Raw genomic sequence first — 65814 nt, 5'->3', positions numbered from 1 at the left:
ACTGTGACGAGCTTCAAACTCCTGAGGCTGGGCGTTAGTGATAGACGCAAAAGAATCACTGGATTCTATTCCGGCCTGATTGAGAACCGACAGATGGATAGCCGTGCCGTGACAGGGTGCGTTGAACATTTCCACTGAGAGGATGGGAGGTAGCCACTGACAACGGTGAAACCCTTGCATAAGCTTGCCATGGAAAGGAGTAAGAAGGATTGGTTGAAGACAGTAGGAAAGCAGAGAGACGGAAGGGACACAGCATCTTCATGCGCTTATCTGAAATTCCCACCAATGAATTACATAAGTATCTCTATCTTTATCTTTATGTTTTATTCGTATATCACCCATATCCATTTGAGTTTGCCTGACTAAGATTTACAAGGTGACCATAGCTTGCTTCATACCAACAATCTCTATGGGATCGACCCTTACTCGCGTAAGGTTTATTACTTGGACGACCCAGTACACTTGCTGGTTAGTTGTGCGAAGTTGTGTTTATGCCATGGTATTGAACACCACGTTTTTGGGGTTCATCACCAGGGATTATTTGAGTTGTGAAAAGTATTGATCACAATTTCGCGCTGTCAAAGGGTGCACACAATCTCCCCATCACTGCACTTGTCAAAGCAACATTCTACAGACTTAACGAGTTGTTCACCAGAAAAAGAGCCGAAGCGGAGGCTCGGATTAATGCTGGCCATGTTTTTTCTGAGCTTGTGACCTCAAAATTGCATGCAAATCAACTTGCATTAGGAAACATCTAGGTTAATTGTTTCGACAGGAAGAATGAGGTATTTGAAATGCGTGAGATGCCAAGTAGACTGGAGTATGTTGTCGACCTCCGTCATCAACAATGCGACTGTGGTGAGTTCCAGGTGGACCGAATTCCTTGTCGACATGTGTTTGCATGTTGTGCAAATCAATGACTAGATTGGCAAGTGTATGTTCATGATGTTTATAAGATGGACCAAGTTTGAAGGGTTTACTGAGCTAGGTTTAGGCCACTGAGGAATCCTACTACATGGCCTGCTTACAACAGGCCTCGATTCGTACCGAATCCATACCCGAGACGCATTACCAAAGGTCGCCCAAGGATGACGCGCTTCTTGAACGAGATGGACACGTGAATGTTACGTCGTCCTAGGTGATGTATGCAATGTGGGGCTGAGGAACATAGCCATAGTACATGCTGTCAGTCAGTTGGTGCAAGTGCCAACAATAATCAGGAGTAGAATCATAAATTACATGGTTCTGAAAATCGAACCGGATTGGCTGGTTTAACCAGGTTAACCGAAAACCGGTCACCTTGCCGGTTCGAGTAAGGCTAGAAACCACTTGGCATAAAATTGATGGAAAAACCGGTCAAACCGACATTAACCGGTGAACCGACAAAACCGTCCGATTTTTTAGGGGGTTATTAGTTTGAAAATAAAGCCTCTGAACGACGTTATTTTATCCCTAAAAAAAGAAAAAAAAGAAATGCTAAATGAAGCTGAACCCTAATCACCCACCTTCGTACTCAGCAGCAACAGCAACTCATCTCTCCTCTCTTTGTAGTCGCATAGCCGCCACCACCAATCGAGCAGCCCACCGCCATCGCCACCACATCTCGCAGCCACAGCAGCGACGGGTTTGACCACCGCAGCCACCACCGCATCCTTGTCATCGCCGAGCTCGCCTCCTCTGTCGTCGCCGTTACTCGCCGCCGGTAAGTAATACTCTATTATTCCTCCTCACCGCCTTCTGATTTTCTGATTTATTTGTTTGTTGGATTCATGATTTTGATTTATTTGTTATCTGTTCATGATTTATTTATTTGCTGGATTCATGATTTTGATTTTTGATTTTCTGAGGTTATTTGTTCATGATTTATTTGTTTGCTGGACTTCATGATTTTGGTTGCTGTTTTCATAGTTTTCTGAGGTTATTTTAGATTTATGATTTTTTATTTTCTGAGGTTACTTATTTGCTCATGATTTTCTGAGGTTATTTTTCGTTTTTGATTTTCTGGTTGTTACAAATAATAATCACAAAGTAACCCACAGCCACAAGATAATGCTATTCAAGATTCTCAAACTGGTTCTTCTAGAGGTAAATCTGATCCAGCTTGGCAATATTTTACTGTAAAGTATGACAAAAATAATAAGGCTCAATATACATGTATTTTTTGCTTGAATACTTACAATGGAGGGGGGATATATAGAATAAAATATCATCTTGCGAAAATTTCTGGACAAATTAAAGTTTGTAACAAAGTAATTGAAGATGTTGAACTTCAATTCAAAAGGCTTTTGGAGGAAAACAAAATAATAAGGTAGAAAAAAGAAAATTTACAAGTGATTGTTATGATGTGGAAACATAAGCGGAAGAAGAGTGTGAAGCGCCTAATCCTGTATAACCTCCGGCTCCTGCAACAATTGGAGACAAAGGGAAGAGAAGAGCTATTGCTGCTACTACAATTGGAAGTTATTTTAAGGGAAGGACTATGCCAGGCTCTCAACCAACTTTGAAAAGTGTCTTGGCCAGTAAACAAGTTGTGCACAAGGTTAAGTTGGGGCTTGAAAAATGGATCATTGATGCACGTATTCTATTCAATGCAATTCAATCACCTTACTTTCAACCTGCCTTGGACGGCATTGGTGCAATTGGACCTGGTTTCAAGGGACCGTCATATGATGAAATGAGAGTTCATTTGTTGGCCGATCTTAAGAAGGAGTGTTAGTTGCTTGTTGAAGGCTATAGGAGCTCATGGAAAAGCACTGGTTGTACACTGATGGCAGATGGCTGGACTGATCAAAGGCAAAGTATGTTAATTAATTTTCTAGTTTATTGTTCTGCTAGTATGTCATTTGTTAAGTCTGTTGATGCTTCTGATATGATAAAAACTGTCGATACCTTGTTTAAATTGTTTGCTAAAGTTATTGAGTGGGTTGGGTCTAGTAACATTGTGCATGTGGTTACTGATAATGTTACAAATTATGTATCTGTTGGAAAACTCATTCATGAAAAGTATCCAAACATTTTTTGATCTCCTTGTGCCGCTCACTGCATCAATCCTATTTTGAAAAACATAGCAAGTATTCCTCACATAGCTGACCTTGCCTCTCTTGCTTCAAAAGTGACTGTGTTTGTTTACAATCATATGATTTTCTTGTCATGGCTTAGAAAAATACCAAATTGGAAAGAAATTGTTCGACCATGAGTTACACGTTTTACTACTGTTTTCATTACTTTGAAAAGTATATATGATCATAAAAAAGACTTGCAAATATTGATGGTGGACAAATATTTCACTTCTCATAAATTATCCAAGAGTGTCAATGGGAAGATGGTTAGCTCAATTATGTTGGATAGCAAGTTTTAGGAGGATTGTGTTACTACTGTGATGATTGTTGGTCCTCTTATTAAGTTATTGAGGTTTATTGATGCTGATGAGAAACCTTCTCTGGGATGAGGTTTATTGTATGAGGGCATGCAAAGAGCCAAAATTCATATCAAGATAATGTTTAGAAATAGAAAAGTATCTTGAAAATGCGGTGGGATAAGCATTTGAAGCGTGACCTCCATGCAATAGCATACTTTTTGAATCCAGGTTTCTTCTATAGTGAGGGGTTTGTTGAGAAGGCAAATATCTTGAGGTCTTTACTTGATTTATTTGATATTGAAACCCTTTGCGATGACTCAGATGCCGCAATGCAAGAGATACAGTTGTATCGAGATCGAAAAGAAAGTTTTGGAAGGGAAAGTGCTTTGAAAGCAATTAAGAGACTCGAACTTGGTAAGTTATTATATTTCTATGTTCAATTTACTTTGAAGGTTTTTTAAATATTAAATGAGAATTGATGTTTGACTTTTGTATCCTGGTAGGTGAATGGTGGAGGCTACACGGTGGGAGTGCTCCTAATTTGCAAAAAATGGCGATTCGTCTTCTTCATCAAACACCTTCATCATCCGGATGTGAGAAGAACTGGAGCCTCTTTGAATAAATCCATTCAAAGAGGAGGAACCGATTAGAGCATCAAAGGCTAAGTGACATTGTTTATATGACTTATAATCTACGCCTTTAATCTAGATTGCATCGCAAGAAGAAGAATTATGATCCAGTTGACATTCAAAGCATTGACATAGTAGATTTTTGGGTAATGGAGGATGAAGATGATCCTGAATTTACTAATGGAGACATCGAAGGCATTGAAAATTTAATTTACACGGATAATGCTATGCCTTCATATCCTAAAGGTGATTGAAATAGTAAAACTTGTTTCATTTACTAAAGATATATGTTGTAAAGTTATAACTTTAATTTTTTTCTTGGTTTTTTATTTTATTTTATTAGATGGAGGAGATGTGGAAGTTGATGTGGATTTGCCTGATGTCGCTGATTCTTTAAATACAGGTTCTTTTGGTGGTACTTCTGAAGATGGTGGCTTTGGATTACCTACTTATGATGGAGATATTGGAACACTTAATGATGATTATGATTTTTGATGAGTTGCACTGACGAACGGATTTTCTATCGATAAAGAAATTCACAAATATAATCACATTGTAAGTATAGTTTCTAAACCAACAGAGAATCCTTTCGTGCAAAAGTTTTGGTTGTCACAAGTAACAAACCCAGTAAAATTTATAAACCGAAGTATTCAAACCTCGGGTCGTCTTCTCAAGGAATTGCAGGGATGTGTTCTTATTATTGGTTATGGAAAAAGTATATTTTTTGGGGTTTTTAAAAAGGTTGAACAAGAAAAGTAAATTGTAAGAAAATAAATTAATAACTAATAAAGCTCTTGGCAAGGTATGAGAACTAGAAATCCTATCCTAGTTACTCTTATCAATTGTGATGAGAATTGACTTTTGCTCCCACTTGGTCAACCTCTAACTATGAAGGTATGTTAAGTGGATAAATCAATTTGATTCCTCAAGTCCTAGTCAATTCCTAAGAAAAGACTAGAGTTAGGGAAATTCAAATCAATCAGCAAAGAATTCTAATTTTCAATCATCAGCTGAGTTTGATAACTCAAGTGTCACCAATTACTCAACCAAAGCTAAGAGTGTAAAAAGCTAAATTAAAATCATAAATATGAAATACCTCAAATTACAATAAATAGAAAATCAAATTAAACATGAGAATTCATAAACCAAATAGCAACATAAAGTAATCAACAAGGGAAAGTGAATAAACTAAAGTACTAGAAGAATTAAAAGTAGAAGAGAAAACTAAATAAGAAAAGCTAATCCTAAAATCCTAAAACCTAAGAGAGAGGAGAGAGCCTCTCTCTCTAGAAACTACATCTAATCCTAAAGTTGTGAATAATGAATGTTGTGTATGTTGTTAATTGAGTCTCTGCATGTTCCCTGGTTTTATTATGTGTTTCTGGGCCGAAAACTGAGTCAAAACGTGGCCCAAAATCGCCCACAGCGTTTTTTGAATTTTCTATAGATCGCGCATGTCATGCGTACGCGTCGGTCGCGCCTACACGTCGTTTGACGATTTTTCTCTCCACGTGTGCGCGTCAGGCACGCGCTTGCGTCGTTTGCGCGAACTCCAATCCACGCGTACGCGTCAAGCACGCGTATGCGTCACTGTGATTTTGTCCAAATCGCGCGCACGCGTCAGCCATGCGTGCGCGTCGCTGTTCGCTGGTTGTCTCATTTATTTCTTGTGCTCCTTCCCTTTTTGCAAGCTTCCTCTCCATTCTCTAAGCCATTTCTGCCCTATGAAGTCTGAAACACTTAACACACGTGATCATGGCATCGAATGGTATAAAGGAGAATTAAAATACACAATAAAAAGATCTCTAGGAAGCAGGTTTTCAACCATGGAATAATTTTGGGAAGGAATTGTAAATACATGCTAATCATATGAATAAGTGGGTAAAGATTTGATAAAACCACTCAATTAAACACAATATAAATCATAAAATAATGGTTTATCAACCTCCCCACACTTAAACATTAGCATGTCTTCATGCTTAGCTTAAGGAGATAAAATAAATGAGTAGGAAAATGCAAGACTCATGAAATGCAACCTATCTATGTGAATGCAACTACATGCAAAATGTTTCTACCTACTTGGTTAAAAGTAAACAAATCCTTCAAGAACAAATATGAACTGGATTTCACTAATTCAAATCACAAAATAAAGTACAAATAACTTGCAAGAAGAAAATGGCTCATGAAAGCAGGGAACAAGGAATCGAGCATCGAACCCTCACTAGAAGTGTATACACTCTAATCGCTCAGGTGTTTGAGGTTCGATTCTCTCAATTATCTACTAATCTTGCTTTCTGAGGCTTGCTCTTCTTCTACCAATCAACAAAAGGTTAATGCACAAATACACATATCAAGAGGTCTTTCAAGGGTTGTAATGGGGTCGGGGTCAAGGTAGGAATGTATTTGGCCAAGTGGACTAAAATCTGAATCCTTAATTAACTTAAAATTTTTCCACCTAACTTAAGACAATTCATGTAATTACAATGCAAGATCTAACTGCCCATTAACTATGTTTACCACATATTCATGCATCCTAAATTTAAGTACAACTCATATGCATTGATATTATTACTTAACTTGGGGCATTTTGTCCCCTTTTTATTATTTTCTTTTTTTTCTTTTCTTTTTCTCTCTTTTTTTTATTTCTCTTTTTCTTTTCTTAATCTATTTTTTTCTTTCCTTTTTCAATGCATATGATTAAGGTATTGAATGCATAAACAAGTTCTCAACATTTTTCACATTTTCACAGAGAGTCTAACATACTCAATTCCCAAACCAAACGTTTTCAAACCCACTTTTTCCACACTTAATTAATGAGCACTTCCACTAGTCTAAGCTAATCAAGGATTCAAATTAAGGACATTATTATTTTTTGCTTAGAGTTAGTGATGAGCTAAAGTAAAGAACAAAGGGGTAAAATAGGCTCAACATTGGTTTGCAAAGGATAATGAAAAGCTTAAGGCCATATGGGTATGTAAGCTGAGTGAAACAAGGCCTCAATCATATAAGTATATGCATACATTAAACAATGGAAATATAGAATCAAGCAAGACAAAGGTCACAATTTTAGAGAGAACAACACACACCAAAAATAAAATATTGGTTGATAAAATGCAACAATCAGATAGGCTCAAAATCTCACTGGTTTTGTATGTTCGAGCTCTAAACCATGTTCCAGAATATTATTTCTTCAAACAAGTTCAATAAAAATTTTAATTCAAATTAGTGAAATGCTATAAAAAGTTTCTTGAAAAAGAAAATATTACTTCAACCAAGGAGTAAAATATGCACAAAATCAAACAAACATGCAAATGCAACAACTATTTTAATAAAAGAAAATTTAAACATTGGTGTTGAGACAGAAAGATACTAACCCACAGAGATCGGTATCGACCTCCCCACACTTAAAGATTGCACCGTCGTCGGTGCATGCCAAGATGGGCAAGTGGACGGGTTGCTTCAACTGATACTTTTCTCCAAAGATTGTGCAGGTGGACTTGTTTGTCTTCCCATTTAGAGCTTCATGTTTCCCTTTCTCGGTGGCCATCCTGAAAGAAGAGGAAAAAGAAGAAAAGTAACCCAACAACAAGGATAGGAAACAAATAAAATACAGTTGGGTTAATGCCAAATAATGAGAGTCTCAATTACATGGTAGCTACAACATGCAGTGAGAAAATAGTAGAAGCATACGGCATATCAATAGTGCAAGAATTGCAACAATGGAGAAGAGAGTGTGGGTAATGCAAGATAGTATAAGTGCATATCAATGCAAAAGGAATACCAGTATTATAAAAATTAGCATTAACTTATGAATAATAATACCCAATCAGAATAGAACAAGTCATGGAGCACCAGAATAATTTAAGAAAAGATGCAACTGTTGAATAAGAAAATTTTAACACCAATAGAAAAGTAATAAATTTAGAAAAGAAAATAAAAAAATGCACAAAATTAAAATGCAATGAATGAAAGTATGCAAATAAATTAAGTAAAATAGAAAGAGAGTGAAGAAGGATGAGAAGTTAAAGAGATAATGAAGTAGAAAGTAAGAAAGGATAAGGAAGAAAGAAGGAATAAGAGAGAATTAAAAAGGGAGAAGAGAGAAATAGGATTGGGGAAAAGATAAGATATATGGCACTGATGTAGTAAAACCGTGCGTCGCATGTGACGCGGACGCGTAGAGCACGCGTTCGCGTGATTTCCAAATCTTCAAGTGACGCAGACGCGTCAGTCACGCGTTTGCGTGATTGGTGATATTTTCAAGTGAGGCGGACACGTGGGTCACGCGTTCGCGTGACTTGATTTGTGCTAGTGGCGTGAGAGCAGCCTCGCGTTCGCACAACTCTCTGTCTCCAATGCATATTGCCAAAATACATGGTGACGCGTGCGCGTGGGTGACGCGCACGCGTGAATGGCCTTTCTTTTAAAATGACGCGGACGCGTGGGGTATGCGTTTGCATGGTAGGGCTTGTGCTTCTAGCATGGTTCTAGCCCCACTCCATCACAACTTGCTGCCATACACCTTTTTACGTCAATTTTTTTGGGGCACGCGTTCGCGTGGGTGACGTGGACGCGTGGGAGGCCATTTTTCCACATGACATGGATGCCTCAGCGACGCAGTCGCGTGGGCGTATTTGTGCCAAAGGCACACCTCCAGCCACGCTTTCACGTGACTTTCTGTAAAATTCTCTTCTCTTCCCAAGGCACATATGACGCGGACGCGTTGGTGACGCTGTCGCGTCACGTGCCATTTTTTTTAATTTTTTATGCAGAATGCAGATGCTAATGCAAACATTATGAATGACACTAATGGAAATAAAATAACATAAAACTAAGAACAAAAAGGAAAGAATATACCATGGTGGGTTGTCTCCCATCTAGCACTTTTAGTTATAGTCCTTAAGTTGGACATTATGTGAGCTCCTTGTCATGGTTTCTTGTGCTTGAACTCATCCAGGAATCTCCACCAATGTTTGGAATTCCAGTAGCCTCCGGGATCCCAAACTAGACGCAGAAAGCCTTCAAGTAAGTTAAAGCAAGTGACAAGGCCCCAAGAGTATTGATTGCTAGACTGAATTCTGAGGTCCCAAATCTTGCTTTTGCACCCGTCTTCTTGTCGAGCAATATTGTTCCATCCGGGTGGCAAGCAGTCTGAATTCTCACTGAAGCGGCCAAATAACATTCTAGACCCATTTAATTGAGCTCTACACCAACCTTTGCGTTTAAACTTTGAGCACATAATCATGTTGAACCTTGCTTGACAACTTCAACCACTAACCATCTTCCTCTTACTCTTAATGCCACCAAGAGCTCTAAGCTGACCATCTGTCTCAAGTAAAACATATTCAAGTGAGTTAATTAAGTTTAGAGATGAGAGATTTACCCACTTGAATGAAGGAATGGACGGTGATGGCTTTAGGGGAGAGGTCTCCAACAACTTTGGCAAGGTGATTTCCAGCTCCATTCCCTTGAGCTCTTCTTTGACAACTTTCACCTCTTTGCAAGCTTCTTCAATATCAACCTCTTCCTCTTGGTAGATTTCTTCCAATTCAATCTCTTCTTCATTGTTCACCAAGGGCATGGGAGGTTGTGCTTCTTCTTCTTCCATATTTATGTCAAGTCCAATGGGAGAGGATTCAAATGTAGATAAGAATTCATCAATGATTGAATCCATCTCTTGATCATCCCCTTCAAAGTCTTTAACCATGATATGCCTTAGAGGTTGTACACCCTCCTCAACATCAAATTCAAACTCCTTAGAAGCGGGCTCTGTGACTTGAGTTTCCCATGGAGGTTTCGCATCTCCTAAGTCTTCGACTACTTCTTCCTCTTCAATGATTACGACTTCCTCCAATTGTTCTAATACAAAGTCATGCTGCTCACTGTCCACCGGAGTTTCTAGCTTCTTTTTCATGCTGCGTTTTTCAGTAGATTCTCTACATGAAGCCATGGGGGTTCCTTGAGTGTCCGAACGTCGGGAAGCTAATTGATTTACTACCTCAGTTAAGGCAGTCGCGAATTCTAGTACATCCCTTTTCATCTTCGCTTGCCCTTGAAGAAGACCATGAAGGATGTCATCCATTGGAGATTGGGGTGGATATGAGGGTTTATTACTTGGGAGGAAGGGTTCATGATAAGAGGGTGGTTCTTCACTCTCCATTTTTTCCACTTGTTGCACCACACACTTCAGTTTCTTGTTCTCAAATTGAGATTCTTTAGCCATGAGAGCTTCGGGTGCCATTCGGCTTACCGCTTGGTCTAATTGACGAAGGGTTGCTTGAAATTGATCCACTATTTCTTTGAGACGATCCCTTGACTCTTGTGCTGCTTGGATATCATAAGTAGGACTATAAGGCTCTTGGATTGATGGATATGGATGTGGTGTATATGGAGGTGGTAGTTCTTTGGAGTAATTGGGTTGGAATTGGGATGGATCTATGTATGGCTCATATGGCTCATAGGGTGGTTGATATGGTAGATAATGGTTAGGATCAGATGAGGGTGTTTGGTAGTAGGGGGCTAGTGAGTATGGTGGTTCAAAGTTATATTGAGAAGGGAGTTCATAGGCATATGGTGGTGGTTGTTGATAATCAAAAGAGTGATCACCATAGCCATTGCCTTGATATGCATCATAGAATGGTTGTTGATGATCCATTGGAGGTGGTTGTTGTCAAGAGGGTTGATCAAATCCTTGTGACTCCTCCCATCTTTGATTGTTCCATCCTTGATGCATGTTCTCCTTATAGCATCCATTCCCTACAACAACATTGGAACCAAACTCATAGTAACAGGGGTGAGAATTCATAGTAGCTAATAAAAATTAAAAACAAAAACAAATAAACAAGCAAAAGAAAAAATATTTACAATAACCAATAATAAGGCACACGTTTGCAATTCCCCGGTAACGGCGACATTTTGACAAACGGATTTTCTATCGATAAAGAAATTCACAAATATAATCGCATTGTAAGTATAGTTTCTAAACCAACAGAGAATCCTTTCGTGCAAAAGTTTTGGTTGTCACAAGAAACAAACCCAGTAAAATTTATAAACCGAAGTATTCAAACCTTGGGTCGTCTTCTCAAGGAATTGCAGGGAGGTGTTCTTATTATTGGTTATGGAAAAAGTATCCTTTTGGGTTTTTTAAATAGGTTGAACAAGAAAAGTAAATTTCAAGAAATTAAATTAATAACTAATAAAGCTCTTGGCAAGGTATGAGAACTGGAAGTCCTATCCTAGTTATCCTTATCAATTGTGATGAGAATTGGCTTTTGCTCCCACTTGGTCAACCTCTAACTATGAAGGTATGTTAAGTGGATAAATCAATTTGATTCCTCAAGTCCTAGTCAATTCCTAATAAAAGACTAGAGTTAGGGGAATTCAAATCAATCAGCAAAGAATTCCAATTTTCAATCATCAACTGAGTTTGATAACTCAAGTATCACCAATTACTCAACCAAAGCTAAGAGTGTAAAAAGCTAAATTAAAATCATAAATATGAAATACTTCAAATTACAATAAATATAAAATCAAATTAAACATGAGAATTCATAAACCAAATAGCAACATAAAGTAATCAACAAGGGAAAGTAAATAAACTAAAGTACTAGAAGAATTAAAAGTAGAAGAGAAAACTAAATAAGAAAAGCTAATCCTAAAATCCTAAAACTTAAGAGAGATGAGAGAGCCTCTCTCTCTCTCTAGAAACTACATCTAATCCTAAAATTGTGAATAATGAATGTTGTGTATGTTGTTAATTTAGTCTCTACATGTTTCCTAGTTTTATTATGTGTTTCTGGGCCAAAAATTGGGTCAAAACGTGGCCCGAAATCGCTCCCAGCATTTTCTGAATTTTCTGCAGATCGCGCATGTCACACGTACGCATCGTTTGACGATTTTCCTCTGCACGCATGCGCGTCAGGCACGTGCTCGCGCTGTTTGCGCGAACTCCAATCCACGCTGTGATTTTGTCCAAATTGCGCGCATGCGTCAGCCATGCGTGCGCGTCGCTATTCACTGGTTGTCTCCTTTTTTTCTTGTGCTCCTTCCCTTTTTGTAAGCTTCCTCTCCATTTTCTAAGCCATTCCTGCCCTATGAAGCCTGAAACACTTAACACACGGATCACAGCATCGAATGGTATAAAGGAGAATTAAAATACACAATAAAAAGATCTCTAGGAAGTAGGTTTTCAACCATGGAACAATTTTGGGAAGGAATTGTAAATACATGCTAATCATATGAATAAGTGGGTAAAGACTTGATAAAACCACTCAATTAAACACAATATAAATCATAAAATAATAGTTTATCATGCACCTTTGATTAGTTGAAAACTTGCTAGTAATTGTTTCTTTTGAATGTAGAACATTATGGGTTTGTCATTATGTGCATTTTTTGTTTAGTTATAAACTTTGATGTTTGAAGTTGTTTGTGAACCTCTAATATTAAGTTATGGATAATTTATTATGTGAAATTTTAAATTTTATTAAGTTAGAAATTATTGAATTTATATATTTAAAATTATTTTAGGTTTTTTAATAATTTTATTTAATATTTAATTAAACCGGTTGAACCCCGGTCGAACCAGTGAACCACTAAACCAGTAACCTCACCGGTTCATTGACCGGTCCGGTTCTCGCAACCTTGATAAATTATGATATTTGAAAAATTGTAACTTATATCAAACTACTCTATGACATATGCGACTTTAGATATTGTCTAAACATTTTACGATATTTGAAACATTATAACTTGTCCAAATACTCCATGACATGCATAGTAATGATACATAGAATAGTTAATTGATATATAGAAAAGTTAACTGATACATAGAAAATGTTAGCTACACAACAACTACTTTTTCATTGCCCAATTTACATATTTCACAAGAATCTTGCATTTTTTGGTGGCCTTTTTGAACACAGACGGAGTGAATTGATTAGTGCTATGACATGACGGATCAACCCTAAGATTGTAGCCTTTATCTGTCTCATCTGGAGTACGTACCTCACTTGTATGCAATTTAATTAAACAGACCATCCTAACATCAATATAATAAAAATAATTGACCAAACAAGTATATAATATAATCAAACCAACAGAGATACCATATATGAATATAATATAATCATATGACCAATAGGTAAAGCAATAATATGACCTGCATCATCACCATCATCAGAAGCATTATTATGGGATTCTTCATCCTCGTCCATGTCCTCATCTTCATCCTCCTCGTCATCTGGTTCATATACTAGATACTCATCAGTCTCTTACTCAAGTGTCTTAGAATTTTCTTCAATTAGACCCATTGAAACACGGTTAGGGTTTTAACTATTAAGAATTTCTCGACCACCATCACTCCTACTAGAGTCACCAGATACCAACTCTCTAGAAGCACCTGAGGAAATGCGGCATGGATGCCTCGCGTCCAAGGAATACCTACCTGCCATGAAATCAGGCTGATGGCCATATTGTGCTTGGCCTGCATTTACAGCTATGAACCCAAGTAACTGGCTAAAAGAAGCTCCGTCTCCTGAGTCAAACTATGGCATACTCCAATACTGCTGATGTATTGGGTATGATAGGGTAAACTGTGTTTAAGGTACATATTGGCTTGAGGACTAAGGTTGTTCTTGTGGAGGTGGAGATGGCGGTGATTGTAACTCTTGCTCTTGATTATCATCATCCATAACCTGATTACCCTCATCATTCTCTTGAACCACAAGATCCGACAAGTTCAAGTGGTTGCCATATTTCATATGGTATCAGTACATGTAAATATCTAAGGGATGCTGTGGAGGCATGGAAAGCTCAGTAAGAACGTGACGATACCTGTTTGTCCACTGCATCACCCAAAATAAATGAGTCATGGCTGTGGGCCAGTTGAGATTCTTAGGACCAGTTAGGACTTCTCTGTGTGTCTTGTCTAGATTCTGCTCTTGAGGAGGAACTCCCTGAACAAAACCGAACTGTCGCCTAAACCTATCGGTTGCATGCCACTCAATGCATTCAAAAGACACCAATGGCACCGTCGCACTCCATACAACCGAGTGCATGTAGATTTCTGCAGGAATTATGTCCGGATCAACGCGATCAACAACATAAGCAACCCACACAAACTGGAAAAAATAAAGAAAACAGATGATTACAATCCAAATAACAATAACACTAAACCTGAAACAAATACTTCTTTAATGAAAACACACCTGGCCTTCCTGAAGATCATCCAAGGCCTTCCTAAAGTGATCAAGCGTAAGATATCCATAGCGTCGGTCTCCATGCTCCCAGTTACGCCACCTAATATGACTTATTTCATTAACGCAATTGGATTCTAAATATGAAGTTACCATGTAAATGCAAGATAAGGTTACCTGTTTGCAAGCAAAAAACTGTGGGATTCCCTAGGAACCGACGCTAGATATGGTAGGCAGATCCAAGTCCAACTGAGCATAAGTGTTAGTGGACCATCGATTTTCTTACAGTCAAAACGAGATGCCTTGCATAACGTCCTGTACAGGTGTGCTAGGCATGCTGATCCCCGACTGTACTATTTGATACTGCCAAAATCACGAAGCAGAGGCAGAAACTTCCAGTGTACAGATATCCCAGACTTGTCTCCAAACAAGTTCGTATCAAATAACAACATAATGTGACATTTCACGTACCTCTGCATGTTGTTTTCATCAGTCAACTGTAAACGTTCTTTTAGATCCCGAAGCCACGTCAGTTTTATGCAACTTTCTCTACAGTTCAACTTTCTCGGTGCCACCCCAAATTAGTGCAAACACTCCACCTCTAAGGCTATAAAACTACTCATAGTCATCCTTGTGACTGAAAGACCGCCCATCGGAAGACCAAGAATAACAGTCATATTTTTCAGTGTCACAGCACATTCACCAATCGGAAGGTGAAAGGTATGTGTGTCTGGGTGCCACCTTTCGACCAGAGCATTTACCAGTATTTTCTGACATTGAGCTATTCTAATATGGGAAACATGATAAAATCCAGTAAATCGTAAATACTCCTCCCTGAGTAATAATATTTTACTTCTAAATTTAATTAATAACCCTAAAAATTATTTCTAACTTACTATTAATAATAATAACTAATAGATAATTCCAATTCTTATTTAACTAATAATGTTCCACTTTAATATTAAAACTTCAAGTACAATAACATATTTATGTCAATTGAAAAGCTAACAATAAACAAATAATTATTACCAAAAACAAATCTATTATATTTAACAAAACCAAATTATTAATCAAAATTCTCAACATTATTACAAAAAATTATACACAATTTAGTTTAGTTTATTTATTGTTACAAAAAATTATTATCATTTCTAAAATTATAATTTCTAAAATTATAATTTCTAAAATTAATTATAAAAGTTAATCAATTAATTATAATTTCTAAAATTATTACAAAAAATTCTAAAAAGTATCTTTTACTAATCTATCATATTAGTCTAACTCAAATATTATCATTCATTAAAATGTGCTCTAACTATTATAAATAAGTATATTTCTAACTATTATTTAAACATATATTTCTAAATTTCTATCAATAATAATAATAATTCTGTCTATATTCCTAAATTCAATTTCTAACAACAATGATAATAATTAAATTTCTAACAATAATAATTATAATTCTGAAATATAAAAAAAAATTTGAAACATAAACTTACATGATCAGGATGGCAGAGATATTGTACAATATGAAGTTTAGGACGATCAACATCTCTAAATTTTTGTTTCTTTGACATTTTAATTTTTTTTTATAGATGTAGAGGAAGAAGAAGTTGATAAACGAAGAAGAAAAAGAGAGAATGGATGCTGGGTGGGATGAAGGTGAAAGTGACTTCAGAGGGTGGGTGTGGGTGTAGCATGGGGGTATGTTAGGTTTAAGGGGCACTGTTGCGGCGAGCTACGCATGCGCAACACATGGCGGGGATGGCACAACTCGGACCGTCCGTTTTGTCACCTTCAAATTGGACCGTCCGATAACGCAGCATCCTTTCGCACCGTCCGATTACTTCGCCCCTGACACCACATACAGGTAAAGCACACGTGTTCTCCATAACGCGGTCCTACTCCGTTCTTGTCTCCATATTAAAATTAAAAAGTGTTGAATTATTAGAATATGTTTTTGGTTTTACAGATGTTGTGCTGCATAGAATTTATCCATTTCAGGAATTGTGCAATGCATGTTTGTGTTTCGTTTTGTTTTGTTTTTGTTAGCTTCCTTTGGCAATTATTTTGACATTAAAAAGTGTACTGTAGAAATATTAATATATTGAGCAATAATGAGTGCTGCAGAAATAAGGGATCAAGAATTTGTCATTGTTCTGCAAATCAAACCAGATCGATCAGTTCAGCTGGGTTAATTGAAAACCAATTATCAGACCGATCCGGTTGACTATATTAAACCTGTTTGCAAAAAATCAATCAGAGAACCGGTTGAATCGGAGGTTAATCGGTAAATCGATCGATTTTTTTAGAAAGTTTCCGATTTGGCTACAAATTCCAAAACGCCACCGTTTTACATAAAAAAAACCCTAAATCAACTACACATTACCCCCAGTCCCCACTGAAATTGAAAGAAAAACCCATTGACCCAACTCCGCCGCCCAAAGACACGTCAACCACCGCAACCACCTCAACCCCAAAGCCCCGTCGCATGTATAGGCATCGCGCGTGGAAGCTCGGCACCGTCGTAGGAGCTTGACGTCGTCTTCTCTGTTCGAGAGCGCTCTCTCCGTGTTCGCCTTGCCTCCGTCACTGTCAAGCACTTCTTCGTGCTTCCCTCGCTGCCTGACATCTCTGTTCATTCTGTCTTCATCCGTTAGCTGGAACCTTCCCTCGCCGCTGACATCTCTGCTCATTCTGTTCGTGCTTCAGGTAGGTATTCTCCTTTTCTCCATTTTGAAGTATTTACTTATTTATTTGTGTATTCTCGCTTGAGTTTTGTGCTGTTCATTCTTGTGATTACTGGTTTTGAAATTTCTGATTTGTTCATGATTTTTGGTTCTGAATATATTATCTTCTGTGACTAGGAATCATTTATTTTGATTAATTACTTAATTTTGTTCATGATTTTTGTTAGCTGGATTTTGAATTTTGTTTGCTGTGACTTGGAATAATTTTATTTGTGTATTCTAGCCTGTGTTTTGTGCTGTTCATTTTTGTGATTACTGGTTCTGAAATTTCTGATTCGTTCATGATTTTTTGTTTTGAATATCTTATCTTCTGTGACTAGGAAGTAAGAATCATTTAGTTTAGTTAATTACTTAATTTTGTTTGTTGTGACTTAGAATCATTTTATTTACTGAGTTAATTTTGTTTACTTGAGTTAATTTTGTTCATGATTCGGTCAAATTTGTTTGCTGAGTTAATTTTGTTTATGGTTGTTTTTGTTGTATATTAAAGATGGAACAATCATAAAGTGATCAACCGCCACAAGACAATGCTGTCTAAGAATCCCAAACTGGTTTTTCTCGAGAAAAATCTGATCCATCTTGGCAATATTTTACTGTGATCAGGAAAATTTGATGAGTTGTGTCTATGATTAGTTGAAAACTTGTTTGTTAATGTTTCTTGTAAAAGTAGAACATTGTGTTTGTCACTATGTGTGTTTTGGTTGTTTTTAGTTACAAACTTTGATATTTGAAATTGTATGTGAGCTTCTAATATTAAATTATGAATAATTTAAGATGTAAAATTATGAAATTTTGAATTTTATTAAGTTAGAAATTATTAAATTTATATATTTAAAATTATATATAGGTTTTTTAATAATTTTATTTTATGTTTAAGTAAACATGTTGAACCTTGGTTGAATCTCGGTCGAACCAGTAAACCATTGAACCAGTAACTTTATCGGTTTATTGACCGGTTCGATTCTCACAACCTTGGAATTTGTATGTCTTTCCATAAATTTGTGACCTTCATTTAAGTCATAATTTAATAATTTTTATATTCTGTATATAAATGACTCAAGTAATGTATATGAAATGAAGAGATTTGCATGAGTTTCCTGTATTGGTGGTAATCGTGATTTGGTCTGGCATCTTTTTTGTGTATAGAAATTGGAAAATGCTTTCACTAAAAGGAAAAAAGGGATGGCTGCTTTATTTAACCATGGACTTTGTTGCTCAATTCACTCCTGGACTCCATCTTTTACAGGTAATCTTGTGTTACGAGCATCAAAATGGTTGGAAGTGGCCATTTGGGCGCCAAGCCGCCAACGGAACAGTTGAACCATTGCCGAGGATTTTGATGCGTCAGCTGTGATCAAAGAACCTGTGCCACCCACAATTGCAGAAAGTGAGAATGTGAAAAGAGCTATAGTACTGGAAAAAAATGTTCACACACTGTGTCTAGAAGTTACAGAACCTGATGCAGATGATGAGATTACTGGGGAAAGGGATGCTTACATGGCAAGTGTATTGTCCAAATACAAAAAATCATTGACTGAAAGGACAAAACATCATTTAGGTTTGATAGCATTTGCTCTTTTAATCTTAATACTTTCTTGATTGCATTTTCCTTGTTGCATTTAGCACAAAGAAAATGCTTCATGATAGGATATCATCGTTGCTTTTGTTTGTTCCAACTAGTATTTCTGTAATTCTGCTCATTTCTATGCAACGTTCGGCCCTGTGGTTTCTGACTTGACATACAAGAAAGTTTGTTAACTTGATGGTAATACCAACCAAGCATCAGCACCCACACAATACTTGGCACAAACTTATACTATATGTGCCTCACCTGCTTCCCTGTTATCCTCTGTTTGCGTAGTATTCTAGCTGGTGAGTTTTTATTGATACGTTTTTATAATTATCCAGGTGCTTTCATTTGAACGCAACAAATATAATGTAACATTTTTTAATTTTTTTTTCAAAAAACAAAGTGTGTAAAAATCATAATTCAGATTTGATAGTGTCGGTGCATACACACAAACTTGTTCGTTGTCCAACCAACAATGTGCGTTTTAGCTATCCTTCAGTTGTAGTTGAGATTGTTTTATATGTTTAATGTTTTGGCGAAGAATGAGATGCATTTGAGGCTGCTGTGCCTGTGTGAGGAAGTAGATGAAGCATTCAATCACATATAACAGAAGAAGTCTTCATGTCTATTACATGAAGAGTGCTTTTTTCACTAGTTAGAGGGAAACGAAAAATGTTTATGGTCCATTACAGTTCATTAATGCATCTATATTATTCTGGCTTCCATTTTGTGCAAAAATTACCTAGAAGATGTGTAGCTTTTCAAGGCCTATATTCATTCTTTTAACTTATGGAGTTTTTAGGCTATCTCATATAGTCTTATACTCGTATGTAATTTGTGAACAATCTATGACAGGTTACCCTTATAATTTGGATTTCGACTATGGTGCACTCTCTCAACTTCAACACTTCTCCATAAATAACCTGGGAGATCCATTCATTGAAAGCAATTATGGAGTCCACTCCCGGCAGTTTGAAGTTGGTGTTTTGGACTGGTGTGCCCGGTTATGGAAAATAAAGAAAGATGAGTACTGGGGCTATATGATAAACTGTGGTACTGAGGGCAATCTGCATGGCATCCTAGTTGGGTTAGTTTTAGTTTGACTTTGTTCAACATTTTGCAAATTTGGAAAGAACACGATTATATTGTTAAATATGACATTTGCAGGAGACAGGTCCTTCCGGATGGGATTTTGTACGCCTCACAAGAATCACATTATTCTGTATTTAAAGCTGCACGTATGTACATAATGGATTGTATGAAGATTGTAACTCTTCATACCGGAGAGATTGATTGTAATGATTTCAAGGCCAAGCTGCTTCTTCACAAAGATAAGCCAGCTATTGTAAATGTGATCATAGGCAAGTTTCTTTATCTCTATTGCCCCTCCTCTCCTGCCCTTTTTTTTTTACTTTGTTGATGTTCACTCATATAGACGGAACTTTGCAGGTACAACTGTTAAAGGAGCAGTGGATGATCTTGATCTGGTGATAAAGACACTTGAAGATACTGGATATTCACGTGACAAATTCTAAATAGAGTGGATTTTATCAATCTTTTATACACTTATTCATATGATATGCATGGTTTTACATTTTCCTTCCCAAAGTGATGCTATGATTGAAAACATGCTTGTTGGCCTTTAATTGACTATTTCTTAAATACTCTCTTATTTCCATTCGATGCCGTGATATTAATGCTCAGTATTTTCAGAGACTACAGGGCAGGAATGGCTTAGAGGATGGAAAAAGAAGCATGCAAAAGAGGAAGAAAGATAAGGAATTAAAGATCTCGAGGGCGAGCAATGACGCGCACGCGCAAACCACGCGCACGCGTGGTTAGGAGACAGAGCAGCAACAAGCCCATGTGTAGTACGCATACGCGTGATTAGAGGAATGCACATCGACGCGCACGCGTGGATGACACGTACGCGTGGAAGGCCGTCACGTGCTGCATATCAGAATTCCCGGGGGCAATTTCTGGGCCCCTGTTTGACCCAGTTTTCAGCTCAAAAACATAGACTAGAACCAGGGGACAGCAGAAACTCAACACACATTCTCGTTCACTAGTTTTAGTTTTAGTTTTTTGAATCGTGGTGAGAATTTACGACTTTCTCTAGGGTTATTCATATTCATAGATTCATAGATTTTCTAGCTTTATGCTTTTGGATTGGATTTCAGAAGAGTTACTACTTCCGTCGAAGTCTCTATCATTATAGTTTGTTTTCTTGTTCCTTTACTCTTTTATTTCCCGTTTATTTTGTTCAAAACTACATATGAATATCTTCGATTTTGGAATTTATTAATGCAAGGAGTATTTTTCTATTTAATTTCTTTATTTGCTTAATTATTCCAATTCAATTTTAATTACCATGTCTTCTTTCTATTCCCTTTACATGTATGCGAAAATGGCACTCATGTCATTGGAGTAGGCTCTCAACTTGACTTTGGAGTTGATTAATAGGAGACCCTTGAGTTGGAATACTCAAGAGTTAATTTGTAATTGGGAGTTGTTGGTTGACTCTCTAGTCACTAACGCTAATCCTTCCCAAGGGAGATGATTAGGACTTGTGAATCAGAGTTGGCTCAATTACTTGACTTTCCTTTATTCGGTAAAGGTTAACTAAGTAGAAGCAACAACCTCTTACTATTAACTTTGGGAAGATCCAACAAGGATAGAACTTCCGATTAATATTCTCCTAGTCGAGGCTTTTTATTTCAATTACATAAAACATCTTGTTAATTTTTATTGCTTTAATTGATAGTCATTTATTTCTCTATTCTCTAACTCTAAAAGTTTCTCAGAAAATTCCTAACCAATAAATAGCACTCTCATAGCAACTCGTTGGGAGATGACTTGGGAATTCTACTCCCAGTATTTTATTCGTAAATTGTGACAACTCTTTCTAAATTGATAAGCAGGATTTTCGTCGGTTAAGAACTGTACTTGCAACGTTGTTTCCATTATAAATTCTTAATCGGCAATTTTTCGCCTGTCAATTTTTGGCGCCGTTGCCGGGGAGCTGCAACAGTGTGCAAAATTATTGGTTGGTGTATATATTTTAAATTTACATATTTGCATATTTACTTTATTTTATTACCACGAGCTCTATGTTTCTTTTATCGAATGACGCGTTCGTTATCGGATCCGAGCTTAGCCGCGTTTGATCCCAAAATTGAAAGAACTATTTCACGTATAAGGCGAGCTCGGCGTTGATTAGCCTCTGAGGGTGGTGAAGTGGTTACTACCAATTCACCAATTCTATCTAAGGGCGAATCTGAAGCGCCATTTGAGGAAGAAACAAGCTCCTCTTCTACTGATTCTGTTGATTTACACGCAGGTAATATGGCGGATCCCAGAAAGATTACTCTCCAAGAAGCAGGGGCCCCGGGCTTTACACTGCAACCGTATCAAGCGCGTCATCCAAATCTGGCTGCAGATTTTGAACTGAAGACTGTGCTAATCAACATACTGGCTAAGTTTCATGGCTTACCTGCTCAAGAGGCCATCAGATTGGAACTTATTACATTTTACCTAAATCCTTATTTTCTCTCTGAACCATGAGTAACTAAACCTCCACTGTTAAGGTTAGGAGCTCTGTCTATTTGTATGGATTGATTTTATTACTTTTTTCTATTTTAATTCATGTATGGATTTATAATTTAAGAATTATTTTCGTTCTTCATCTTATGAATTTGGGTGGAACGGAAGTATGACCATCTTTCTATTTGAGTTCTTGTATAACTTGGAAAAGTTCTTTACTTGAACAACAGCTTGAAAACATATTCTCCTAAATTTTAATTATCTGGATTTAACAGGATACGTGAAATATAATCCTTTTATTTTTGGGTAATTAGAGTTTTTGTGACATACAAACTGGAATTTGATCACCACCCTCTAATTGGAATTAATTGACCAAAGAATTGGCTGTTGATGAATTTTAGAGGAGACTAGAAAGGTCTAAGGAATTAGGGTCTAGTCACATATAGTTTGCCATAAATTAAATCCTACATGATTAAAATAGTTAAAAAGTTAATCCGAAAAAAGTTAAACCCTACATTATAATAAGCATGCATAGATGGAGTATATGGAAGTTTATGCGATTTGGCCATGCAACAAGAGGAGCATACAGAATCTGAATTAGAAATTTTATTCACTAGCAAATTGCACTTATTTATAATTTTTTGTACAATAGGGATGGTGGGATGTCCAAAATTTTTATGGGTAACATCCAATGAAACACACTTTGCAAACAAGATTGAAGGTGACTTATAAGAGGATTGCACAGCTCTAGGTATGGAAACATTCTCAAATTTACACGTTCCTCTCTCACCCTTGCCTTTGAGAAGGACTTCTTTGGTAGCCTGAGATTTTATCAAGCAATAATCAGGCCAAAATGAGAAGTAAACATTGTTATCTCGTGCAAATCATGATACACTTAGAAGGTTCTGAGTTATTGAAGGAACAAGTAAAAGATCATACAATTTATATCGTTTAAAAGAAGAGCAGCATTGTAAGCATGAATTTTTTACTCGATTAATTATCATACCTGACCCATTTCCTGTGTAGACCTGTTCTTGGCCTTGATATTCATATGATTGGTGAAGATTTTCTGGATCTGAGGTGTAGTGATGGGTGGCTCCTGTGTCAGCATACCATGATTGATCAGCAATAGCATATGGTGTGGCTAGCATAGCTTTAGGATTTTAGAAAGAAGGTGCTGGTGGTAATGCTGTGTACATTGAAGAATTGGGAATATGGTTTTGAGCATGAGAGTAATTTTGATCCAAGCAAAAGTAGCAATAACTAGCGATATGTCCCATTTTGCCACAGATTTGGCATTGGGGTGATTGTTGGTTCCCCAAGAACCGCTGCCACCATGAGAATTCCTGCCACCATAACCTCTTCTTCCAAAAGGAGCTCTTCCAAAGTTATTGTATGTTCTGCGAGCTGGATTAGAATATGAATTTGTTGGAGAAGTCCGTTGTTGGTGAGAGGTTGATTCTTGAGTAGTAGTAGTTTGTGACAGGTGAACTTAAACCATAGATGATTTAGGTTTCTTAAATCTGTCAATTATTTCTTCTTGTGCCATTAATAATGCCTCAAGATCTGGGATAGAGTATGGAAGATCTTTGGCAGTGATCATTGTGATAAATGGATGATATTCTTCACTGAAGCCATTGAGGATGATATTGGTGTATTCTTCATTAGAGAGTGGTGAACCGATCGTAGCCAATGAGTCTGAGAGCTTTTTTATTTGAAGAAGATAATCTGATGTTGAGGCTTGTTTCTTGACTGATCGTAGTTACAATTGCAATTGTCAAGCATGAGCTTTATTTTGGGAAGCAAAAAATGTATGAATTCTGCTCCATATTTCATGAGCAAAGTGACACCCGATTATTCTATGTTTTAACGAGTCGTCTATTGAAGCAAATAGCCAAGAGTTGACATTATAATCATCTATTCTCCATGTTTTATATTTCTTGGATTCTTTTTTATTGGCTTCATCTGCAGAATTATCATAGCGTGGAGGAATTTTACCTTGATTCAGGTGATCTTTAAGTTCTTGCCCGCAGATTGAAAGGGTTACAAAATGTCTCTAGGTCAAAAAGTTGGTTTCACTCAATTTCTCAGCTAGTGGAATGTTGAATGATTTATCCTTGAAATTTGATGAAGTAAAAGCTATTGGTGTTGATTTAGCAGCATCATCATCATTGGTTTGAATATTTTCAAGTTGAGCCATGGATCTTGTGTGCTCTTGATACCATAAAGGAATATAAATGTGAGCAGAGAGAACAAAGAGAAGAGAAGAAAATGAAAATTGATACGAGTGTCTTGAATGATTATTGAAAATGTATATTATTTTTTTACACTGAGATTGCCAAATATATATCCTACACTTGTATACAAGACTTTTCATAATAGATTCTTGATAACTAATTTTTACATGTGACACTCTAATAATTTCACATGATGAGATGAATTTTAAATTTATTCTGATATTAATATATATTGAAAGAAAAATAAATAATAATGTATATTTATTTACCTAATTAATATAGATATAAATATATATAAACATAAATGATTTTTGGTATATATTCTAATAACGTTTAGGTTGAAAGATAAGTTTGTCCCGCTCTAAGACTATATATGATATGTCTCACTCAAAGGAATTTTTTTAGGAGGCTTATCATTGTTTTAGATATATTGACAAAGTAGAAATGACCCACATTTAAAAAATTTTTAAAATGAAACTTCAATCATCCTTATCCTTATGTATGAATATAAAGCCTAAGTCATGAGTTTATTATTATATAATATTATGTACACCGTATTTAAATTTTTAAATGAAACTTCAATAATTCTTTTGTACACTGTACTTCTATTTTTTTTCTCTCTTGACAATAAATTTGAAGCCCATCAGTAATGCCACAAATTGAACGACCATACTTATAATAATCTATCTAATGTCAATAATATTCTATCATTGCTGTACAGAAATCAATTTCTGTCTATGCGTGTTACACTTAACACCACACGTGATTTTTTTTCTATTATGACATCTCATTTCAGCAGCTGTTGAAATTTTAGGCACAAAGCACCATAAAACTATCCGTTAAATTCTCATACTTTAAAAATTTTGTAAGCATAAAATATCATAAAAATCACCTGAGAATTAAAATGTTAAAATGGATTCTTAAGAAACTAATTATTGTAATTTTATAAAATATCAAGAATCAAAATTTCAAAATGCACGTCTGTTAAAATACTAGCATGGAATAACACTCAATTCAAGTTCATCAACATAATAAAACAGGTCATTTTTCTTTGGAAAAATCGTTTTAGTAAAAAAAAAAATGAACATATAAAACTGATATGAATCCAGTGTTCAATTACACAGCTTTGTTTTGCGTCAAATATAAATTGTGGGCACTACAGTGTAGCAGTAAAACACTTGCTTCTAAGTTCTAATAGTGTGTCTAATTCGTACATCTCAGATTGTACAAGAGAGCAAAGCACTTGTGATTTTTTACTTCTTTCCTTTTAACATTGGAGCTACCCTTTTATATTTCATCATCTTTTTTAAAGAATAAAGTGTGTAGTTTATTTCAATTAATTCTTCATACATTAACAATATTTTCCTTTTTTGACTGAATATCTATTGTATAACATGTATATAATATGTCCGATCCAACACAGCAAATAAACTCTGATCTTTACTCATTAAGTTACTCTCCGCTCATATTATTATCCATCTATAAGTTACTACCTATACTCATCAGCAAGGGAATGATACTTAACCTAATCTCATCTAATTTCATCTCACATGATCCTTAACCTAATATCTCTTACAATCCATAATTGACTTTATCGTCAAAGTATCTAGAAGTAGAAATACGCCTTACACTATTCAAGACTACAAACTTGGAACTAAAAAAGTAACGACAAATTCCATTTTAGTTAATATTTGATTATAAAAGATTCCAGTATATTATCATCATCCCATTCCCATGCATACGTGTTATTAGCTTAGCATCCTCATTCATATACATATAATAAAGGCAATAATAATTATTACTTGAACTTAATTAATTATCAAAATGGATGGTGTTTTCATCAAGATCAGAAAAGGTTCATTATGATTGCTTTATTGTGTATTGTTTCTACCATGGTGCATGGCCAAGGTACCCATGTAGGGTTCTATGCTACTACATGTCCAAAAGCCGAGTCCATTGTCAAGTCCACGGTTAAATACCATCTTAACTCCGACCCTACTCTAGCTGCTGCCTTACTCAGAATGCACTTCCATGATTGCTTTGTCCAAGTTTGTGACACTTCTGTCCTCGTTACCGGCTTTGCCACCGAGAGAACAGCATTTGCAAACCTCGGACTTAGAGGATTCGAGGTCATTGACGACACAAAGACACAACTCGAGGCTGCATGTCCCAGCGTTGTGTCTTGCGCCGATATTGTTGCCCTTGCTGCTCGCGACTCCGTCATCCTGGTATATATACACAACAATAATAAAATTTTGAGTAAATTTCCTTTCCGGCTCCTGTCCTTTTTGAAAATTGACAAGCCACCGTCTGATGTTTAAAAAATGACAAATCGGTCCCTGTCTATTTCTTCTGTTAGACGCATCGACCCTTCTGTGGCTCCCTCGCTTGAAACTCGACAAAAAATGCTGATATATAACAGTGAACAGATGACTTGGCATGGACACATTAGCTGAATTTATTAGGACGATACAGCCCCTCGTCGTTTGAAGGAAGTGAGAGACGCGCGTTTTGGAGACCTTCTCCCCCTTCTCCCCTTACATGTAGCTTCATAGGGAAATGACCCTCACTTAGCACACAAAATTACACCCTAACCCTAAGAAAGTGAAATGTTTCCCTCTAACTCAAGCTGACTAGAACTTCCAGCGAGAAAGTGGCGAAGGCAATGTTGACGGAGCCGTTGACGGCGCTACTAAGGTTAGTGTCGTTTAGTTCATTCATTACCTTGTGAGTTGGTTGTATTTTATAAAATTAGTTTTTTTCTAATCTTATTTTGCTACCTTTATTCACCGTCTTTGGTTATGATTGGTATGGATGACTATAGTAGTTAGTTAATCCAAAGTGTTGCACATTTTTCTTCTGGAAGATGTCATATGAAATTGTCCCTGTTTTTCATTATGGGGTTGGTTCGAAAGAAATTCTGATGGAGTGTTGCACTACTTTGATGGAAAATTTGAGGTATTTCTTCCATTAGATATAGATTATGTTAATTTCAAAGACTTGGTGAAAATGTTTAAGGGTTTAGAGTATACTAGCTACAAAGAGATTTATTAGTATGATGGTACTGTCCCTGACTTGGAGTCTGGATTGCATGTTCTTAAAGGGGACAAGAAGATTAACCAAATATGTGATAAAAAGATGGAAGATGTGGAGTCTGATTTTCTTGTGATCTATTTTGAGCACAATGTGTTAGCAAGATGAATTATGTTGCTGAAGACAGAACAGAGGATGAAGTTGTCAAAGTTGATTCTTCTTCTTCTTCTTCTTACGATGGATATGAGACCACGGAAGATGAGTCCTACAAACCCCCTCCACCTGGATTCGAATCCAGTAGTAGCAGTAGTGGTGAAGAAGATAAGGCCAAGAAGAACCGTGTGAAAAAGAGTAAAAAAGGTGGGCTGAGTTCTGAACATAAGTCTGTTAAGAAGAAGAGTGTTGGAAAGTCAGATACTCCTAAAAAGAAGCATAATGTGCCCCATGGTGGAATTGATGACAAGGACTTGTCTCTTAGGACCAAGAAGAAGAAAGCAAAAAGATATGTTGAAAGAGTAAGGAAACATATTTTGTCACAAGAAGGAGCTGGTAATGTACCAAGGAATGGGCTTAATACTGAAGAAGGTAATGGATCAGGTGGGGTGGATCCAACTCCAGAGGTAAGAGATAGGCCCATTCCAGAGCCTGTTAATAAAGAGGGACTCAGACATTGACAAGCCCTATTAATATGAATCTTGAGGCATTTAACTCTCTCATTTCTAGCGAAGAGGATGAAAATAGACCAAGATATCCTGATTTTAATGAGAAAGCTGAGTATGGTGAGGTTGAATTTTAGATAGGACAGCAATTTACGACTATGGAGCAATTTAAGCAAGCATTGAAAGACTATTTCGTGTTAGAGGATAAGGAACTGCAATATTTGAAGAATGAGCCTAAGAGACTTAGAGCTAAATGTGTTGAGAAGGATTGTCCCTGGCTTGTGCTTTGTTCCTATAACAGCGAGAGTCTTTGCTATCAATTTAAGACACTTTATGGAGAGCGCAACTGTGAAAGAAATCTGAGCAGTAATATGACAACAAGAGCTTGGGTCACAAGCAAATTGGTCAAGAGGATGCTAACCCAACAACTTATGACACCAAAGGAGGCGTTGGAGCATATGAAGCATGACTATAATGTCCATGTAAACTACAAGATGATTACTCAAGCTTTGAAGGTTGTTAGAGAGCAAACAATTGGAAAGGAGCGAGAACAGTATGGCAAGCTTCATGACTATATGAATGAAATTCATAGAAGCAATCTGGGTTCTATTGAAATGATTGATGTAATCCCACAACCAGAAGGGTGTCCACTCTTTAATAGGCTATACATATTTCTTGACGCATGTAAAAAGGGATTTAAGGTGGGTTTCAGCCTCTGATTGGGTTGGATGGTTGTTTTATAAAAGGATACTTTGGTGGACATCTACTATCTGCTAGTGCACAGGATGCAAAAAACCATTTTTTTGTTATAGCCTTTGTTGTAATTGAGTCTGAGAACACTGACTCTTGGAGATGGTTTGTGAACATATTACAAGATGATCTTGGACAAGTCATTAAGCATGGATGGAACTTCATGTCGAATCAACAAAATGTATAAAGTTACTGATCTTTCAATTGTTTCATTATGTTATATTGGCTGGTTTTATCTAAATTTGTACTATTTGTATATTTTTAAAGGGGCTAGCTAATGCATTATATGAAGTTATGTCGCAAGCGCACCTTAGAAATTATGTGCTCCACATACGAAAAAATTTCATCAAGAACTTTAAAGACAAGCATACTAAGGGGTTGGTGTGGAAGGCTGATAAGAGCACAACGATGAAGGACTTTAGAAACTCAATGGAGCTTTTCAAGAAGGTGAACAAAGAAGTCTATGAGCATCTAAACAAGTTCGATCCGGCTGCATAGAGCAAGGCATATTTTAATCACGGCCCTAAAGTGGACAACATAACGAACAACATGTGCGAAATATGGAATGCAAAAATTGTCGAGTACAAGTTTAAACTAATTTTAAGTATGTGCGAAGAGCTTAGATGCTATATTATGAGAAAGATGGCAGGGCATAAACACATATTAGGCAAGTGCACTGGGAAGCTGGCTCCAGTTCAACAGTTAAGGTTGGATGAGTATGTTATACCAGAGAGCAATAAATGGACTGCAGAATGGGCTGGGAATGATGCTAGAGTGTTGTTTGAAGTGCAAAGACACCAAACTAGGGTTGCTATCAACTTGCAAAGACAAACTTGTTCCTGCAATGTCTGAAAATTAACAGGTAACCCCTAAACTTTGTCCTTTAGTTTATTATGTGTGGAGTGTGATACAATATGACATGCTGTTCACTTGATAACTGGCAGGGCTACCTTGCAAACATGCTGTTGCTGCCATAGCAAGACTGAGGAGACAGAATCTAAGGCCAAAGAAATTTGCACATAAGTGGCTCATAATGGATGCCATCACAGGCACTTATGAGGATTCAATCAAGCCAGTTAATTCTGAGAAGTTTTGGGAGGAAACTAATAGGCTCTAACCTAAGGCACCAAATATTAAGAGACCCCTTGGGAGACCTACTAAGAAGAGGAGTGTTGATGTGGTGGCAGAGGCTCAGATGAAAGAACAAGGATACAAAGTGAAGAAGACCTTCCAGGTGACATGTAGCAAATGTAGATAGAAGGACTACTATCATACGACATGTAAAGGTGTACTGACAAATCCTAACTAGCAACCAAAGAGAAAGAAGCCGAAGCAACAACCAAATGGAGAGCAATCAAACCCTACAAATCTAACCCCAGAATAGGTAATATTATAACTTTGGCAACTCAATCTTTATGTGCCTAAATTTTGTGCCTAACTGTATCTAAATGGGTCCTGTAATTTTTTTTTTGTGTTGCATAAAATTTGGACGGAGTTGAACCAAATGTAAGCAACAATGTGGCTGTGACATCCCTAGAGCCAGTGGTACCCTTTTTTGCTGTTTTGTATTTAGTTTTTTTGTTGGGTAGAAAACTGATATGGACTAAAGTAACACTGAAACACACTTCTTTTTTAATTGTACTTATCAGGCTAAGGTAAAAAGCCAGAAGAAAAAACTTTCCAAGGTTGGGACCACACCCACACTACTCGAAGAACTAAGAGTGGAGATCCCACTATCACAGTCTGCACCACTACAACCAGAGGTCTTTTTATTTGTCAAACAACCATTTTATTGTAACTAAATTTCAGCCCACTATTCCAATCATAAATACGTTTTTGATTTTTTTATTAGAGAATTGATGCTAATACTGGACCTCCAGTGCCAAACAACCCAAATCCTCCCAACCATGGAGCACAATCCGGAGCCAAACAAACAATCCCTGGGAGTAGCAACACAACATCACCAACTCAGGAACAACAATACACTACTGCTGAAACTGGTTTAGGAACTACACCAACTTTCAAATTTGTTTCCACACAAGGCCTGAAAAACCCTTCTAGATCCAAGAGGAGATATTGCTTAAGGCCACCAAGGATGAAATAATCAACTCATACCCATGGTTACTGAAACATAGGATTTGGTATGTTTTTTTTTTTGTTGTTATGGATCTTCGATGTATCAAAGGTTGAGACCTGTTGTTTAATGATTTGGAATATGTAACAGAGTTCTAGTTATCTTAATTTTAGGTGTGGACATTTAGCTCAATAAAATAATTTTTTGTTTCCAGCTGATACATCACCAGACTAAACTATACCTATGTGCATAGCATTATGAATGAAATTTCTATGCTTTTGGATATATATCACACTATCCAGGATTTCATAGATCTATAACTCTTACACAAAATTAAGTTATCATTAATGCAACAAAATAACAATCCATCCATATAGAACATGGTAACTACATATCCAATATCCAATATCCATCTTTTCATACATTAACCTTAACCATACATCACATATTGCAATAAAATACAATCTATGTCCTAGACTACAACATATTTTACTGCTGCTACTACAATTAACATGGCTAGCATGACATAGACTATGAAAGCAATACTCCATTTTTTTATTTTTCTTCAATTGCCAAATCAACTTTGTGTTCCAATTGTTCAAATCTGTTCTCTAGCATCATCATTCTTTCATCTACACCAATGTCTTCTTCATGTGAAAAATGACAAGAAATTAGCTCAGCCACATGAAGTAGTTGTAGTGAGGTCGTTCTGTCTGCAATTGCAGTTATCATGAAGATAATTTGTTCAAGCACAAAAGCAAGTTGAATCGATAATCAAGCATGGAGGAACACTTACACAATAGCGGCAATAACCGAGAAAGATCATGTCTGGGTTTTTGGTAGTTGCAGATCTTTGCAGGATTGCATAACTTCCACATTTGCATTCAGGGTGTTAAAACTTCACCTTCTTTCCGCCACTAGCATTACTTGAACCCATCCTACCATTCATCCAGCGACGACGAGTCTGAGAGGTTGAGGATTGCTCTGCGTCACTTATGATTGCTACTTGAGTTAGGGTTCGAAAAAAGGAGAGAAGGGGGAGAAGGTCTCCAAAATGCGCGTCTCTCACTTCCTTTAAACATGACGTTTTGATGACTTGGTAGGGGCTGTATCATCCTAACAAATTCAGCTTATGTGTCCATGCCAAGTCACCTGCTCACCGTTATAAGTCAGCATTTTCTGTCGAGTTTCAAGCGAGGGAGCTACAAAAAGGTCAATGTGTCTAACAGAAGAAATAGACAAGAGCTGATTCGTCATTTTTTAAACGTTAGGGGGCAGTTTGTCTATTTTCAAAAAGGATAGGGGCCGTAAAAGGTATTTACTCTAAAATTTTAAAGCAAAGGTGAAAACTTACATATAGTTAATTTTAAGTGAAATTGATAGTTGAGAGTTATTAGATGATAATTTAATCAAACTTGTAAAATCATCTAAAAATTCTTAACTATCAACTTTACATAAAGACATTTGCACGTGAGTTTTTATCTATTTAAAATGAACAAGTAACAATATTGACAATATTTTTGTTTGTAGATCTGTGGATTGAGTTGGCAAGTGCCTACAGAACGTAAAGATGGTCGTGTGTCACAAGCTTCAGATGTTAACAACTTGCCTACACCTACGAACTTTATTGATGTTCAAAAACAGAAGTTTGCAGCAAAGGGCCTCAACACACAAGACCTCATTATCCTTGTTGGTAATCATACTAAGATTCTATTATATTTGTTAGAGATATAATTATATATATAATTTTTTATTAGTTTAAATTTTTGAATCTTTGAAAGAAATCATTTTGTGGGATATATAGTATTTGTTACAGATTAATTTTTATTGATTTAAAAAAATTAATATTAAACAAATAAAATTTTCTATGCAAATTTAACGCAAATTTAAAAAACATGTTTGTACAAAAAGTTTGATATGGTTAACTGAAAAAGTTTGACGAGTATGTCGACAGGAGGAGATACGATAAGTACTGCAGCATGCCAATTCTTGAGCAACAGATTGTACAACTTCATCGGAAATGGCCTTGATCCTTTGACGTGAGTGGAAATTGGCAGATTAAGAATTATTTAGAAAAATGGCGTTGCGAGTACAGTTCTTAACCGGCGAAAATCCACTCATCAATTTAGAAAAGAGTTCTCACAAATTTTAGAAATAAAATACTGGGAGTATGAGTCCCAGGTCGTCTCCCAACGAGTTGCAGAAAAATGTGCTATTTTATCAATCAGAGATTTTTCAAATGGGTTTTTGAGTTTGATAAACAGAAAATTAAATTAGAGAATTTATATGATTTAAATAAAATCTTGACCGGGAGAAAATTAATTGGAAGTTCTATCCTTGTTGGAATTTTGTCAAGATCAATTAATAATTAGTCATTGTTTTCATTTAGTTAACCCTCAACGAATAAAGGAAAGTCAAATTAAAAGTCAACTTCTATTCACAAGTCCTAATCCTCTCCCTTCGGAAGGATTAGAGTTAGTGACTAACAAGCCAACCAACAATGAACCAATTACAATTGAACTCTTGAGTATTCCAACTCAAGGTTCTCCTTTTAATCAACTCCCAATCAAGTTGGGAAACTACTCCATCATCATAAATGTAGACTTCACAAAATCAATGGAAAAAATAAAAAGAGACATAATAAACAATAATGAAAGAGATTAATTAAAAGTATAAATAGTTTTGTATGAATAAACTCTGAAAATAATCCAATATCAACTCTGGACAAATTAAGAATATGAAAGAGTAAATGAAAAGTAAATAACAAACTATAATGACCAGTTCCGGAGGTAGACTCTTCTCAAAAGCTAAAGCCAAAAAATCTTCAAATCCTCAATTATGGATGTCGAAAGAAAAACCTAGAGGAGGAGTAAAATCAGATCTATAAACTAGAAATTATGCGGAATGAATTCTTCTCTTTGTCTCTGCATGTTTCCTGGCTCTAATCTGTGTTTTTGGGCCGAAAATTGGGTTGAAACGTGGCCCAGAATATATGCCAGCGACTTCTGTAATTCTGCAGATCGTGCACGTCACGCGACCGCGTAGTCCACGCGTTCGCGTCACTCAGCGACTTTCTGGGCTTCTTAGCAAGGTGTGGAAATGGAATAGGAGTGGTGTCTTTTACAGCTTCAGCTTGCTGGGGTTCTGCCTTCCTTGGTTGGGCTGCTTCTGCTTCAGCCATGCCTTGTGCTTCATCTTCTTCTTTAACATCCTTTACTTCAACTGTGTCTGCAGCTGGGGTGTGTTCTGGCAGACTTGGTTCCTCAGAATTCCTCTCTTGCAGTGTGATTCCAGATCTTAGGATAATGGCATTGATGCCACCCTTGGGGTTGGGTAATGGTTGAGAGGGGAGTCCATCAGAACTCGAAGACTGGTTGTTAGAGTTATTCAGTGATCAAATCTGTGAGACAAGGGCTTGCAAGGTAGAGTTCAGACCATTTAGAGTAGAAGTAAGGTTATTTTCCATGGCCTGCTATCTCCGATCAATAGATTATAGTAGCTCATCATTAGAAGATGAAGATGGATAAGTGATCTGAGGGGTCTGCTGAGATGCTTGAGGCTGCTTTAGATGAGGTGCTCTGTAGGCTTTATTCTGATTCTGCTGCCTGAAGTTGTTATTGTTATTCCACCTCTGGTTTTCATTATTATCTCTGCCTCCTCTGTTATGATTGTCCCTCCAACCTTGGTTAGAATTTCTCTCCAACCTTAGTTGGGGTTATCCTGCCATCCATGGTTGTAGCTGCCACCTTGATTGTACCCTTGATTGGGGCGGTCATAGAAGTTATGAGTGGCTGCCACAGTGTTGTCTTCCTGTTGGAGTTGCGGACATTCATCAGTATAATGATTGTAATCGGCACAGATCCCGCATACTCTTTGGGGAACCAACTGTTGGCTTTGCTGTGGTGGAGAAGGCTGAGCTTGTTGAGCTTGTTGTTGACTCATTTGCATCTGCTTCAGTAAGTTAGTCATTTCACATAAGCTCTGAGTTAGAGCAGCAGTCTCTTTGCTAGAGGATACCTTTGCAATAGCTCTTGACCGACTTTGTTTCTGCCTGTGATTCCTAGTAGATTCAGCTAAGTCGCTGATCAATTGCCATACCTCATCAGTAGTCTTATACTTTTTCATAGGCCCATTGCTAGCACCTTCCAATGTGGTCTTATCTTGAGATTTCATGCCTTGTATAAAGTAGTCGAGCAACACTATCTTGTCAATCATATGGTGGAGACATGCTTCTAGAAGATTATTGAAGCACTCCCAATATTCGTAGAGAGTCTCAGATTCGTCCTGAACGATCATGGAAATGTCTTTCCTCAGTTTATTAGTAACCTCAGCTGGAAAGAATTTCTCCAAAAATTCTCTTCTAAGCGTATCCTAGTTAGAAACAGTTGCTCCGGGTTGAGTGTAGTACCACTCTCTTGCCTTTCCATCAAGAGAGAATAGGAAGGCTTTTAACAGAATAGAAGTTTCATCAGTACCATCACGTTTAACAGTAGAACAAGCTGTCTGAAAATTCCTAAGGTGCTTGATAGGCTCTTGAGAAGGTAAGCCATGAAACTTGCGCATCAAGTTGAGTAGTGCAGTCTTTATTTCAAAGTCCACAGCCACCGCTGGGTGGTGCGCTTGGTACGGCTGTAGTGTAAAATCAGGGGCTCCAGCCTCCTGGATAGTGACTCTCCTAGGTGTTGCCATGTCACCTGCACGTAAATCAACTAAATCAGTAGAAAGGGAGCTTGTTTCTTCCTTAAATGACATTTCAGATTCATCCTCGGAGAGGACTAGCCGACGCTGAGCTTGCCTTATACGTGAAATAGTTTTTTCAATCTCAGGGTCAAATACTGGCAAGCTTGGATCAGGAAGTGAACGCGTCATTCAATGAAAGAAACGTGCAGCTCATAGTAGCAAAATAAAAAGAAAAATGCAATTAAATCATTTCTAATCAATAAATTAGCATACTATTGCAACTCTCCGACAACGACGCCAAAAATTGATGTGAGCAAAAATTGGCAGATTAAGAATTATTTAGAAAAATGGCGTTGCGAGTACAGTTCTTAACCGGCAAAAATCCACTCATCAATTTAGAAAAGAGTTGTCACAAATTTTAGAAATAAAATACTGGGATTATGAGTCCCAGGTCGTCTCCCAATGAGTTGCAGGAAAATGTGTTATTTTATCAATCAGAGGTTTTTCAAACGGGTTTTTGAGTTTGATAAACAGAAAATTAAATTAGAGAATTTATATGATTTAAATAAAATTTTGACCGGGAGAAAATTAATTGGAAGTTCTATCCTTGTTGGAATTTTGTCAAGATCAATTAATAATTAGTCATTGTTTTCATTTAGTTAACCCTCAACGAATGAAGGAAAGTCAAATTAAAAGTCAACTTCTATTCACAAGTCCTAATCCTCTCCCTTCGGAAGGATTAGAGTTAGTGACTAACAAGCCAACCAACAATGAACCAATTACAATTGAACTCTTGAGCATTCCAACTCAAGGTTCTCCTTTTAATCAACTCACAATCAAGTTGGGGAACTACTCCATCATCATAAATGTAGACTTCACAAAATCAATGGGAAAAATAAAAAGAGACATAATAAACAATAATGAAAAAGATTAATTAAAAGTGAAAATAGTTTTGTATGAATAAACTCTGAAAATAATCCAATATCAACTCTGGACAAATTAAGAATATGGAAGAGTAAATGAAAAGTAAATAACAAACTATAATGACCAGTTCAGGAGGTAGACTCTTCTCAAAAGTCAAAGCCAAAAAATCTTCAAATCCTCAATTATGGATGTCAAAAAAAATCTAGGGGAGGAGTAAAATCAGATCTAAAAACTAGAAATTATGCGGAATGAATTCTTCTCTTTGTCTCTGCATGTTCCCTGGCTCTAATATGTGTTTCTGGGCCGAACACTGAGTTGAAACGTGGCCCAGAATCTATGCCAGCGACTTCTGTAATTTTGCAGATCGCGCACGTCACGCGACCGCGTAGTCCACGCGTTCGCGTCACTCAGTGTTTTCCGTGCCAAGCGTACGCGTCATCCACGCAGTCGCGTCACTTGTGCAGCTTCCAATCCACGCGGTCGCGTCAGGCACTCGAGCGCGTCACTGTGATTTCCTCCATTTCGCGCGGCCGCGTGAGTCATGCGTCCGCATCACTTCTCGCTGGTCATCTCCTCAATTTCTTGTGTTCCTTCCATCTTTGCAAGCTTCCTCTCCATTCCTTACGTCATTCCTGCCCTATGAAGCCTGAAACACTTAACACACAGATCACGACATCAAATGGTACGAAAGAGAATAAAAATATACAATTAAAAGATCTTTAGGAAGCAAGTTTTTAATCATGGAACATTTTCAAGAAGGAATTGTAAATACATGCAAATTATATGAATAAGTGGGTGAAAACTTGATAAAACCACTCAATTAAACACAATATAATTCATAAAATAATGGTTTATCATCCTTCCATTGACCCTTCATTTGTTCCGCAGCTACAAGCACAATGGCGGTAGCAACCGTGTTCCCTTAGATACCGGAAGCCAACTGAAATTTGATATTTTTACTAGGCTAATTTGAGGAATGGACGTGGAATTCTTGAGTCAGATGAGGCACTATGGAATGATACTTCCACAAAGATACTTAGGCCTAAGAGGGATGCTTGGCTTGTCTTTCAGCTTTGAGTTGGGAAATTCTATGGTTAAGATGGGCAACATTGGAATCAAGACTGGTGCTGACGGTGAAATTCGCAAGATTTGTTCTGCTTTTAACTAACTACTTCAATCAAATAAATGTGTAGCTTAATAGTATATGTGTTTTCATTTGCAAATCATCAAAAGTGTATGTATAATATCTTTTTATTTTTTTAAAGAAAAAAAAAAGAAAGTTTTCACTGGTCATTGATGATCAAATATTTCTCGTGTGAAATGTTACAGCCAAATGTAATTGATGAATTGAGTGAATAATGGATGCTTTTTATTTGCTTATTTTCAGGTACTCTTATGTATCTTTTTCCTTGTAGATTTGTTTAGAGTATTATTATTACACATTATTATTATATTGGGTCAATCTATAGTATAGATGCAAACTGATACATATTTATAGATTTTTTTTCTGAGTAAACATGAGGTCGACACGTGGCTATGTTGATCCAGGGCTTGTCTCCCCTTTGATGGCTGGGGCTGGCTGAGTCGTTAGCCATTCTTTTTTTGAACACTGAATAGCAAGTACTGATGCATCCATGGAGGCCGAACCAGTAAGGATTATGGTATCCCCAAAAAGGAAGCCCTAGGTTTTGAGGGACAGGAAGAGAGACGACGAATTCCAAAACGCGGTGAGCCCAACCGCTTCGACTCGTCAAAGGCATACAACAAAACGTCCTCGTCCAGGTTTGTGTTGGTCTTTCTCGCACTAGTTGTACCCGAACCAAACGAGCGGCAGCTTCTTTGATGGTCATCAGATCTCGATCCCATTGTTGGTGTTCATGGTGGTGCTGTGGGCTGTAAATCTTCTCGTTTGTCAACAGTCACTCAGATGTTGTTATTGTCGCTTTCATCTTTATCTTCTTCTTCTAGATTGCTGTGATGTAAACCTAGACAAAATATTGTGTACAAGTCCAATTATCTTTAAGGAGTTCACCACTGATGACCAACAAAAAAAAAAATATAAAACACAGGTCCGCCCAACTCCTTTACAGTCGCTCTTGATTGACTTATTCCAGAAGTTGGCTTTCCCTTCGAAAACTAAGGCAGACAAGCTTTTAAACCTCTTTGTTTCCTCTAGCCAACAATTTACACACTTATCGAACATATCATCGCATTCTATATATATTAATCTGTACTATATAATTGGCTTTATTATATATGCTATGTTTTAATTTGCACATGTAAATAATTAGAAAAATTATATGACGAGATGAATCTACATATACTGAACCAAATGATATGAATATTTACTATTAAATATTAAGTATTAAGTTAATAACTAACGCCTAACATTTCATTTTCAAAATATTTATTCTTTTTGGTTTTTTGTTCGTCGGTAGCCCTGATGGTTCATGGATATATATCATGGATTGTTCCGGGGATAAACGTAAATGGTTCAATTATTTTAAATAACTTTAAGTGATTTATATATATATATATATAAACTTGAGCATCGAAAATGACTTAACAATATAGTTTATATTATATTTTACTTTGTCTCATTTAAATTAGGCTGATAAAAAAAATCTAAATTTATTTTATTTAATTTTTATTAATTATATTGATAATTAATAATGATAAATAAGATAAATTTAAATTATTTTGACTGATTTTTTTGTTTTTTAAATATTATTAAATTTAAAACAATTTAGTAGGAACTAAAAAGTGATTTCACAATAATAAAAATATTTAATAATTAAATAAAATTAGTAAAAAATAATTTAAATTTATTTTATTTAATATTTATTGTTATTAGAATTAATATATACTAAATGAATAAGTTTATGTTTTTTTTATCACTCTAATATTACATATAATAGTTATCTAATGCCTTGCAGGTTACTGCTAGCCCTTTAATCAATTTATTGATGAGTTTATGAATTGCTGATGTAGATCAGAATTTTGATCTGCAATGGTTCAATAGGCCTAATTCCCGGCCAGTGTTTAATATATAGAAGTTACGCGTAAATAATAATGATAGAGAAATGTTAGAGGTAATAACTTTTGTGATTTATAACTATTAAATAATTATTAATGATATTTTTAATAATGTAAAATTTTATTTGATAGTATGAAATTATTTATTTTTTTGTGTTAATTATATTCAGACTAAAATTTAATAAAATTGTTGGTTCTTAAACTTTCTATAATGATATAAATCTTTTCAAATGAAAACGAACAAAAATCTACAGGTAGGCGTAGGTATTTAATATAATCAAAGCATCATAACTTAGAAAATCTACCAAATAATCATCATCATGGGAGTAGTTTAGCATTATTGAGTCTTTTTCCTTTGTCACTTGTTTTGTATACAGTAATAAGTTTAATGGGAAGTGATAACAATAACAGATAATAAATAGTGACGACAAAGACCCACCATTATTCCCCAAATTCATAAAACTTCTAAAACTTGAATTTGAATTTCACTTCATCCTTATAGTATATATGAAGTGGACATAGCTAAAGCAAGGTTAATATATATGTATGGTAGTATAACGATAAATAATGTGGTTAAAAAATTTAGATATGGAAATAAGATGAGTATTATATTTTAATATGATAATTTTGTGTATTTTTTAAAAATGATGAGAGGTATACAAATTGGATTTTTTTATTTGTGTTTAAAAAATTAAAAAAAGTTAGAGTAAATAAATCAGATGATCCGATTTTTGTACATTTTAAAAATTAAACGGTCTGATTTGTATTCCGTAAATTAAATCATCCTACATTTTAAAAAAATACCATGTTAGATCATAATTTAAAAAACACTATTATTAATCTAATATTAAAAGTAAAAATGTGAAATAATGTCTGAAAGATAATAAAAAATTAGTACAAATAATTTAAAATTATTTATTTAATATTTATTAATTATCGTTAGTATAATTATATAATTTTAGATATAATAAATATATAGTTATAAATATATAATTATAAGTATAAATATTTATTTAATATTTATTAATTACCGTTAGTATAATTATATTATTTTTAGATATAATAAATATGGATTTAGATTTTTAAAGTTTGAATTTTACCTTAGAGAATAAAATGTGATCTCTCACCATTTATTTTATAGGTGGGACCAAAAATAAATATGAGAGAAAAATCATTTAAAAATAGAAGATCACACTTTACTCCTTAAAGTACAGAAGATCCAAATTCAATAAATATATATTATGGGAAGACTTTCACATGTACCAGGCAACTTTACTGTCACATTACTATGCCATGTACGGCTAAGTGGCAGGTTTATAGTTTGTCTTGTAGCAAATATGAGAATTACAAAAGAACGATGAAAAGACGAAAATACTTAAAAAAGAACCCTTCATAGAGTCAGTATGCAGTAAATGACAAAAACTTAAAATTTTGGTACTATTTATAATTAATATTAAATCTACAATATTTTTAATTTTAATTTTTTATTATAATAAACTTATTCTAAGAACACTTTATATTCGTATAATAATAAAAATATTAAATTTTTTTATGTATTTAATACATTAAAAATATAAAATAAATTATATTTTCGATAACTTTTAATGAAATATATTTTTTTGTCCAATTTTAATTAAAATGTTTTTTGCATACATAAAACAAAGAAGAGTACTTAATCTTATTTTAAAAATCGACAAAAATAAAATAATATATTTTAGAGTAAAGTATTGTTTTTGTTTCCAACGTTTAGGGTAAGTCCTAAAGTTGTTTTTAATCGTCGTATTTAAGTCCCTAACGTTTCAAAATTGACTCAATGTTATCCTACCGTTAGAGATCCGTTAACAGAATTGACGGTGGGACAAATTGAGACGATTTTGAAACATTAGATACTTAAATAGAACGAAAATGTTGGGAACAAAAACGATAGATAGAAATAAATTTTAATTTTATCTTTCAATAATTTTAATTTTTTACTGTATATAATGTTTAATTATATTTTAATCACATTTAAATAAATTACACTTAATCACACTACTTTCATTCCAAATAATTTTTTTATATTTTTATATTAACTTATAACTTTAAGTGTAAAATTATAAAAAAAAAACAAATTTATTTAGAATGAAAGTAATATGATTAAGTATAATTTACTTAGATGTGATTAAAAAATAATTGAATACTATGTATAGTAAAAAATTGATATTATTGAAGGATAAAACTAAAATTTATTTTTATGTATCGTTTTTGTCCCCAACGTTTTCGTCCTATTTAAGTCCATAATGTTTCAAAATCACCTCAATTTTGTCCCGCCGTCAATTCTGTTAATGGATCCCTAACGGCAAAACAATATTGAGTCAATTTTAAAACGTTAGGGACTTAAATAGAACACGATTGAAACGTTAGAGACAACTTTGGAACTTACCCCAAACGTTGAGAAAAAACTAATACTTTACTCTATATTTTATATAATAATTATTCAATCACTCATTAAAAAATTAGTATAATCGATAAATTTACAATATACATTTGTACTAAAACTGTTTAATAAACTAAAAAAAATTTAAAAGTAAATAATTAATAATTTAACACACATATGTAATTAAAAGTTTTTTTGGAAGGGAGACCATGGTCCACGCTGGGCTCCTTGGTTCCGCCAATGGTGTTCGATGAAGAGAGAGATTGAATAAGAAAAATTTGGATTCTCTAAAATAAAGTGAGATCTTTTATTATTGAATGTTTTTTCTGTTATGTTTTTTTTTGTCCTACCTATGAAATAAATGGTGATAGATCATATTTTATCCTCTAAAGTAAACTTCAAAATTTAGCAAATCCGAATAAGAGAGGTTGATTTGTATTTGATCTTTATATGTATAAAAATATAAAAAATACAGAATAGCTCATGTAAATGTATAAATAACATTTTTGAATTAAGAATATATAAAAATCTGTATGTTCATCATCAGATGGAGAACTGTTCCAAGACTTACCTAGAACCGAATGGTGGTTGGGCTTGTTTGTAAGGCCCAAGCGCTAAATGATGGTGGCCTCCGACTTGTTTTACGTCTGGGAGCCTCCGTCCGAGTTATGTATGTGAAAGAATGGGGATGGTACCTGCAAAGACACTCCGATACCTAAGTTAGCAAGGGGGTAAACATGTTTTTAGAGTATTGAAATTTAGAGATATCTGAGGGGTGTCAGTGTATTTGTAGGTGATGTGCCAATAACCACCGTTGAAGTGGATCCACTATTAGTGGATAACCGTCCCTTTTATCTACGGGTTGTTGAGATCTCCCTTCTAGAAGTGGGGGAGAGATTTACGGAGGCAGTTACTCACTTAGATAAGTATGAGCTGCCTGCTTCAGTTCCAACCTCTTAAAAGAGGTCGGATAAGTGGATAAGGCCACTCTTCTTAATTGACCCTTTTAATTTTATTAGGTCTAACTTATGTTTTGGGTTAGGATATGAACAAAAACTATTCTAATATTGTTTCTGATCAAATTATAAACTTCTACAAATTCAAATAAATTGGATTTCACAATAATATTATACAATTAACCCCACATTTATTTCGACTTGAATACTCACTTATGAGCAACACGAAACATATTAACTTCGTGTGGCATACATGTTTTTGCAAGTCTTTGTTGACATAAACAAAGGTTTTTAAATTCGATTCATTTTAGTATCGACTTAGTGTTTAATCTTATGAACAATTCTTTTGAATAAGTTAAACTTAAAGTGTATAATTTTTACCAAATTCAAATACTTAAAAAAATTAAGTTGATAATCAATTAATTCGATTAAGACAAATTATAAGCAACAACTGTCTAAATGAGCCAAAATAACTTGTGCACATTGAAGGTAGCACATTTTATAAATCATTAAATTTTAATAAATATAAATATTTTTTTTTAAATTATTCAAGTTCTTAATAATAGAATATATTAAAATATAAATAAATAAATAACATATAAAATAATAGTAAAAAATAATTATTTTATCTGTATATATTAAAAATAATTCATATTCATCTTGATGAAGTCAAATTCACTTTTTTTTACCTGCTCTTATAAACAAATAAAAAATAACATAATTATAAATTCATTATGAGATATATATGTATATACCGTTAGATACATATAATTTTGACGTACCTAATTTTTTTAGACATTTAAAAATTTTAAAAAAATAATAATATTATTTATGTTTTATTTCTATTACTAATCTTAGGTATAAATGAAACAACTAAAAAGTTTTACTGTTTTTTTTTCATAAAAAGGATCAATTTCTGTATATAATTATACATATAATATTTTAGATAAAAATCTATTTTAATAATATTTTTAACAAATATAGTTATTTAACATATTTTTAATAGTTGTATGAAATAATCTATCATATATTGCGAATTAATATAAAATTTATTTATTTTATATTTTATTTGTTGCAATAAAAAAATATCCTAATATAAATTTTATTTGTTTTTTGGCTGGAATATAAATTTTATGTGTTAAAATAGTTACATTATATTATTGTTGCCACATATATTTAATGGTCCATCTCACATTCTTACTGTTATATAGTGTTACTCATTGACCCAATCTTTGCATCGGCTCCCATAACACTTCTGCGGCTTGGTTCCAAACAATGGCTTCACAAAAAAACAAAAAAATGTATTCAACTACCCACCATGTAATTTTCACAAACTCTAATTTGGTTCCCGCTTCAACCTGTTTGAAGACCAGCCAACACCTTCTATCTCCTTACTCTACCGCATAACTCTACCAATTCATCTCCACCCTTATAATTTTTTAATATATATCTTAGCGGTTCTGCATTATGGCATAGCAATATGCCAATAAAGTTGCCTGGCACATGCGAAAGTTTTCCTATATTATGTGTGCTGACGAAAGCAACTAGCTAATAACTATAAATGGCAGCATTCACCTCGTTGCTCTCTCTCGCTGGCGCCCCCCAATTTTCTCGCATCATCATTTTCCTTTGTCCCTCCTTTTACGAATCTCACGCTCCGGTCAGTGATTCCTCTTCTCTTAGATCTATCTCCTCCTCCTCCTCTCAATTCACTCTTCATTTCGCGTTATGACATTTTTCTCTATCTCGTTCTTCATTTTTCCCTTTCGGTATTTCGTTTCTATGAATTTTGTGGATTTAGCTGTACTTTGAAGATTTCCTCTTCAATTTTGCATCTTACTTACCTGAGTTAGTGAGTTTAGATATTTAATCTTGCTTTCTGAATTTGATTACCTTAAACATACACTTGTGTGCTGCGTAGAGTTTATCCATTTTGGGAATTGTGCAATGCATGTACAGTGTGTTTCGTTTTGTTTTGTTTTGGTCATCTTCTTTTGGCAATTATTTTGACATTAAAAAGCGTACTATAGAAATATTAATATATTGAGCAATAATGAGTGCTGCAAAAATAAGGGATCAAGGATTTGTACGTCTTTCCATAAATTTCTGTGATCTTCATTTATGTCATAATTTTTATATTTTGTATATAAATGACTCAAGTAATGTACATGAAAATTTCGTGAGTTTCCTCTATTGGTAGTGATTGTGATTTGGTCTGGCATCCTTTTTGTGTATAGCAATTGAAAAATGCTTTCACTAGAAGGAAAATATGGATGGCTGCTTTATTTAACCATGGACTTTGTTGCTCAATTCACTCCTGGACTCCATCTTTTACAGTTAATCTTGTGTTGCGAGCAGCAAAATGGTTGGAAGTGGCCATTTGGGCGCCAATGGAACAGTTGAACCATTGCCCGAAGATTTTGATGCGTCAGCTGTGATCAAAGAACCTGTGCCACCCACAATTGCAGAAAGTGAGAACGTGAAAAGAGCTATAGTACTGGGAAAAAATGTTCACACACTGTGTCTAGAAGTTACAGAACCTGATGCAGATGATGAAATTACTGGGGAAAGGGATGCTTACATGGCAAGTGTATTGTCCAAATATAAAAAATCATTGACTGAAAGGACAAAACATCATTTAGGTATGAAAGCATTTGCTCTTTTAATCTTACTGCTTTCTTGATTGCATTTTCTTTGTTGCATTTAGCACAAAGCAAATGCTTCATGATAGGATATCTTGTTGCTTTTGTTTGTTCCAACTTCCAACTAGTATTTCTGTAATTCTGCTCATTTCTATGCAACGTTCGGCCCTGTGATTTCTGACTTGACATACAAGAAAGTTTGTTAACTTGATGGTAATACCAACCAAGCATCAGCACCCACACAATACTTGGCACCAACTTATACTACATGTTTAGCCTCACCTGCTTTCCTGTTATCCTCTGTTTGCCTAGTATTCCAGCTGCTGAGTTTTTATTGATACGTTTTTATAATTATCCAGGTGGTTTCATTTGAACGCAACAAATATAATGTAACATTTTTTTAATTTTTTCTTCAAAAAAATAAAGTGTGTAAAAATCATAATTGAGATTTGATAGTGTCGGTGCATACAAACTTGTTCGTTGTCCAACCCACAATGTGCGTTTTAGCTATCCTTCATTTGTAGTTGAGATTGTTTTATGTTTAATATTTTGGCGAAGAATGAGGTGCATTTGAGGCTGCTGTGTCTATGTGAGGAAGTAGATGAAGCATTCAGTCACGTATAACAGAAGAAGTCTTCATGTCTATTACATGAAGAGTGCTTTTTTTAGTAGTTAGAGGAAAACAAAAAATGTTTATGATCTATTACAGTTCATTAATGCATCTATATTATTCTGGCTTCCATTTTGTGCAAAAATTACCTAGAAGATGTGTAGCTTTTCAAGGCCTATATTCATTCTTTTAACCTATGGAGTTTTTAGGCTATCTCATATAGTCATATACTCGTATGTAATTTGTGAACAACCTATGCCAGGTTACCCTTATAATTTGGATTTCGACTACGGTGCACTCTCTCAACTTCAACACTTCTCCATAAACAACCTGGGAGATCCATTCATTGAAAGCAATTATGGAGTCCACTCCCGGCAGTTTGAAGTTGGTGTTTTGGACTGGTTTGCCCGGTTATGGGAAATAGAAAAAGATGAGTACTGGGGCTACATGACAAACTGTGGTACTGAGGGTAATCTCCATGGCATCCTAGTTGGGTTAGTTTTAGTTTGACTTTGTTCAACATATTGCGATTTTGGAAAGAACACGATTATATTGTTAAATATGACATTTACAGGAGAGAGGTCCTTCCGGATGGGATTTTGTACGCCTCACAAGAATCACATTATTCTGTATTTAAAGCTGCACGTATGTACAGAATGGATTGTATGAAGATTGTAACTCTTCATACCGGAGAGATTGATTGTAATGATTTCAAGGCCAAGCTGCTTCTTCACAAAGATAAGCCAGCTATTGTAAATGTGAACATAGGCAAGTTTCTTTATCTCTATTGCCCCTCCTCTCCTGCCTTTTTTTTTTACTTTGCTGATGTTGACTCATATAGACGGAACTTTGCAGGTACAACTGTCAAAGGAGCAGTGGATGATCTTGATCTGGTGATAAAGACACTTGAAGATACTGGATTTTCACGTGACAAATTCTACATCCATTGTGATGGGGCCTTGTTTGGTCTCATGATGCCTTTTGTGAAACTTGTAAGTTTCTCTTGTTCACGGTACCAGAAATCTTTAAACTTCAGACATGTGCTGTTGAAGTCATATTTGCTATCCCTCTGTTATCTAATTGGAACTCCTATGTATTATTTTACTTTTGTTGTAATTCGTTGTTTTCCATGTCAGCAAATAGCATTTTGGTTCTTGCACATAACCTTGTTTATGTTATTATAGCTCATTGTTGTTTGTCTTGCATTTAGCAATTTACAAGTTTAATTGCTTGCCAAAACAAGATTTGAGACCACTTCCTTTAGTGATGTAAATCTTGCCATCTTATTTTTGAGTTTGTTTTATATAAGCAATGATGTTGATTATTCTATATTCTGCAATATCAGGCACCAAAAGTTTCTTTTAAGAAGCCCATTGGCAGTGTTAGTGTTTCTGGCCACAAATTTGTGGGGTGCCCAATGCCTTGTGGTGTTCAGATAACAAGATTGGAGCATATCAATGTTCTTTCCAATAATGTAGAATACCTTGCTTCTAGGGATGCCACAATCATGGGTAGCCGGAATGGCCATGCTCCCATATTCCTTTGGTATACCCTTAACCGGAAAGGATACAGAGGTTTCCAGAAAGAAGTGCAGAAATGCTTGAGGAATGCACACTACTTCAAGGACCGCCTTAGGGAGGCCGGAGTTGGTGCAATGCTTAATGAGCTGAGCAGCACAGTTGTGTTTGAGAGGCCACATGATGAGGAGTTTGTACGGAAGTGGCAGTTGGCATGCCAGGGAAACATAGCACATGTGGTGGTGATGCCAAACGTCACTAAGGGCAAGCTTGATGATTTCCTGAACGAGCTTGTGGAGAAGCGTGCTCAATGGTTTAAAGATGGCAAGTTTCAACAATATTGCATTGCCTCAGAAGTGGGTGAAACCTGCTGTCTTTGCCCTTTGCATAAGAGCAAGTAAAAGTTGTAACAGGTTCCCTATCTAGGTTCAAGGTTTTAGTTGGTTTATGGTGGGGCATATATATATCCATGTTTGATCGAGATTTTGTTGCACTTGATAACCTATCGGTTTTCCTTATTATTGACATTTTTATTTGCACTTGATAGCAACTAGTTCTTAGAGAATTTTAGATTTGTCTTGTTATCAACATTCATTCAGAAAACTTATTCTTTAGCTATCTTATATATTAACTATTTAGCAGAAATAAAACAAACTATTATTGGTGGATTAAATTATCATACTTTAAAATTTTTGTAAGCATATATTATAAAAGTCACTTGAGAATTAAAATGTTAAAATGCATTCTTAAGAAACTAATTATTGTAATTTTATAGAACATCATTTGAGAATCAAAATTTCAAAATGCGCATCTGTTAAAATACTAGCATGGAATAACACTCAATTCAAGTTCATCAACATAATAAAACAGGTCATTTTTCTTTGGAAAAATCGTGTTAGTACAAAAGAAAAATGAAGATATACAACTGACATGGATCCAGTGTTCATCAATTACACAGCCTTGTTTTGCGTCAAATCTAAATTGTGGACACTACAGTGTAGCAGTAAAAAAGCTTGCTTCCAAATTCTAATTGTGTGTGTAATTCGTAAATCTCAAATCCAAGGCATTATTGCTAACTTCTCATAGGGACACTCCAGCTCAATGTTTCTTCTTTAAGTTTTCGTGTGAACAGATTCAGGTTCAGGGTATACGAAGCTATTTAACATACGCATTATGACGAACTCCTTTCACATACATGATAGGGGAATAAAGAGTTTAAGTTCCAACATAGAATTTAAATTTTAAAATATGAAATGAAATACTATACATAAAGAAGAGAGATTGAGAACATATGATGATCAAAGAGAAAAGAAATTAGTAGACGCATTCTAATATAATTATAATGAACGCGATTATTGTTATATATATATCCGATAATCATTTTCCTACAATAAGAGTTTTTATCTTATTATCTAGGTTAGACACTACCGTGGTAAATATAAAAAGAAAACAGGGCTTATATATTCCATATCCAATAATAATAGTGATAATATAAATTAAACATCCCCAGTTAAACCAAGATAAATACATAAATAAAGATCCTCTGTATTATAGCATGCATGCGCAGCCCAAAAGTAATGTCTATTTGCTACCTGCTTCTTATTGCTGAGGATTCCTAATTTGCTTCATTATTAGAAGCTTTATTACTAAGGACAGATTTTGGTAGAAGCTAAGGGGTTGGATCACCATTAATGTTTACTTGAATAATGCCACCAGCTATATTACTATTACAAACGTTTTGAATGAAAGATAGATTGATCAAACTTAACAATGAGTTAAATTTTAGAATTTATTAATCATATATGATGAGTAGTCTTTTAATTTATTTTTAAAAGACTAAAGTTACAGCTACACATATACTACTCGAATTGTGACAATATCTAAGATATAGAATAAAATTTATTGATAATAACACCTTAACCTTATGAGTAAAACTAAGTTGATGCTAAAAATCTTGATCATGTGATTCAAATAATTATTTATTTATTGACTGAAATTAGTCACAACAACATGCAATAAAAAAATAGTGTCAATAATAGTAACTTAAATTTTAATAGTACTAATGTACTTCTAATAATTCAAGATTCGAAGAATTTTATGACATATAGAAACTAAAGAACCACATGCTGCTGTAGCAATAAAATTTTGCATGATAATTTAATCCACCATTTCTTGCGAATTTCACAGTCAGAACCGGTCTTAATAGCATTGCTGCTCATCTTAACCATGGAGTTGGCAAAATCCACATAGAAAGGAGGAGGCGCAGCCAAGTATCTCCGAACGAAGCCGTTGGTTGAAGGGTCAGTCCAAAGAAGCTGATCGGAACGAAGGATTCCATGGCCCCTGAGGAGATTGAACAAGTATGATGTGTCGAATCTGAATTGGCTTCCAGTGTCCACTACCCACCTACATGCATGTTGATGTTTATATATAATAATCACAGTAAAAGAAAAGTTTAATTTTATCGAACTAACTGAAAAAATCTAAAGTAATTTACATAATCATATTTTGGTGAAAACTCAGTATAGTCAACTTTACGTAAAGCTGATCATCGAAAATCGTTAAATAAAAATTTAGTCAAATCATTTAAATCATTTAACGGCTAACTTCACGTGAAGTTGACTGCACTTGGATTTTCACCTCATATTTATCTTTGTTGCTATGAGAATATATAATTAAATATTAAAAAAACAATTTTTTATAATTTAAAATTTTTAATTAGTTGTTAACAATTTAGATAATTAATTTAATCAATCTCTAATTATTTAAATAATTAAATTAAGCAGCGGTGATCTACTAATATATCAAGGAATTAAAAACTATTTATATTAATTTAAATAGTTAAAAATGAAATAGAAAATTTCTCTTGGAGCCAAGGCAAAAATGAGAATTGAAGCAACTTAGCTGCCAGATTAGGGTTTGACCTAATATGGGACTCAACGGTTAATCTAACTATGAACTCAGCTTCAGGACATGATGTCAGAAAGAACCCTACACTCACTGTCTTAGCAACACATAGAGGCATAGAGCAATCAGAAGAAACACAAACCCTGAGTCGGAAGCTTTTGTTCCATAAATAATTACAACTCTCCATTTTATAAAGAATTGGCTACACTTTAAAAGTGTGCCGATAGAGAAAGATAAGGCTACGCTTTTAAATGTACCTAGAAATAAACCTATTGCCACGCTTTAAAAGCATGGCTATATCCTTATCAAATTAAAAAAAAAAAATTGGTATATGCTTTTACATGCACTCTAATACACTCCAAAAACAATAAAAAAACATTGACAAAAATATGTGAATGTCATTTAAAAAAATTAATCAATAAAAATTAGTATTACATTAATATTCAAATAATCTGCAAGAATTACAACACTTCACAAATAATCTACAAGTATGATCATATGAATATCGAAAAAACAGACAGTAAACAGCCACTTGTCTATGCAGGCAAGGTGAAACATGTGATGACAATGGGGCAAGCTTCTAATTGACTCTCCCAGCTAAAAGTCCTGCATATACAAATACAGAATTGTAACTTGTTTAAGTATCAAAATACACAACGTTAATAGTACTTTTGTTTCAAAATTTTAATGTCACTTTGTCCAAATTGACTAGATATTCTAACAATGAATGTGTAGTAACATTGATATCAAAATATACATAATCTAAATAAATGGTATTAACAAGGAAAACTACAATTAACACACCTGGAGGCAAACTGAACAAGACGCTCTTTCACCAGAAGCATCAACATTGTTGTCACTAGTAATTTTGATTATTGGAATTTTTTCACCAAATTTCCAGATAAACATTTTGAACCACCAGTGTCAAAGATGTTTTAAACTTCATCAAAACCGGTTTCGACAGCACCCATCTGAGATTAAGATAAGAAGAAAGAGTACGAGGTCTCGGCAAAGACAAGTGAATACACAAGCAAAATTTCCCAATTCATCAATGTAATAGTAAATGATCCTTTGAACTTTTTTATGCAATGCAAATTAAATTACCTAACTTTGAATTGCACTCAACATTGCTGGACCTATCCTCTCACGAACAAGTCTCTCACTCACGAAGCTAGCAATAACATCAATCTGCATAACACAACCAACTGTTAGGCTAACACAACATTCCAAAGAAAATGATAAAATAAAAATTTAGGCGTGTTTATAATTGTCAACAAAAATAGATAGATACTCGAAGACACCAAATCTATTTGGAAAAGAAGACACATAAGAAAAATAGGTAAACTTCTTGTAATGCAGAAAAAATTCGTCCAATTTAATGTCTAGTGTCCACCAAAAACTGAGACCGATCTTTCTTTCTTGTCATGTCTTGGTGTCTTTATATTTTTGTACCAAGACACTTACCAAAGACGAACACAGACACAGCCTCACAAAACAGAAACTATGCAATCATGTAGGCACATGATAAAGCTTCCATAGCACAAAAAAGTCACATTTTGAACAAGGCACATGAATGAAAGCTGAGTTTGCTCACTCATCCAGGTACAAGAGACGCCTAATTCCAGACTCATCAGATTGCCGAAGAATAAGAGAGGATTCAAAGACTTCAATGGAGAAAACAAATAAAAGAGTACAATAAGTCAAGTTACTTTACCTATGGCTCTCAATACCTTTGAATGAATGCTTGTAGCAACCACACCGTCCTCGAAGCTGTGACTTGGTCCAGCTACAAATCTTAACACCAGTATACAAACCAATAATTTTATACCTGTTCAAATTGGCAGTGAACATCAATAAACCAATATGGATCCATTCTAGTTTGCTTGCTTCCCTAATAGGCACTGGCTTGCGTTTTGAATGACCATCCTCTTAGAATACTTGTTTTGGAAGGTTTATGTGCTACAAAAGCAACCAACAGTGTCAAATGCATGATGTATCACAACATCAACAAACCAAATTAGCCACAGAGCTCTTTACAGTCCTCATTACTAATTTACCTACTTTGCGGAGACTTTTCCTTTCTATAAAAAAATGTAATTAATTTACCATTCATGGATAGTGTGTTTTTATTTTACACATGCATATAATCTATATGAAATGGAATAGAATATGATGAATTGAAGGAAATAGAGTAAGATGATACAATTATTTGTATGGAGAATAAGTCTCATTATGTGATCTGTCAAATCATGAAAATATACTCGTGAACTAAACAAAAAAAACAGATAATTATTTTTTAAAAATTTACTTTTTGAAATAAAGTACCTAGTGTGTGCAGAAGGCAAGTGATTCGGACTTCCATATGCCTTGTGTATCAGAAACTTCTAGGAGCCAGAAATTCCTTGAAGGGCGCTAAAACTCTCTAATATCATTGGTTGCTTATTATATATTAATAGATATCAAGGTTCTTATAACTTAAAAGATTTAGAATTTAATTCTTATTCAATTAAAATTTAAAAAAAGAAAGAAAGAAAAGAGAACCCAAGAAAATGTTGCCATTTGTGTCAACTTTGGCAAATCAGATAGGAGGGGGAACTTATAGCGAAGAAAATATGTTGGAATCCCTCATGTATATATAACACTAGTTTTGTTAAAAAAACCAGTTAGTAACATATGAATCAAGGACACAAATCCAATAATAAAATAGGAATACTTGTAAATAAAATTTTCTCATTTCTATGAATGATGACTGCATTAGTGCATTACATACAAACAGATGTAATAGTGATTGCATTTAACTGAGTTGCTATGGCTAACATAGAGATCAGACCCTACATATTAAATAGTACTTACTCTACAAAGCAAAATACAAATAAGGATAAGGTATTCTTTGCAATTTGCAAACCAGCAAACTGCAGTACTAGTATACAGAGTCCTCAATATTCAAAGAGGCAAATGCACTCAAGTGAAGGTAAATTTTAATACAATTGGATGTAGTGTTGATAAAGCAAACTAAAAACAAAGTGTATGTGTTTGAATAACTAAAATTTTGTTGCAGTCTCAAACTAAAAGAAGTGAGAACTCATAGCTTAGAGCAGAAAATGAGAAGCTTAGAGCAGATAACATGAGGTTGGATCCTCATTCATCGAACTCTACCCTTCTTTTAGTTCAAGGTTGTAACTTAAATATGCCTGAAAAAAAATCTGCACACTGTAAGAATGCTAGAACAAACACAATTGACATGATATTAAAAATTAAATCCAATACGGGTAAAACTTTTTCGAAAAGGAATGAAATGAAATATTAGAAAGATATGATCCTTCTTGGTGGTACATGCAGAAGTAGTAGTAACCCTAATTAGTAGTTATTAACCAAAATCAAACCTAATTTGACTTGTTAATTACACTAGTTAGGCAAAGAGAAAGAATAAAAAAACAAAACAGAAACCGACAAATTAAAGGGGTTAAAAAGAGTTGGAAATGAAGAGGTAGCATTAGCGTGGAGCAGTGTTGATGATCATGATCATCATAATCAGATTAAACAAAAAAAAGTTCTGAAAACTGCACACATCTGAGCTGCAAAAGATAGTGATCTGTGATAATAAGACTGAAATCAGATTAAATGGGTGTATTCTATTATTTTCTAATCGCTAATTTTGGCTTTATGGTTAGATAGTGAGTGTAACCCAAAAAATATAGTTAACTAGTGAAAAGGTTTCAACAAAAATGAGCAGCCACATGCTCGTTCAAATAATAAAAATCAGTCAGCATGAGAGAAATAACAGGCCACAACAACAGCAAAAGAACATAATTAGTAAACCCGACTTCATACGTAGCAGAATTTCAATTCTCACATAGCAATATAACAAAAAAATTTCTTAGGTAACATTTCTAAACAATAAAACTTTAAAAAGAAAATACTTCAAACACCAGAAAACTATCAACATATGAACATATTTAACTTACTTTTTTTTTCAAAATCATAAAAAGATGTATAGTTACATTACTGCTGCTCACATCTTACCAAGCATGCTTCCATTTGAACTTGGTATTATCCAAATATCACATTAAGTTAACACACAATTCCACAGAGCTTAAAAAAATAGAAAAGAAAAATAAAGACAATGGTTTTTACAAATTTCCTGATTCCATATATAAAAAGAAAATAAAAACAGAAAGAGAACAATCTAAAAGCTACTTGTTAGCTAATTTCACACAAGAATTCTGAATTCCCATGATACTAAAAACCTTAACCATTCGCCAACTTCCCAAAACAGTAATGGCAGAGTTTAAAAAGAGCTAAGTTTTCATTATTTATATCAGCTACATGATTTTGATTAGCATCAAATTTGTTTAACCCCATCATGTCCAACACAGCAAACCCAATAGCATTAATAAAGAAAATGGCAGTGCCTAATTTAAGAAAGAAGGTAGAAACACTGAAGGATGATGTCAAATTTTGCTTTGATAACTTACAAACACAAGCACTTAAGAAAAGCATCATGAAAGGTAATACCAACAAATAATATCAGGAAACTGTACATTCATATAATAATAAAGACAAAGCATAATAATTTTGAAACTTAAGAAAATCACATACCACTATTATTACTAGTCTACTACTATCTGCTACCACATCAAAGGACATTCTTCACTAATGATTTCAAAACTTCTTTGCTATTTTTCACATTCTTTTGGCTGTTCATATGAAAGACAAAGAGCATTCTCATTTTAGAGGGAAAAATTGATGGCCAATGGAGGAAACTGCTAACTTGTTTAATTATAAAGCTGCCCTATATTTCTTTTAGATTAAAATAAAAAAATTATAATTAACGACAAAAGCAAGCAACAATGGTGACATAATTCCTTCAAGTAACTGACATTATCCTAAAAATCAAACCAGAAAAGACGAACTTACTCCCAAAAGTAAGCACATATTTCGAGTCGTCGAGGAGATCCCTCAATTTGCTTTCGCTTGAATTATCTCGGCTAGAAACCCCATGAGAGCCGCATTGACCTAAACTTGTTAATGAAACATCATTTGAAGCTGTAACATAAATGAAGATGGTAGTTAATTCAAATACAATTAAACCTATAAGTCCCTACATTATATATAATTTACTTTGACAAGTGATTTATGAAAGATAAATTAAAAAAAATTATTAAAATAGTATAAAATAGTATAAAAAGGAATAAATGATAGCTATTTTGCTATTTTCTAATATTGCACATTAGTGATAAGGACCAATTTTGCTAAAAAATAGTTGAGAGATAATTTGGTTTTGATGTATGGACAATTTATAAGCATGCTCACCTTATAGCCCTTATACCATTTTCCTATACGGAGTTTGACATTATGTAATACAACACCCTACAAAAAAACCACTCTTTGGGCTTGAAGCACAGGTAATGTGTATCAAGAATGAGAGTGGCATGGATCAAATTCCTCATAGGCAAAGGCTATACCTTAGATATTCTTTCTTCCAGTCAGGGCACTGCTGCATTTTGGTCTAGAGATCAATCACAGGGACTCCACATTCTGCAGCCACAGCAGTGCATGCTCTAGCATACTTGCTAGCAGCTTCGTTTGTTCTCTCAGGAAGACCCTGTGGGTTGTCTGTATATGGATATCTGCAAAAGATGTTTTGCAAATCGTCAACTTTAAATCTCTGTCAATATCTCCAAAATTCTATAGGTGAATAGAAGGAAAGAGGGTAAAAAAAAAACCATACTGAAGACGTGCAACTTCGTCGATTGGAGGAGGCGTTATGATTAGAACAATTGCTTTTGGCCATAGGTTCTGATGAAATTCAAAGAAAGATTTCATGACATCTAGATAGTAAGCAACGGTGAGAACGAAAGCAAAAAAATCGAATTCAGAGAAAACACAACATGAAATGGAATGTCCTCCATTATAAGGCTCATGTTACATGTAGTCCTTTCATGTTTTCCTATATTGAAAGCAGTTCCAAAGTTAAATTGATGTGCTCAGATGGTGATTGAGCCTGTAATTTATTATTGGTTTCATGCCAAGAGCAAATAATGACTTACAAAAAGGTTTTCTTAAAATCAGAACCCAACACTGAAAACATGATAGATATATTGGTTATGCTATATGTTACATCCCAGCTAGTCCAAAAAACAAGAAGGTTAATATGAATGCATCAAATGTTATTCATAAGTACGAACTAGCACAAACTGAAAAGCATACGAGGTTGCGTTGATGCGCGAGGGTTGGGTGCGAGGGTTGAGAAACAGCATACGCAAAAAAAACCACAAGATACAAAACAGTAGCACAGCCAAAGCTAATCAATAATCAATTCAATAAAAAGTTAAAAGCAGAAAACATTCAATAATCATCCCAATTTTCTTGATTGATTTCTAAATGGAGCATTTAAAAAAATGAAGATGGAGCACAACTGAGCACTAACCTTCGAGCAGCACGGCGAGCAGAACTGCGAGAGAGAGGCAAGCAGCACGACGAGCAGAACGGTGAGAGGGACGACAAGCAAAACAGCAAGAGGAATGGCAAGCTGGCTAACACAACGACGAACCTGGTTGCGATCTTGAGCGCGAAGGGTGGCGACGGTGAGATAGATGGCGGCGTGATGGAGGTTAGGGTTTTCTCAACCTTTCAAGGAAACCCTTTCAAAGCAGCGTCGAGCAAGACAAAGACTACTAACGGTGACGGTGACGGCGACGGTAAGCTCGAGGAAGACCACTGTAATGAACTGCGAATGAACGACGGTGGACCTTAAACGCAATGAACGGCAATTTTCTCAATGCGGCGGTGGGGGCGATGGGAGACCACTAGTCCACTAGGTAAAAAATTAGAGGAAGGGCAGTGATATAGATGACGATGAAGGCAATGAAGGCTGGGTGCGATGAAGATGAACGACGGAGGCAGATTCGAAAGTGAAGATGAAGATGAAGATGACGGCGCGGCTTCACTTTTAGGTTAAAAGTGAATTACCTAAAAGTGAAGTTGGTAACAATGTAAAATTAGTGAGTTGTTGTTAAACTTTTAGGATTAAAATTGAAAACATTGAAAAAAAAAGTAAAGTGTGGAAAAAATTAGGTGGGAAACAAAATTTTAGGGGAGAAAATTTTATCAGCATATTTTTGTAGGGTGTCAAAATAAACATAGGATAGTCACGCTTTTGAAGCGTGTTGGTTTCTCTTGAAAAGTGTGGTAAAAAAACGTGGCCAAATTTTAAAGAAGTGGCCATCTTTGTAAAAGCGTGCCATTTTTTCTATTGCCACGCTTTTCAAGCGTAACAACAAAAAGGCGTGGCCTAATTTCAAATAAGTGGTTACTCTCGTAAAAGTGTGCTGATTTTTCTCTATGGCCACCTTTTTCAAGCGTGGCAAAAAAAGCATAGCCAAATCACAAATCAATGGCTACCCTCGCAAAAGCGTGGCCATTGACCACTTTTGGGCACACTTTAAAAGCGTGGAAAAAAATGTGCCAACAGGCCTTTTTTCTTGTAGTGCGTTGATCTAATTATGAACTCAGCTTCAAGACATGATGTCAGGTAGAACCCTACACTCATGCCTTCCGCGTGCACTGTCTTAGCAACACATAGAGGCATAAAGCAATCAGAAGAAACACAAACCCGAGACGGAAGCTTTTGTTCCATAAATAATTACAACTCTCCATTTTATAAGGAAATAATTATATATTATTACGCCAATTGAAATGCAAGTTTTAGTTTGTAGAATAATACAATATGCATGTCAAGTGTTCAAGTCTTTTGAGTAAGTGCCCTGATTTCTAGGGTTTGTTTGCATACTCTGCTCTGCTGGCATTTTTTTCAAGAGTATTCTTAATTGTGACAGATGAAGAAACAGTCATTTTGTTCAATGATAAGGACATAAAGGATGGGATAAAAAATGCTTAAGGAGTCTTGTAGGCAGGCTGTTTTCATATCAGAAAATTAGTCAAGGGATTATTGAGGCGTTCCAATTGTTTTTCGACAATGAAACAGACTTGACCAGGATTGAAAGAGGTGCACCTTGCCTTTTCAAAAATTACATTTTGAATCTACAAAGTTGGAATGAGGACTTGAAAATTAAAGATGAGGAGTTTGCAACGGTTCTAACATGGGTTCAGCTATGGGGATTACCAAAACAATGCAAAATAAGAAACCTGGGCAGCAAAATAGGAGAAACACTTGAGAGCGTGTTAGAGACGGATCTGTTTTCAATAAGGGGTAAGGAGGACCGATTGCTGAAGACGAAAGTGATGCTGGACATCACAAAACCACTAAGAAGATCCATTAAAATTTCAGGCAATAATTAGAAAGTAATGGAGGTGAACGTGAAATACGAATGTATCGATAACTTTTGTTATTATTGTGGTTTTATTGGTCATGAAGTGAGAAATTGCCAGCAGAATTTAGAGGATACGGTGGTTGGACAGTCAAAGGAGGAATAATGGGGTTCGTGGTTGAGAGCTGAAGAAGTGGTGAGAAAAATAGAAAATCCATAAGGAGGACAAGAGGAAGTGGGAGAGAGTGACCCAGGGCTGGAAAGAAGAAAACAGAACAAGGTGAGGGAGGAGAATTTGATAGAACCTGCAAATTCTAATAGTTTATTCACCTTCAAAGCAACAAGCAAAAGTGAGGAGGGTAATGGAGGTAGCAAACTAAAGTTGAAACAATTATCCCGAAGGAAACCAACCCTCAAATCAGTCTCAGGATCCAAGAAGAGCAATATAGGGTTGCAAGACATGACGAATAGGAAGAGACAATGTCAAGTAGTGGATATATCAACAAGCATGGGAGAAGGTGCCACCCAACATATGGCACCCAAGGAGGGATGAAGATGCTGATGTGGAACTGTCGGAGTTTGGGGAACCCCCTGATAGTTCACAACATCTAAGGGATCATAATATCCCATTCCCTCGAAGCATTGTTCTATGTAAAACTAAAAATAATGCTTTGACAGTGGAGAGGGTTGTTAGGAGGGTAGGTTTTACAAATTATTTCACGGTGGATCCGGTGGGTCAGGCAGGAGGCATGACAGTCGCATGGAAGGAAGGCATTAATTTGCAAGTTATTGAGCAGAAAGGTTTCTTTATTCACTTCAAGTGTCACCATGTGGAATCTAATCAACAATGGGAGGCGATTGGGGTTTATTTAACCACAGATGAAACAAGAAGAAGAGAACAATTTGAAAGAATACTGCAAAGAGTTCAGATTGGGGACGAAAGATGATTGTGATAAGGGATTTTAATGCAATCAGATTCCATCACGAAAAGGAAGGCGGTCAAAACAAGGTAGAATCCTAAATTCACTCTTCTTTTTGCGTTTCGACAGTTTTCTCTGTCTCCTTCTTTATTTTTCCCTTTCGGTATTTTGTTTTTATGAATTTTGTGGATTTAGCTGTACTTTGAAGATTTTCTCTTCAAATTTGCATCGTACTTGCCTGAGATAGTGAGTTTAGATATTTAAATCTTGCTTTAACTTCTTTGCTTGTTTTAAATTGTGTGTTATTCTTGAGCATTGAATGAGTCTTAAATGAACTTTCAAATTGACCACAAACTTAAAATTCTTTCAAAGGTAAAGCCTCTTTTGCATGCTCTCACAAGGTTGAGGATTTCCTTTTACTATGTGACTAAGTTGATTCATTTTCTCTATACTTAAATTACCTTGAGTCACATAAGGCATAAAGTTTTCAATTTTTGTTTCAACCTTGTGACTTTCATGCCTCATTGGAATTTGGTGTTTGAATGTTCCTTGGTTAACTTGTTTTTCTATATTTTTAACTTGCCAACACCAAATTACTTTAACTTATGCTAATTACTTGTGATTGATATATACTTGATTATGTGTTCTACACATACATTTGCATTACTTGTTTTGGCATTTTGAACTTTTAAGAAGTGAATAGAGACTTGCTTGTTTTGAAACTTTGAAAACTTTTTTGAAATTAAGGGACTTTTGACTATGCACCTAACTTTTGACATTTCTTTCATTTCTTTAACTAACTTTTTCTTTCTTTTCACATAACTTTTAACCTTTGTTCTCTTTTTCAACTAACTTTTTTTTCTTCACCTAACTTTTAACTTCTCTTTTCTTTTTTGACTAACCATTTTCTTTCACTTACATAACTTTTAACTTTCTTTTTACTTTTCAACTAACATTAACTTTTAACTTTTATTAACTGTTTTATTTTTCTTTGTGCATGGTAACAACGCTCCTTTCTTCTCTTTGACTTTGATAAACAAGCAAGTTAGTTTTCTTAAATTCCTGAATTTGATTGGAAGTTGTTTATGTTGCATTTAATTTGATTCTCATGCGTGCTTCCATTCAATTTTCCATTTTCTGTTCACTTCATTTATATATTATTTGGTGATTCAGTTTCTGCTTTTTATTTGTTTAAGATACTTCCCTGTTGTGTGCCTTTAGACTGTATTTGTATCCCCATTCCCTTTTCTTGTTTTTCAGATGGTTGACAGAAAGGGAAAGGGTAAGGCCACGAGCTCCGGAAAAAGAAAGCGGACTTCTCAGTCCGTTGATACCTCTGATGCTGAGTTCTATGCAACACGTATCATTGGGAGTGACAGAGAGGCTCAGAATACACCTTCCACTGATAAACATAAGTTCAGCAATTTGTATTTAGAGTGGAAGTTTGAAAAGTTCCTAAAAAGGAACTTGCACATTGAGAGGGAACTCCATATCCCGAATGAGCTGAGCTAGTATACTGATGATAGAATTGCGCAGTGGGGTTGGAGGTTCCAAGGTCGGGAGCTTCCGACGGTGAACGCATCATGGGTCAAGGAATTTTACGCGAACTACTACACTGGGGCCCTTGATGCAGTTCACTTGAGAGGCCAGCAGATTCTGGTCACTGAAGAGGCGATTGAGCATGCCCTCCACTTTCAGCCTGGACCGAATGGAAAAGATGCATTTAAGGAGGCTGAAAGTGAGAGGAATATGAAGACTTTTGATCGGGACAGAGTCTTAGCTTTGATTGCTGAGCCTGGGAGTCAGTGGATATATGGTTTTGATAAGACGACTCCCTAGGAGATTCATGTCCGTTCTTTGACATATGAGGCTTGTATTTGGCAGCAGTTGTTGTCCAACTACGTGATGCCGAGCACCCATGAGAGCAAGGTTACTGCGGATATGGAGGTCATGGTCTGGTGTGTCTTGGAGGGTAGAGAGCTGTACCTCCCACAGCACATCAGACGATCCATGGGGCGAGCTCACTTTGTTGGCAACCTAGCCTTCCCGTGCTTGATTACTCAACTAGCCACAGAGGCTAGGGTTTTTTAGATGGCCACTAATAAGAGACCGACAGTTGCCGGCCACAAGAAGATCATTCCACATGGCGACTGGCCGGAACTTGAGCTACTGCTTGGGCGATACGCCAAACAGCAGTCGGCACCATCTATTGAGGCAAGACCTTTTGCCTTAGCTCCTCCAGCTGCAACACCTTCTAAGGAGCACCACCGGCATTCTTGCAGCCCCTCTACTGTCTCATCCACCGATTATCTAATGACATAGCACGTTCGGAGCGCTGCTCCCAACGTCGCTATGAGCACTTGAGGAGGATGATCCTCTCCGGCAGCGTTGACATCCCACCTGAGCCAGACACACCACCCAAGAATTCTGGGGAGGAGGAGGCCCAGCGTGACGAGCCGGAGGAGGCACGGGACGGTGGAGGCGACAACAGTGACGACGCTTTTCACTTTGCATGATTTGGAACACCAAGGACGGTTTTACATTTTAACTGTCGGGAGGTTGTCCATCTTCAGCAAGTATATTTTGGGTGAAATTTCATTTTTGAACACTTGTAGTTTAGTTTTTTATTTTTATTCTTTTTAGTTGCTTTGTATATATTTTATCCTTTTGAAACCTTTTTACTTAGTTTGTTGCTTTTTATTTAGCTTATTGTACTTTTTAATTTTGCTTGTATATAACCTAGTATTATATGGTAGTAATGCATGTTTTTTTAGATTTCTTTTTTAGCTTTTAGTCATGATTGTGATTTGGATGATGTGATGATTGCACCTAAGTTTGATTTCCTATATACTTGCTATTTTGGTTTGATTGAAATTAGGAATTTAACTTAGGATTTTTGACCTTTTCCATCCAATCACATTATATACATATCTATATAATAAATGTTAGTCAATTAATGAAATTTCCAAGAAGCTTACTCTTTATATAAGGCTTTGAAATTCAAATTGATTTGAGTTTAAAGTTTTCCTTTGAAACTTGCATGATTTGTACATTGTGAGATATGATTTTCTTGAGTTAAAGAACATACACCTTGTGAGCTTTTGAGCCTTATTGTGTGGTTACATCATTTGACCACTTATTTCATTCTTGTGTGTTTTTTTTCTCTATGATTGCAATCTTTGGTTTGTTTAATTCTATATATCCATTATTTAATGTATGATTATGCAAGTATGTGATTGACGCCATACTTCATTACAGCTCACTTTACCCAAATAGCGTACCATTTCATTTACCTTTGTTTGCCACCTTGACCTTTTTAGTCCCCTTTTTGTTTTTTATTTTGTCACATCATTAACCTTAGGCGAAAAATAATGAATGTCCCTTATTTGAATATTTGAATAGCTTAAGTTAGTGAAATTGTGTTATGTTTAAGTGTGGAGAAAATGTGGAACTTTAGTTGACAAAAATATATTTTATGCTTATTGAGAAATATTGGGAATTTGGATACATGCTCATGTAATATCATAGAAACCATATGCATTGATGTTTTATATATATATATATATCCTTACCTTTACCCTTAGTCCCATTATAACCTTGGAAAGACATCATGATATTTGCATATGTGCATTAAATATTTGTTGATTGGTTAGATGAAGAACAAACTTTAGAAAGCATGACTAGGAAAGAATTGAGTGAATTGACCCTAAACACTTGAGTAATTAGAGTGCGTATACACATCCGGTGAGGGTTCAATTACTCAATTCCATATTTCCACCTATGATCATTGCTTATCTTGCAAGTTTGGTTAAATTGTTTTATATGACTCAATTCAATTATGAATAGGATTTGGTTATGATTGCCTTAGCCCTTGATTGTGTATAGATGCTTTCATGAAAATTGATTTATGTGGACTAATTAAATACATATAGATAGTTAGATAGTATAAATTAGGATAGTTATATGCATATAGATAGATTGCACATAGATAGTACATTCAAAATAATTGTTGATTCCTCTTCTTATCTTCCTTTGGTATAGCATGAGGACATGCTATTGTTTAAGTGAGGAGATGTGATGAATCCACATTTCATAATATTTATTTGCTCTATTTAGGTGGATTTCATCAATCTTTCTTGTATATATCCATTAAAATAGCATAGTTTCATGATTTCTTCCTAAACTGTGCTTGAAAGTGAAAACATGCTATTTAGGCCTTTTAACTGCTAAATTTTATTCACTTCAATTCTGTTTGGTGCCTTGATGTATTTGTTAGGTGATTTCAGGTTTCCAAGCCAAGTATGGGTTGGAGAAGTGAGAAAAGAGCATGCAAAAGAGAAGAAACCATGAAGTTTGGAAGTTTTGACAACCATGCGTACGCACAGTGATGCATGCGTACGCACAATTGTGACCACATGTGTGTGTTTTTTTGTGTTTTTCGTTCTTTTCACACGTGCATATTTTTCGCTCGTTTCTCACGTGTGTTTTTTGCTCATTTTGCACACGTGTGTATCTTTTTTTTATTTTTATTATTTTTTTCAGTTTTTTGCTCTTTTTGCATGTGTGCGTGTTTTTCGCTCATTTCGGACGTGTATGTCTTTTATAAATTTATTTACTTATTTTTGTGTTTTTTGCTCGTTTCACAGGTGTGTGTGTTTTTTTTATCTTTTTATTCTTTTATTGTGTTTTTCGCTCATTTTACACAAGTGCGTATTTTTTGCTTGTTTCGCACATGTGTGTTTTTCGTTAGTTTCGCACGTGTGTTATTTATTTATTTTTTTATGTTTTTCGCTCATTTTGCACGTGTGTGTGTTTTTTTTGTGTTTTTCGCTCATTTCCCACGCGTGTGTGTTTTTCGCTCGTTTCGCACGTGTGTTTTTCGCTCGCTCGTTTCGCACGTGTGTTTTTCGCTCATTACGCATGTGTGCGTGTTTTTCGCTCGTTTCGCATGTGTGCGTGTTTTTCGCTCGTTTCGCACGTGTGCGTGTTTTTTGCTCGTTTCGCACGTGTGCGTGTTTTTCGCTCGTTTCGCACGTGTGCGTGTTTTTCGCTGGTTTCGCACGTGTGCATGTTTTTTACTCGTTTCACACATGTGTGTGTTTTTTGTTGTGTTTTTCGCTCGTTTCGCACATATGTTGTTTTTTGCTCGTTCGCACGTGTGTGTGTGTTTTTTTATTTATTTGTTTATTTTTGTATTTTTCACTCATTTCGCACGTCTGTGTACTTTACGCTCGTTTCGCATGTGTATGTGTGTTTTTTATTTTTTCGCATATCTTATTTCGCACGTGTGGGTACTTTTCACTCGTTTAGCAGGTGTGTGTGTGTGTGTCTTTTTTTGTGTTTTTTGCTCTTTTCACACGTGTTCGTATTTTTTGCTCTTTTCGCACTTGTGCGTGTTTTTTGCTCTTTTCGCATGTGTACGTGTTTTTCGCTCATTTCGCACATGTATGTTTTTTTTTGTTTTGCGCTCGTTTCGCACATGTGTGTATTTTTTGTGTTTTTTGCTCATTTCACACAAATGTGTTTTACGCCCGTTTCGCACGCGTATATATGCATTTTCATTTGTGTTTTTTGCTCGTTTCGCACGTGTGTATTTTCTGCTCATTTCACAAGCACGTGTGAGTGCGGTTTTTTTTGTGGTTTTCGCTCGTTTCGCATGTATGTGTTTCTTGCTCATTTCGCACACGTGTGTGTGTGCATTTTTTTTGTGTTTTTTGCTAGTTTCGCAAGTGTGCATGTTTTTCGCACGTGTGTGTTTTTTTTATATATTTTTTTTGTTTTTCACTCGTTTCGCACGTGTGTGTATTTTTGTTTTTCTGTTTTTCGCTTGTTTCGCATGTGTATGTGTTTTTCGCTCTTTTTGCACTTGTGCGTGTTTTTCGCTGGCTTCGCACGTGTGTGTTTTTCGCTAGTTTCGCATGTGTGGGTGTGTGTTTTTTGCTCGTTTTGCACGTGTGTGTGTTTTTGCTTGTTTCCCACATGTGTTTTTTTTGTTTTTCACTCATTTCGCACGTGTGCGTGTTTTTTGCTTGTTTTCCACATGTGTGTTTTTTTTGTGTTTTTCACTCGTTTCGCACGTGTGTGTTTTTCGCTCGTTTCATACGCGTGTGTGTGTGTTTTTTTTTGTGTTTTTCGCT

The 65814-nt window shown here is 35.3% G+C and overlaps 2 protein-coding genes, 1 long non-coding RNA gene and 1 pseudogene across 3 annotated transcripts; 3 read left to right on the top strand and 1 right to left on the bottom strand.

Moving 5' to 3' along the window:
- The first annotated feature begins 18115 nt into the window (after nucleotides 1-18115).
- Nucleotides 18116-20038, top strand: LOC107466261 (serine decarboxylase-like). Its single transcript, XM_021131974.2, has 5 exons — nucleotides 18116-18179; nucleotides 18282-18491; nucleotides 19359-19590; nucleotides 19671-19864; nucleotides 19953-20038. Exons 1-5 carry the CDS (start codon nucleotides 18116-18118, stop codon nucleotides 20036-20038), a joined length of 786 nt encoding a protein of 261 aa, XP_020987633.2.
- A 1810-nt stretch (nucleotides 20039-21848) lies between these two features.
- Nucleotides 21849-37571, top strand: LOC107466265 (cationic peroxidase 2-like; annotated as a pseudogene).
- A 6793-nt stretch (nucleotides 37572-44364) lies between these two features.
- On the top strand, nucleotides 44365-48119 carry LOC107466269 (serine decarboxylase 1). Its single transcript, XM_016085251.3, has 6 exons — nucleotides 44365-44471; nucleotides 45149-45453; nucleotides 46326-46557; nucleotides 46638-46831; nucleotides 46919-47055; nucleotides 47409-48119. Exons 2-6 carry the CDS (start codon nucleotides 45174-45176, stop codon nucleotides 47979-47981), a joined length of 1416 nt encoding a protein of 471 aa, XP_015940737.1. The 5' UTR covers nucleotides 44365-44471; nucleotides 45149-45173; the 3' UTR covers nucleotides 47982-48119.
- Nucleotides 48120-50865: 2746 nt separating this feature from the next.
- On the bottom strand, nucleotides 50866-55942 carry LOC110275076 (uncharacterized). The gene is made up of 5 exons (XR_008002789.1): nucleotides 55801-55942; nucleotides 55405-55533; nucleotides 52202-52446; nucleotides 51292-51675; nucleotides 50866-51093 (listed from the first exon to the last, which is right to left on the bottom strand). It is a non-coding gene; the product is annotated as an uncharacterized LOC110275076 (long non-coding RNA).
- Between the last annotated feature and the right edge of the window lie 9872 nt (nucleotides 55943-65814).

This window comes from Arachis duranensis, chromosome 9 (assembly GCF_000817695.3).
Source record: "Arachis duranensis cultivar V14167 chromosome 9, aradu.V14167.gnm2.J7QH, whole genome shotgun sequence".
NCBI classification, from domain to species: Eukaryota; Viridiplantae; Streptophyta; class Magnoliopsida; order Fabales; family Fabaceae; genus Arachis; species Arachis duranensis.
This window is presented reverse-complemented; position numbering and strand designations above follow the sequence as displayed.

Coding starts and splice junctions, on each gene's coding strand:
- LOC107466261 (XM_021131974.2), top strand. CDS start 18,116: ATGGCTGCTTTATTTAACCATGGACTTTGTTGCTCAATTCACTCCTGG. Junction 18,180..18,281: donor CTGGACTCCATCTTTTACAG/GTAATCTTGTGT, acceptor TTGATGCGTCAG/CTGTGATCAAAGAACCTGTG. Junction 19,591..19,670: donor CTGCATGGCATCCTAGTTGG/GTTAGTTTTAGT, acceptor TGACATTTGCAG/GAGACAGGTCCTTCCGGATG.
- LOC107466269 (XM_016085251.3), top strand. CDS start 45,174: ATGGTTGGAAGTGGCCATTTGGGCGCCAATGGAACAGTTGAACCATTG. Junction 45,454..46,325: donor AAGGACAAAACATCATTTAG/GTATGAAAGCAT, acceptor AACCTATGCCAG/GTTACCCTTATAATTTGGAT. Junction 46,558..46,637: donor CTCCATGGCATCCTAGTTGG/GTTAGTTTTAGT, acceptor TGACATTTACAG/GAGAGAGGTCCTTCCGGATG.